A 72,089-nucleotide genomic window follows, 5' to 3' on the forward strand; every position below is an offset into this window, starting at 1 on the left:
CATGCTATGAGTTAAACAGACTAGTTGAGGAGAAAGAAAAGTGAAGGACTGTCTTCAGGCTTAGAATTCAAAGTGGCACTATTTCTTATATTTGCATTTTAAATACTGTTATCCATGACAATCTCTGTTTCTTCCAGAGAGTATCATTTGCCATGTCTTACAGAGTGTACTTTCCAAATAGTTCTAACACTGCCCAGACTGTGCCATTTATAGACAGTGAGGTGCAGTTCTGTAATATCTTCATGAGGTTGCTCCAGGATCCTGAAGCCATTACATGATATTGAATGACATTTAAGAAAGGAAAACTGTCAGCCTTACCTGGTCAGGCCCCCATGTGACTCCAAACCCACTACAATTGGCTGAATCTTAACTGTCCTCTGAAATAAGGGAGTAAACCGCTACGTTCAAAAACATCACATGTACAATAATTTCTGACCTTACCAATTATGTCTATTTCCATGAAAGAATGGAATAAAAAAACAACTCCTTTTCTCTTTCTCATTCGCTGTGGGTTTTCTGTCTCCCTTTTCCCTGTCACCCAGGAGACGAAGGATGAATCAATATATCTATCACTGTGCAGTCACTGTTGCCCAGCCATCCTCACTGTGAACACTCCCTACAGCTGTCAGATGAGAATGTTATATTGTCCCATTTCAACATATATGACCTAGGAAAAAAAATAGGCCATTCAACCTCTTGGCCCTGATCAGCCACTGAACCAGAAGGTGAATGATCTGTCTCTCACTTTCACATTTCTATCTTTCTGTTGTTAACTTTCATAAAAAACATTGAAATTATGATTAGAAGTGGGCCATGTGTCACTTTGAGCTTGTTTAACCATTCATCGTGATCATGTTTGATCATCCAACTTAATACCCTGTTCTCCCTATACCCTTTGAGCCCTTTAGGCAGAGAACTGCATCTAACTCCTTCTTGAAAACATTCAATGTTTTGACATCAACTGCTTTTTGAAGCAGAGAATTCCGCAGGCTCATCACTCTCAGGGTGAAGAAATTGTTCCTCATTTCAGTCCTAAATGGTCTACCCTATATTCTTAAATTGTCACCCGCTGGTCATTTAGAACGTTCTTTCTGGATTTACTCTGTCTAGTCCTGTTAGAATTTTATAGGTTTCTTGAAATAACTGCACAGAGGCCAGTATCCGGTCACCAATTCACCCTGAATGTTTTTGAGCACAGTGCACTGGCAGTGGCTAGCGAGCTCAAATCAATCCCCTAAACTGAGGAGATTCTAAATCTACTGTTTTTATTGGTTATTCAGGGTTCCCTAATTGGCCCAGGTCAACAATGCCAATCAACGACTTCATAGTCAAGAAGGTCTGATTCCAATTATTACATTTCTTTAAGACCCCTTGTCGTTCTTCTAAAATCTATGAAGATAATCTTAAACAATTCAGTCTCTCTTCATTCATCAGTCCTGCTGTCCCAAAAATCATTCTGGTATCTAACTACAATCCATCCACCTCAGCCTGGAAAACTCCTACTGACCCAACATCCATACTATATTAAGGGAAATAGTTCCAAAAGTATCGCTCAATTTCAGATAATGTGTGTCCTAAAAGTGTGTGTAATGCTGAATAGTCTCATTCTGATTTTGACATTATGCCCCCTTGATGTATACCCCTTCCTATCTGAGAAACAATCTTTCTATATCCACACTTTTGATCCTCTGAGCATTTTCGGCACCTTGATTAGATTAGCCTTCATTGTAATCTGAGAATAAAAGCCAGGTTTATGCAACCTGTCATCATAACTTAGTCCCTTAAAGCCAGGTATTTTTCTTCATGAATTCATGTAATACGTTTTCCAAGTAATATATCATTCCCATGTGCTCAATATGACTCCAAAATGATCTCCACAAAATGAATCATTTGTCCAACCTGACTTACCTTAACAAAGCCTGATGAGCTCATATTTGTTCAAGCGTTCAATCGCTCTATCCTTATTGCTATGTATCTCTGCACAACTAATTTTAAAGAAATGAGAGGTAATGGTGCCTAGTAATAACAATACCAGTGGTATTATTGTTGGGCTATTTATCCAGTGACCCTGGTAATGTTTGGGGAGCCAACTTCAAATCCTACCATGGCAGATGGTGGAATTTGAATTCAATAAAAAATTTGGAATTAAGAGTCAAATGTTGAACCATTATTCGTTGTAAGGTAAAACTCATCTGGTTCACTAATGTCCTACAGGGAAGGAAACTGCCATCCTTACATGTGACTCCAGACACACAGTAATATGGTTGAATCTTAACTGCCCTCCATGAGTAATAAATGCTGGGTGCTAATATTCTATGAATGCATTCAAAAATGGACCTTTCATTACCTGAGTCCTCATCTCCTTAAATAATAGTTATCAAACTTCTAATCAACAACTCTTCAATGGAGGGAGTTTCGAAAGTTTATGATATATGCCTCTGCAATTGCCTCAGTTTTTCTTAATGTTCTGGTGTGAAAGACCCAAGTTACCAAGATTCATCTGCTTTAAATTCCACTATTTTCTCTGCTGCTAAAATATTGTTTATAAGTTCCTCCCACTGATTTATGATAGTTTTGTTTCTCTCTCATGTATTTTATCCTCAACGGTGAAAATGAACAGAAAGAACTTGATTAATAGATCTGTAATTATGTTCTTTTATTTACTGTATCTCTTATGCCAGACTAACAGGGGCTAACATCATCCTGAGCATTTTCCTCTTTCTCTTAATATATTTGTAATGACTTCCACTGTTTGCCATTATTATTGATTCATAATTTTTAAAAGGAAATTGGTATTTTTTGTGCTCCTGTCTTGTTTTCTTTTTTTTTTCCAGTTGTTGGATTGTTGCCTCCTCTGTGACTATTTAAAACGTCTTCAAGTTTAACCTGTACTTAACAAATACAAACCTGTGATCTGTATTTACCTGACTGAACATGTAGAAATGTCTCCCTGAGGGTTGTGTAGTACTACTAATTTAAACATTTCTTTAAATGTCCCACTGTTTTTCCCGGTTCACTTTATCATCTTGATGTAAACAGGGCCTATAAATCTTAAAATCTCAGTGATCAGCCTAAAGGCTTTAGACTTTAAAAAACTGCTTCTAGAAGACCAACAGCTACATAACACCTCTACATAATCCTCTGATGAAGGGTCTAGGCCGGAAATGTCAGCTTTTGTGCTCCTGAGATGCTGCTTGGCCTGCTGTGTTCATCCAGCTCCACACTTTGTTATCTTGGATTCTCCAGCATCTGCAGTTCCTATTATCACTATCACAGCTACATAACACCTGCTCTAAATTCAAGATTGACAACACAGCATATAATTCTCTCACACTTCATTTGCAATTCGAGCTTCTCTTGGCTTCTATCCTGTTTTCTTGCATAATGGTGCATGTATATCTAGTGTGTGATTCAGGACATGTTTTATATTTTCAGTCATGTTTATCATTTTTGAGTGAATTTACAATAAAACTAACTCCTTAATTTTGGTTCTGTCAAAGAGTCTGACTAACTTTTTTCTTCAGCGTTTTACATGTGGTTATTTAATTGAAAAGCATAACCTTTTAAACATTCAAACTATGTTATAACAACATCAGGCACGGAAAGAGAGTGAGCAATATACCTTGACTTGGTTGTAAATAAGTTAATAAGTAAATAAGGTTAATAAGTCAGCCCAGTTTAGCGTGTTCAACTTAAAGCTCATTCCTTTTAAAACAGTTACTGAAGCAGCCCATTTACAAATGCACCAAGACCTGGACATCATCCAGGCAAGTAACATTCATGCCACACAAGTGCCGAGAAATGACCATAACCTACAGGATAGAATCTAATCATCTTCCCTTCACATTTGATGGTAGACCATCACTGAGCCACCCACTATCAATGCTCTGTAAGCTTACCATTGACCTGAAGCTGAACCAGACTAGGCATATAAATTCTATAGTTCCAACAGCAAATCAGAGGCTAGGAATGCTGCAATAAGTAATTCATCTCCTGAGTTCCAAGCCTGTTTACCATTTATAAGTCATAAATCAGCAATGTGATGGAATACTCCCATTTAGAATAAATGGGTGCAGATCGAACAACAGTCAAGAAGCTTGACATCAACCAGTACCAAGGAAGTCACTTGACTGGCACCACATCCAACAACATTCACTTCCCCAACCACCAATGCTTAGAAGTAATACTATTTATCTAGTATCCAAACCTTCCTTTTTTCCTATTCACTTTTAAGTTTTATTTTTTGGTAATGGTACAATTCCCATTTCTAGCAATCTAGTATGATTCAAACTCATCTCTGTTGAAGATACCAGCAATGAGCAGGAAGAGTTACAAATTACTTTAAACCTACCTTATGTAGGATGTACAACTTGAGTGAAGAGCAGCTAGTTCACTCTGATGTCAGTGTCCTTCAACAAACCTGGGAACGTAATTTTTTTTAATCTGCTGATATTATGATTGATCATTGTCTCCACCCTGTTTGACGGCAATCGTTGAATTAAGTCTCCACTTTTTATTTAGAACTTGTTTGTCACACAAGGAAGTTGTTGGACATGGATAATGTTGCAAAAATGATACATATTTTTGGCAAAGTATACTGCATAGATACATGCCATCCAATCTTCCTTGTTCGCACTGGTGTTTATACTCCACACAATTCTCTCTATTCCTTTTCCAACCTGCTTGCAGCCTTTATTGATTTGTTCAACTTTCAAACTTTATTTTAGTAAGGCAAATAAAATTGGGGAAAAGGACATTTGAAAACCAAAATAGGAAATGTAACACATCAAAGTAAACTGGATAACAACAATGTAAGAATTAAATCCACTGACGTTGAAACAAATGCGGAATAATCATTTGGCAGGACTGAGCTTGAGTACTGCAAAAAAAATCTGTAAAAGAATTTCTTGCACTCATTAATACTGTATGAAGAAAATTTTGTTGATTGGATGATAAGTAGATTCTGATTGATAGAGAAGTTGCCATGGACAATACAGTAGCAAGATGATGGCTGATAGATAACTGCTAAGCTTAAATCAGGCAGACCGATTCTCACTGGTCAAAGCATTGCCCGGAGAAATGAACCGGAGAACAGTTGCCCCCTATTTTGTTGAGCTGAAACGGCTGAGGTTGGTTCTATCTATCTGAAAAGAACAAGTGGCAGTCATGGAATGCACTTCCATAAATTTTGTGAATAAAGCATATTTTTTGAGTAAAGGAAGATTGTTTTGAACACCAGGCCTGTGCAGTTTCTTTTAAAGTGGTAACCAGGAAATCTCAGTCCCTGATAAGCCCATTACCATGTAATATTTCTTTTTTAAATGCAGGTAATTACATTTTGAAAGTTACTATTGAATCCACTAGTAATAACTATTCTAGTAATGCTTCAATTTCTAATTTACATTTTATCTTAGTGTTTCACCCAGCAAATAAAACCAGGCTGAGGTGAAGTTTCCATTCTAAACATGTTGGAACAGATCTTGACATAGCCAAAGTTTGAAAAATGCAACATCAATCTTAAACTCTTATTACATTTCTGTTGTTTGACTTGTCTTGAATTTGATGGTTGCACTGTTCAACAATCACCCCATAATTTTCAAAGCAACAATTTTACTGGGCTATGTTATTGTGCAACAAGTCACTGATGTGTCAGTAACCATTGTTTAGAAATCTTAAATACCTTACAGAGGAGGATTAATTAAGAATGTGAATACCAGCATACCGATAATATTACTAAATTAACGAGTCAAATACATTCATGAATTTCATTCCCACTGCACCTGAGGAATTTAAATTAATTAATTTAGTACAACTGGATTAAAATTCTAAAATAACATGATTGTGACTTTATGACCCCTGAATGCTTGTAAGCATCCATTCGGTTCATTGTTGTTCATCAAATGTGGACATTTGCCACCATTACACTGATGCACCTTGTGCTCCACACACATACACACACACAATGGAACTGACACATAACTTCTCTAGGGAACTACCTAGCTATTAGAAAGCAGGCAACTTCCTGCTTCTCAAGAGCAATTGTCTATTGTCTATTGTCAGTCAGGTAAGGTTACAAATTCTGGTTGTTCCTAAAGCACTAATATCCTATGAATTAGTTAAAGAAAGAATGTAGCATCATTCAGCCACATACCTTGGTTGGCATGACAGCTGGTTTTTAGTGCAGAGAGACAAAAACCGTATAGGTTCAACTCCTCTCCAGACTGAAGCTACCACGAAGGCCCTTCTCTCTCAGCCTTTTCCCTTACCTGAGGCGTGGTGGCCCTTAGGTTCAACTTCCATCATTTCTCTCTCTCTTGTGAGAGAATGGGACTGTAAGAACTTTACTTCATATGAAATAATGTCAAACTACATATACTTTGAGATAAAAAGTAGCCATGGTTCAATTTATTTCGGATCTGCCAAGCTCAATTTTTTTTTAAGAAAGGACCATTATTTTTTAAATCACTAACCAGGTATCTTAGATTTTGAATGGACTGTGCACTCTCTTGTTATGAAAACAATTAGAATATCACAGCTCTGCAGCGCTTAGGCACAGGTTAATAGTCTTCAATGGAAATGCATGTTGGCTAGGATTTATAACTGGCAATGGATCTTACCCAACACTTTATCAGCTAAGAGGTGACTATGGTATTCAGCCCCAAAGTCAACACAGAGATGCGAGATGTGATGTACCAGCAATAACAAGGTATCAGAAGATTTTTTTTCACTCTCAGACAGACTGTAAGTTCTTCAATGTGGATTGAAGCAGGTTGTACATGATGGAGAGAAATGGATCACATTAAAATGGCAGCTCAATTCATACATCCAATTTTTCTAAATGTCACTGGCCAGTCATTGACAGCCAAGTGATTATTACCCATTTATGCTATTGTTGATGATAAATTTTACCAGAGTTTGGGAGGTGAATTGGATTAATACTGAATTAGTGAAAATAAAACTATCAAACTATTAAATTTCACTGGGATTTTGTGAAGTGCTGCAATAAAATCTATGATAAAGATGTAGCTCACAGAACAAATCCAGAAAGTTAAGCACAGAATTACATTCAACAGCTTCGAATGACTGTTTTTAGTAAGTTTGATCTTCACTATCCTGTTGAAAGTACTTTGCCTGCTTCTCTGATTATTCCTGACAGTCCTCCATTATTTCCTTTACAAGTGTGTATCAACCTGTCATTTGAAAGTTACATTCAATGCCCTTCCATCACCTTCTTAAGTAGTATTGTTGAATTGCATTTTTCATATTAATTTAACATTTCATTAAGAATTCTAAACAAATTTTCAGATGACAAATTTCAGTTTCCAATCTAAGAATGTGAGTCAATGACTTTACGCGAGAGCTGAAAACAGGTAATGAAGTCATAATGAGTCATTTAATTATTATTGCATTTGCTTGCAAAACTCGTTCAGGCAACACATTCCAGAATGCCGATGCTATCTGTTTTACTTTCTCCATACATTTTTTTCATTAAAGTTTTATCCAGATACATGTATTTAATATCCAGTGTTTACCTATGAGTTTAAAATAGTATCAGAGAATTTGGGAACTGCAGATGCTGGAGAATTCCAAGATAATAAAATGTGAGGCTGGATGAACACAGCAGGTCAAGCAGCATCTCAGGAGCACAAAAGCTGACGTTTCGGGCCTAGACCCTTCATCAGGGTCTCGGCCCGAAACGTCAGCTTTTGTGCTCCTGAGATGCTGCTTGACCTGCTGTGTTCATCCAGCCTCACATTTTATTATCTTTACCTATGAGTTCTTTAGATGTTAACAGAAGTTCAGGTCAAACCTTTAGTAACAGTTAAACTGATTTGATGGCTACACTGAACCAGATGGTAAGGATACCATTCTCCAAACTGTACAGTTTGACTTCTTAGCAGAACATTAATAAGTGACAACTGAGGTCACAGTTACATCTCAGTTTATTCCAGAGGCTCGTCAACACAATCCTCAAGATTTCAGAGCAATCATTTTCAAAGGCTGTGTTATTCTGCAACAGGTGACGAAAGGATGAACACTGTTAGTGATTCTGAAATGCCGTGTGAAGGAAGACTCATTGAAATAACATTATTTCATAATGTTTGTCATGATATATTTTAGCCTTTGGATGATCTTTCTAAACCAAATTGAATGGTCTAGGCCCGAAATGTCAGCTTTTGTGCTCCCGAGATGCTGCTGGGCCTGCTGTGTTCATCCAGCTTCACACTTTATTATCTTGGATTCTCCAGCATCTGCAGTTCCCATTATCACTGAATTTTACTGAAGCCGGTTTCTCCAAGACACAACAAACACACTAATTCATCCCCTTGTATTTTGAACATCTCTGTGTTGGCAAAAGGTTATTTAAGTCAGAATAGAAAGATTTGCATGACCACATTGCCTTTCATGTCCCAATATATGTACAGTTGGGTAGATACCTTTGAAGTGCAGACCCTGCCAGTTATCCCCAAAATAGAAATATAATCATGGCTATAGATGATGGGTTTTAGCCAAATTGTTTGACAGAGTGAGGAAAGGTAGGGTGCTTGCACATGGGCTGGGGAGAGGGGAAGGCCCTGCTTTAAGGGTTCATTCATAGGCTGACAAATCCAGCTGTGCTGTTCACCTCCATCACAACATAGGAGTGGTAGCATAGATACCTGAAACAAAAGAACTGAACCCACAAACTCTGACTCTATTGCCTAGAATTCTGCCCACTGCACTGAAACTGACAACAAACTGGTTCTGCCATTACTATGATTCATATTGCTGATTCCACTCTGTTCCCACCGGAGCTATGCAATACAAAAACAGCAACACTAAACCAAACAATTCAGTCACTCATTAACAATACTTCTGACATAATGCCATGGAACTACCATAAGTATTCTTCTCATTCATTATTCATTTTTATTCTTTACAAATTAAGCTCAGTCAGATAAATAACAGGGAATTAATCATTTTGTTTATCAAAGAATAACAAGAACATGGAGCTCACTGCAAAGTGTAGTTGAAGGTTTATTCACTGGGAGTTTTGCACGTACATGAGGGTGAAAGGAATAAAGGCGTTTATTGATGGGATTAGGCAGAGTAAGACAGGGTGTGACTTGTGTGGAGGAAAAGCATTGCAGAGGACAATTGGTCTGAAGTCTAACGCTACATGATCAGTAAGTTGTAGGCTATAGTGAGTATTGACCCAAAAGGGGGTTACATAACACTGTTCAGATGATGAAGGTTTGACAAGGAGGTACGCCAATCAAGCACATATTATTCATCACGACGACCCTGTTGGAGACATGTGAATTTAAGTGTGCGGACATCTACTGCACTTCAAGTTTTTTGAGGAGAAGAAAAATCTTCCACAGCTAAAAGTCTTCATGGTAGAACCAATGTTTACTCTGCCATCCAAATGGTATTGAGTGATGACAGTGTAATTCTACAACCCACAATTTCCTATCCTGGAGATGTTCAGCTTCTTAACCAGGTACATCAGCAGGTTGGGAACTACACTGATGCATAGGACATCTTCAATATTTGGACCAGCAAACAACAATTCAAAGTAAGACCACCCAAAAGTAGATGAAAAGAGGATAAATCTTCACCCTCTCTCCAACTTCACTGTTGATATGGGGAGTGGTTACCTGCCCTACAGTTTATTACTTTTGTTTTGATATGTTTTATTGCTCTTCTGGTAGATCTGTCCATGTGGCAGCCAGCTTGAAACTGCAAATAGACTCAGACCTGCAACTTGTATGGTAAGATGGACTACCTCTACAAGAATTGTCCAAAAACAGGCATCAGAAAATAAGGAAGGATGTGTGCCTGGATACAAATACCAACAAGCAGTCCTGTAACTGTCCACCAAGCTCTCCACAAGGAAAGATGAGTCAAAGAAGGGCTCAAAGAGTGAGCAGACGTAAGAAGGAGATGACAATCTGCTAAATGCTAGCACCATTCCAGAAGTATCCCACTCCTCAGCAGACTGGATGAATGGAGGAGGAACTGGCAGTTGAACAACCAGGGGAGCGACAGCTGAGAAAGAAGTCTAAAGACAGAAAAGAACACATCCCAGACCAATGGTAAGAGCCCATTCTCTTTGACATCGTCAATAAGGACTTATGCTCGTCAGACAAGGAAGGACATGTCCAACAACTTTAGAAGAGGCAGCAAAGTTCTAAAGAGCTGGGTGATGAGTTTCCTGAGCTCTAAAACAATGTGGATAATGAAGAGGCCAGTGTACTTTCTCCACAAAGCACGGAGGCCAGTGTACCTCAAATCCTGGAAACCAGAAGCAATGAAGTCATCAGTACATCCTAAATCTAGAAAACTGGGAGCACAATGGCCTCAAAGAGGAACTAAGTGGGCAGGTTTTCTCCCATCGGGAACAATCATAACTGTGCCCTTTACATGAACCCACTGATACCACCTCCGCTGGACAAGTCGAACAAGGAGACAAAGATGGCTTTCTTAACACATTACATGTGAGACAATGTGGTCAATACCGGGACACAGGAACAGACCCACGGATTGAAAGTGTAAATGACAAATGGCAATGGTAAATGACAAAACTTTCTAAAGATTGTGTTACATTCACTTCCATTAATGTACATAGTGTTAAGGCCACTTCACAACATGTTTCAATTTTGGATTAAAGTCAAACTGTAGTTTCTGCAGGCACAGATAACACTAGTCTTCAGCTCTTCCAGCAGCTGTCATGATGGTGGTCCGGTGTCCATTGGCTACAAGGGTTTAAATGGGTGATTGACACTGAGTGCATTACCAGCTTTTCCTTGTCAGGCAGTGGTTCTTATCAGATAGCAGTGTCTTGCCAAGCAACTGTCTTATTCAGATAGACCTGAAGGGAAGGAGGAAGACCCGGGGAAGGATTTACAAACACTGTGGCAAGAGGACAAGATGCTGTCATCTTTAACTTTAATGAGATGTCTCCCTTTGTGCCTGTTCATCTTCTGATGGTTTTAGCTATTGGGGGTGAGGCGGGGTTGACCTCCATTTTATCATAATTGGGTGGATGAGGTGGGTGAGAGCCCTTGAGAGGGCAGGTTGTATGCAATAGTGAAAGATCTACTTCATGAGCCTTGGGAAGATATACATGCAATGGCAGAGAGTGAATGGGAAGGACTTGCTGATGATGGTGGCTGTGTGTGTGTGTGAGATGGCACAAAGATAACAGCTCTTACCTTGCAGTGTGAAGTGGATTGCTAGGTGTCCCGCTTTGCCAGGGAGCCAGCACTGACCTGGGCTGGTACCTGGGTTTTGGCTAGTTTGATCTGGTGTGTGAGATTGTGGGGCAGTCTGCTAAGAAATTGACTGCCTTTCTCTCCAGGACCTCATTCACCTGCTCCTCCAGGTTCCTTTCTATGAACAGGGAGCAAGCTTTTCTTTACTCTGGTCCATGCCTTCAACAATAATAGTAAATAACCAGAATGTGAGGGACAATTCCTGGCTAGAAGCATCTGACGTGCTTAACAGGGCTTTTAACATAATGCCAGTAGTATGAATGCCTGAAGAAGTGGCATTTCTTAGACATGGAGAGAATGTCTACCCATCCTACTACATCGTCACCCAGGAAAGGTGCCAAAGATAAGTAAAATGGGCAGATGATGGAAACTTGAAACAAAAACAGAAATTGCTGGAGTAACGCAACAGGTCTGGCAGCTTCTGTGGAGAGAAAATAAGGTTAATGCTTCATGTCCAGTAATATTTATTCAGAATATTAACAGTTTTCTCTCCATTGATGCTGCCAAACCTGCCGAATTTCTTCAGAAATTTCTGTTATTGTATCAAAGGTACCAAAAATTCTGGTTGCGTAATTCATAAGATGAAGAGTGAAAGATTTATTGTTGCAAGGTACAACAAATTAAATTTTAATTTTGTATAGATCCATTATACAGTATGATAATACAGCAACATCAGAAAATCTTGGGCTTTGAAGAGGAATCTTGTTTATTTTATGTCATGTGTAAACAGGTTGATTGAAAATCAGCATTAATTTTCAAAGCACTCCTTTTTTTGCAGTTTTCTTCTTGGAACATATGGTCTTTTTAAAGATCGAAATGTAATAATTAGCGAATTTATGCATCTCAACTCAAAACATTTATTTTGCCATCCTTGAATGTTATGGTATTTTCAGGATTAAACAATATCAACACTGTTATTTTTATTGATTTCATGCATACAAAACTATTTTCCCTGTTTGACACAGTGTGCTATTTATTAACAAGCATAAACGATGGTTAATGTGTTCAGTTAACTTGTGTATTTCTTACTAACATGTTTGTATGATTGTATTGTTGTTCATGATGTCTTGATGTCTTCAGTTTAATATCTGTTGAAATGTGCATAATGTTTTTCAATGTAAGGATTTGTTCAGATGTTTATTTGCCATCCTTCTGTGAGAATTTTAGTTTTTAGGTGTTGTTGCATCTTGTACTTTATCGTGTGTTTGGGTGTCTGTGTGCTGGTTTGTGTACAATAGTTATGATATTTGAATAAAACTTGAATAAGATTCTTTCATTACCACAGGACCACATTTCCACTTCATGTTATTCATTTACTTTCTTAATAAAGTTTTGTTTCCTTGATAAAACAATATCTCCTGCTTTGCATACTTAAGTTTCAATGAGCATCCACATTGTTAAAACAACTCAAAATACAATCCACCAGGCCATAGAGTTTCTTTCTGGGTCTGACCTGTACAATAATAATATCAGCTGGGATTATAACATCTCTAATATTATAGGATGCATCCCATTAGGCCCAGGGAACATATTGGCTAATTGGCTTTTGGCTGCATTAGTTTCCCTGGTACTTTTTTCTCTGAAGTTAATGGGATTTATTTTCTCCCTCCTTTTGACCCTTGATTATTTAATGTTTTTGGAATGTTATTCATATCTTCTACATGATGACTGATGCAAAGTATTTTTTTCAACTCCTCTGCCATTTCCTCATTCCCCATTATTATTTCCCCACGTTCAAACTCAAAGTGGTCTATGTTCAGTTGTCTTCTCTCTTCCCTTTTAAGTACTTCAAGAGCTTTGGCTGTCCTTGCAATATTTCTTGCAAGCTTACCCTCAAAGTCTATGTTCTCCATCTATTTTTGGTCATTTGTTAGTTTTTAAAATGTTTTCAATCTTTTGGTTTACTACTGATCTTTGTCACATAGTAAACTTTCTCTTTCAAATTGATGGTAACCTTAACTTCTCTGGTTGCCCATGGTTATAGAATCTTACAGTCATATAGCACAGAAAGAGATACTTCGGTCCAACAACACTGATCATAGTTCCAACTAAATCAGTCCTACCTGCCTGCACTTAGCCCATACGCCTCCAAACATTTCCTATTATTGTACTTATCTAAAAGACTTTTAAACGTTGTAACTGTAGTCGCATCCACAATTCCCTCTTGAAGTTCATTCCATACATGAACCACTGTGTCTGAAATACTTTGCCCCTCGTATTGTTTTTAAATATTTCACCTCTCGCCTTAAAAATATGCCTAATTGTCTTGAAATCCCCTACTCTAGGGAAAATATATCTGCCATTCACCTCATGATTTTATAAACCTCCACAAGGTCACTCTTCAAACTCCTATGATCCTGTGAAATAGCCACAGCCTATCCAACTCATACCTCTCATTCCTGCCAACATCCTGGTAAATCTTTTCTGACCCTCTCTAGTTTAATAATATCCTTCTTATAACAGGGCGACCAGACCTGGACACAGGGCTCCAGAAGAGGCCTTAGCAATGTCTGGTACAATCGCAAGATAATGTCCCAATTCTACTATTCAAAACTCCAAGCAATGAAGGCACACATGTCTTCTTAAACACCCTGTCTACATGTGACACAAACTTCAAAGAATTATGTTCCTGAGCCACTAGGTCTCTCTATTCTACAAAACTACCCAAAGCCCAACTTCAAACTGTGTAAGTCCTGCTCGCTTGTTTTACCAAAATGCAAATCCTTGCATTTATCTAAATTAAACTCCAGCTGTCACTCCTCAGCCCATTGAGCCAATTGATCAACAGCTCTTTGTAATCTTAGATAGCCTCTTCATTGTCCACTATACCACCAATTTTGGTGTCATCTGCAAACTTATTAACCATGCGTCCTATATTCTCACCTAAATCATTTATATATAGTGACAAACAAAAGTGGACTGGACCGATCCCTGCAGAACACCACTGGTAACAGGCATTGAGTCCAAAAAGCATCCATCCACCATCTTTCCCTGATAATAAAATGTGAGGCTGGATGAACACAGCAATCCAAGCAGCATCTCAGGGGCACAAAAGCTGACGTTTCGGGCCTAGACCCTTCATCAGAGAGCGGACATTGTTTACTTAAACTGTAGTGAAGGCTTTGACAAGGTTCCACATAATAGACTAATTGGTAAAGTGGTATCACATGACATTCAAGGTGAGCTTGCCAGTTGGATACAAAATTGGCTTAACAGCAGGAACCAGGGAATGATGGTGTCAGAGATAATGGGGACTGCAGATGCTGGAGAATTCCAAGATAATAAAATGTGAGGCTGGATGAACACAGCAGGCCAAGCAGCATCCTAGGAGCACAAAAGCTGACGTTTCGGGCTTAGACCCTTCAAGGTCTACACCTTGTTATCTCGGATTCTCCAGCATCTGCAGCTCCTATTTTCTCTGATACAATTTTAACCAAAGTCAGACTCATAGATCTGTAGTCCCCAGGCTTCTCCTTACATCCCTTCTTAAACAAAGACACATTAACCACTCTCCAGTCATTTGGCACTATACTTGCAAATATAAATAATACAAATATTTCTGCAAAGGACCCTGCAATTTCCTCCCTAACTTCGGACAAAGTCCTGGGATACACTAGATCAGGATCCAGAGGCTCATCCACCTTTATATTCTCTAAGATCTCCAGCACTTCCTCTTCTGTAATCTGAGCTATTTTTGAACCATCAATATTTATTTCCCCAAGTTCTCTAGCCTCCATTTCTTTCTCTGTTGGTTGTTTGTACACTTCCTAGAATCATTGCTCATTGGGATATATTTTTGCTTTAAGTCATTAACTATTTTCATAGAAATCAGCCATTGTTCCTCAAACAACTTTGCTGCTAATCACCTTTCCCAGGCCACTTTAGCTAGTTACTTATTAAACCTATCCCTTTACATATTGCTCAATCTGTAATCTTGTTGGGTCCAGAACAGTAAAATGCCCTGACTAATGCTATGACCTCTTCCTCATGGCTAGCTCTGCCAATTTTAACTTTTTTAAATGAGCGAATCTATCAGCATAATCTAACTGTTGGTTAATGTGTCTTGATTGCGATTTTTGAATTAATTATTGTGATTAACATTATTCCATTGAACATCTTATTCCTATATTTACGCAACATTCCTCTCCAGGCTTTTGGAGACATTTGTTATTGGATACTGTTATATTTTACATTTTATGGTTGAGTAACAGTCTACTATTTGTTGATGTATTTGACTATCACCGTGCTATGGGTTCTGACTTTCAATGGACGTTTGTCTGCAAGTGAATAAACAGTGTGTGTTCCATTCTGAAGAGCTAGTCTATAAGAAATGGAAGGTTAATACAGTGTGGAGCTGGAGGAACACAGCAGGTCAGGTAGCATCAGAGAAGCAGAAAAGTCAACATTTTGGGTTTACACACTTCATCAGGGCTGGGGAGAGGGAAGGGGGCTTGGAAGTAAATAGAAGGCAATGGTTGAGGCTGGGGGAATGTAGGTGTGATGGTGATAGGTGGAGGCAGGTGGAGATAGGTCATTGGAAGGGTTGGGCAGATAGATGAGAAAGAAGATAGATAGGTTGTGTCAGGTCAATGAGGCAGGGATGAGAGGGAGGATGAACATGGTATGAGGCCAGGGGTGAGGAGATTTTGAAACTGCTGAATTTTATGTTGAGGCCATCAGGCTGTAAGCTCCAGAGGTGGAATATGAGGTGTTGTTTCTCCAGTTTACATGTGGCATCATTCGGGAACTGGAGGAGGCCCAGGATAGACATGTCACCAAGGGAGTCGAGAGGTAGTTAAAATGGTTGGCAACCTTAAAGTGCTGTTGATTATAGTGTACAGAGCACAGATGCCTCTGGAACTTACAACCTGACACAAACTATTCATCATCTCCACTGTATTGACTGCCTCCAGTATCTGCAGTTCTTGCTATCTCCGAGAAAAGGAAGGTTGCATGATTGTCAGCCAAAGAGAAAACCAAGTATTTATATATAAAATACATTGGCATGGTCCAGAAATCACAACAAGTTATACAACTGAATTGAATTTGTCTACCAAAAGTAAATTGCTATTAAATGTCAGGGTGGGTGGAACAATAGAATCTGTTTACCAATTTCTTACAATGTCGGAAGCCTGCTCACTTCTCTCACCTGTCCACCACACACATTGCATGGCCTATCCAAACTGTCATACACTGTAAGTAGTTTACTCTTCATGCTTTTGAAACCAAAAAAGAATATAAGCAAGACATGAGGCTTTCGTGAAATCAAGTATAGCCCAAGAACAAAATGAACATAATTGTGCATAATGCAGTGTATTTTAATAATGTTGCACCAAGCTCAGTTAAATGAAATAATTTGTGCTAACCAGAACTTCAAAAAGAAACATTTCCCTATTCAGCGTACATATTTTTCATTGCTGTCACATTTTAGGGAGGAGTGTTCGCATATAACGGCTGTGATGGTACCAGTTGTTCTGATGTGTTGTTGTACACCACAATAATTGGCTGAAAAAGATTAACAATGGCATGAATGTTATATAATTTCAAAGGTTCTTATACAAAATGACCTCGCGAGTTCATCACAGTTCAACCACATCTCCAAAATCCATACCTCTCTGCCACTTGCGCCATTTGGGCAATGCTATTATTGCAATCTGTTTCCTTGAGCTAAAAAAACATTTTCATCAACCAATATCACAAAAAACATCATCAGGTCATAATCCCATTTGGGTTGTTAGGAATCCATTTTCTGCAAAAAGGTTCTGCTTCTCCTACATGTGATGAAAGAGATACTCATATAATCAGTTTTGGAATTTGGGTTGTCCTGAAGGGATGAGTGGTATGATTATTTCATTGGTGTGAATCAGTTCTATAAAGCTTTTAGCTTGTTCAGCAAGTCATCCTGCGGTAGTGGTATAAATTCAACGCTGCAAAGAAACCACATGACTATGGGCATCTGTGGTGCCAATGGAAGGATGTCTATACTTCAAGTTTATGACTGGTAGTGGAAAAACACTAAGGGCCTTAGTTTAGTTTTCAGTTCAGAAACTGCCAGAGTTGAGTTTAGAAGCAAGTATCATATTTCCTCACAGTAGGAGATTTCAGTGCAATTCTTAGACAGCCAGTCAGTCCAGTCAAATCTCTAGTTTGTGTATGCTCCAGGCCAGAACAGTTTGGATAGAAATTTGCAAGTTACTGGAAGTGAGAAAGTTTAGACTCTCAGATTTGTGAACAGTTCATTTCAGCAGACCCAAAGGAATCATCAAATTGTCTTAACAGCCCCTCGGAAAGAATCTGGAAAGTGTCTGTTAAATTTAAACCCTGAAGAGTTGATAAAGGGATTCAGTATCTCCAGATTGTAATGTATGATTTTGGGAAACAGGTTAAAACTTTGTTGTGATATTTGTGCTAAAATCTTTCAGTATATACATAAACTTTGGCCGTTTGTTTTTAAATTATCTTCAATTGTTAATGAATATCTGCAATTTTGTGTGGATATGTTTCAGTGACAAACTACCACCTTAGCTAACAAATAAATTGTGTCGTCTATTAAGCCAGGTTTCATTCTAAGTTACGACTCAGCCAATTCAAAATCACAATTTGTAGCACCTATTGAAGAAAACAAAAGATTAATTTTCTTTAGGTTTAAAGAGTTTTACTGCAGGGAACTGAGGGACAGTTTTAGGCTGCTGCTGATGTGCTGGTTTCCCTCTGGTCTGAGCCAGCCTCTCACTGTCTTGATCACAGCATAAATTGTTCAGCTACCTGACTGCCAATCACATGGCAAAATTTGGCAGAGACATGTGTCATTAATAATTGATCCCTAGTTCACAAACCAATCGACTTCACATGTAAACATTCCCTCATCCCAGTTCATCTGAACATTGCTGGAACCCAACGCTACACAAACAGGATTCACAGAAGATATCAAATCCTGACTTTCAAAATAGTCCTCATGTATCACCCCACTAACCTCTGTATTCAACGCATCATTCTCTGCCACTTATACTACCTGCAAGCTGACCCCACTATGAAGGATATATTTCCCTCCCCACACTAATCTGCCTTCCAGAGGGACTACTCTCTCCGCGACTCCCTCATCCGCTCCACACTCCCCACTAGCCCTACCACCCCTGGTACCTTTCCCTGCAACCGCAGGAAGTGCTACACCTGCCCCTACACCTCCTCCCCTCACCTCTATCCCAGGCCTCAAAAAAACCTTCCACATCAGTCAGGTGTTCAGCTGCACATCTGCTAATGTGGTCTATTGTATCCGACGTTCCCGACGTGGCCTCTTCTATATTGGTGAGACCAAGCGGAGGCTCAGAGATCACTTTGTAGAGCTCCTGCACTTAGTTTGTGACAAACGACATCACCTTCCAGTCACGAGCCATTTCAACTCCCCCTCCCACTCCCTGAATGACACATCCATCCTGGGCTTCCTCCAGTATCACAACGATGCCACCCAGAAACTGGAGGAACAGCACCTCATATTCTGCCCTGGGAGCCTAAACCTAACGGTGTCAATGTGGGGGGGGAGAGATAATGGGAACTGCAGATGCTGGAGAATCCAAGACAACAAAATGTGAGGCTGGATGAACACAGCAGGCCAAGCAGCATCTCAGGAGCACAAAAGCTGACGTTTCGGGCCTAGACCCTTCATCAGAGAGGGTCTAGGCCCGAAACGTCAGCTTTTGTGTTCCTGAGATGCTGCTTGGCCTGCTGTGTTCATCCAGCCTCACATTTTGGTGTCAATGTGGGCTTGACTAGCTTCAAAATCTCCCCAACCCTGGCCTCATCCCAAGACTAACCCTCCCTCTCATCCCTGCCTCCCTGTTCTGGCCATCTTCTCTCCCAACTATCCAGTCCTCCCACCTCACTGACCAATCCCCACCAATACCTACCTGCACTCACCTATCATCATCCCACCTACTTTCCGCAGCCCGACCCCCCGACCATTTATTTCTGAGCCCCCTTCTCCTCTCCCATTTCTGAAGAAGGGCCTCGACCCGAAATGTCAGCTTTCCTATTTCCCTGATGCTGCCTGGCCTGCTGTGTTCCTCCAGTTCCACACTGTGTTGTCTCAGGCTACGGCACCGGCAGTTCTTACTATCTCTTTCAAAACAGGTAGCCATTTTTGTAAACCCCTGGATTTCAAAACAGTTCCTCCTCATTTCAGACCACAGTCTTAAAAAGCACAAAAATAATAAGACATGATCTTTACAATTTTTACTCAACAAGGTTTCAGGGGCAGCGCTGTCTTAATAGCCAGCTACTTTGTTTCATTGATATTGACTGAGAGAAATGTTCACCAAGGAAACGGGAATTCCACCCCTGCTCTTCAAAATCAATCCATAGGATCTTCTATGCTGACGTGAGCGTGACAGGTGGCCTCAATTTCATGTCTCATCTGAAAATACAGCTCCTCGACCATGTTGCACTCCCCTCCTAGAGACACTGGGCTTGCTAAACAAGATAATATCTTTGCACTAAATCATGATCCCATAACCTTCAGGTAAAAAGCATTAAAGTACCACCAACTGAGCTACAGCAAAAAAGACAACAATTTGAAATCTAGGAATATTAAATTGTATTAGGATAGGATATTAGGATACTCAACTGGTTTACATAAAACGGGGAAGAATGTAACTGGAGAAAAACAAATAACTGCTTAAATGAAGGCTGCATGAGGGCACACTAAGGGCAGCAGCAGGCATACCTAAAAGTGTGGTCTCAACCTGGTGAAGGTACAACACAGAATACTACATGCCAAACAGCATAAACAGTGTGAAATAAACAGGGCTAAATATTCCCATAACAAACAATTATATTAAATCTCTGCAGTCCTGCCACATCCAGTCATGAATAGTAGTGGACAATTAAAAATCTAACTACAAGAGGAGGGTGCACAAATATCTAAATTCTCAATGATGGGGAGCTCAGAAAATCAGTGCAAAAGACAAGGCTGAAGCATTTGTATCAATCTTTGCTCAGAAGTGTCCGATGGATGATCCATCTCAGTCTCCTAATAAAGTCTCAGCATCAGAGATGCCAGTTTTCAGCCAATTCGATTCACTCAACTTTGTATCTAGAGGGGGCTAAAGGTACTGGAAACTGGACCCTAACAAATCACCAGTAATCATGTGAAAGATTTTTGATTCAAAACTAGCCACACCCCTAACCAAGCATTTCCAGCACAGCTACAACACTGGCATTTACCTGGCAATGTGATGTTACCTAGATGAGTTCTGTCCACAAAAAGCAAGACAAATATAACTCAGTTGACTACCGCTTTATCAGTCAACTGCAGCATGAGGATAGTGATATAAGGTGTTGTCAACAATACCATGAATTAGTGCTTGCTCAGCAATAACTTGCTCATTGATGCTCAGTTTGTGTTCTACCAAGGCACTCAACTCCATCCTCATTACACCCTTGATCCAAACATGGGTAAAAGGGCTGAGGTCCAGAGGTGAGGTGAGAGCTGCTAGCCTTGACTTCAAGACAGCATTTATCTGAATATACTAGGGAAGCCCTAGTAAAATTGGTGTCAATGCAAGTCAGGGGGAAACAATTCTACTGATTATAGCTGCACTGAGCACAAACGAACATTGTTGTAGTTGTTGAATGTCAATCATGTCAGTCTTATGACATCACTACAGGAGATCTTCAGGGTTGCATCCTATGCGCAACCATCTTTGGCTGCTTTATCAGTGAGCTTCCTTTCATCATACGGTCAGATTTGGAGATGTTCGCTGATGATTGTACAATGTTCAGCACCAGGTATAAATCCTCAGATCTTGTATCCATATGTAGCAAGACCTGGACAATGATATTAGCAAACAAGAAAGAATCCAACTATCTTCCTTAACATTTAATGGCATTACCATTGCTGAATCTCCCACTATCAATATGCTGTCGACCAGAAAATAAATTGAACAAGCCATACAGGAGCAGGGCAGAGACTTGGAATTCTGTGGCAATAACTCACCTCTTGTCTTCAATGCCCATTCACCATTTACAAAACAGGATGTGCAGGCTAGTGGATTAGCCATGGTAAATGTGGGGATAAGGGTAGGGCCTGGGTCTGGGTGAGATGCTCTTCAGAGAGTCGGTGTGGACATGATAGGACAAATGGCCTCTTTCCGCACCATAGGGGTTCAATGATTCTATGAGTGTGAAGGAATAATCTTCACTTGCCTGGATGGATGCAGCTCCAACAACAGTCAAGAAGCTTGACAAAATTCAGGACAAAGCAAACCACTTGACTGGCACCCATTGGCAACATTCATTCCCTTCGCCACTGACCCACAGTTACAGCAGTGTTTTCTTATGATCCAGAATAAGTCAGAACCCAAAATGAAACCTGGCTTGATAGACCATATTTATAATTTTCAGTTGTTTAGTACTGTGGCAAACCACCAAAATTATTCACATAAGACTGCAGAAATCTTTTAACAACAGAACATAGGTTTATTATACCAAATAGGGCAAAACAAATAATGCTAATATACACAAACATACTACAGTTAGAACTATCTTAACACTGAAACAAAATTTCAACCTGTTTGAAACACTATCCAAGAGAGAAATCCAATTCCAGATAAATTTCACAGCTATTCAGCTCTATGATTTCATTTAATAGACTCATTCCACTAACTCGATTATCCTACTAGGAGAAATTGAAATTCTAATTTCTAAGACCATAAGATGTAGGCACAGAAGTTATCCATTCAGTCCACTGAGTCTGCTCCACCATTCAATAAGATCATGGCAAGATCTTACAATCCTCAACTCCACTTTCCTGCCTCATTCCCATAACCCTAGATTCCCTTACTGATTTAAAACCAGTCTATCTCTCCTTGAAAACACTTAATAACCCAGCATTGACAGACTTTTGTGGTAAAGAATTCTTGAGGTTCTCTATCCTCTGGGAGAAGAATTCCTCTTCGTGCTTCAAATGGCTGACCACTTATTCTATGATATTGCTACCTGGTCTTAGACAGAAGGAGACGTAATCTTTTTGTATCTACTCAGTCAAGTCCCCTAAAAAAGTTAAGTTTCAATAAGGTCACCTCTCATTCTTCTAAACACCAATAACTACAGACCCAAACTACTCAACCTCTCCTCAAAAGACACTCCTTCTATACTCAGGATCAACTGAGTGACCTTCTTTAGACTGACTCCAATGCCAGTATATCTATCGTTAGAAAAGGGGACCTAAACTGTTCACAGTCTTTCAAACTGTCGTCTGACTAGTGCCTCGTTATACTTTTAGCTATTTTCATATTCCATTCCATTTGAAATAAAGGCCAACATTTCATTTGTCTTCCCTTTTACCAGGCAAACTCATACGCTAGCTTTTTGTGATTTATAACAAAAAGTCCCTAATCCCTCTGTGCTGTAGATTGCTGCATTTTTTTCTAAATAAATAATATTCAACCTCTTTATTCCTCCCACAAAATTAAATAATCTCACATTTTCTCATGTTATTTTCCATCTGCCAAGTTTTTGTTGCGTACTTAACGTTCTGTATCCCTCTGCAGAGGGTGACATACTTACACCATCTTCCTACCTATGTTGTTTTGTCTGTAAACTTGTTTAAAATACATTCATTTCCCTCATGCAGATCATTAACATATGCTAAATAATTATGCGTAGCACTGATCCCTGTGGCATTCCAATGGTTACTGGTTGCCATCCTGAAAATGTCTTCCTTATCCCAACTCACTGTCTTCTATTAGTTTGACAATCCTCTGTATATCCTCCATCCATTCTACTGAACTAAAAGTTTGAATTTTCTGTTCTGAGGTTAAAACTAAACTGAATGGCTTTGACGTTTATTTACTCTGTTAGTGCTAAATTCAACACAGAAAGGATAAATATGAAAGGGATTCTCCCAGCACTTATCACATGTTTACTTAGAACTGAAGTATGAGATCACTGTCCAAATGGCTTTCTGCCCTGTTTAAAAAAATTACCTTTGCAGAACCAACCCATGTCCGTCATAACAACTCACCAAGACTCTTTGACATAATCATTAATGATTTCTACCACGTAGGCAGAAGAACAAAGGTAGGAGATGTATGGGAATGCCAAAACCTACAAGTTCACCTCCATTACCATCCTGACTTGGAACTATACAACCATTCTCATTGGGTCAAAATTCTCACATTCACTGTACCTACTACCAAGACTGCAGCCCATTCAAGAAAGTAGTTCAACACAAACTTCTAAGGGCATTTCAGGACAGATAATAAATGCTGGCCAGGCCAGTGACACTCAAATAGAATAAGTTGATACACCAGGTCGCTTGTTCTTGTGATTTATGATTCAAGCTTTGCTTTAGTTAACATCATCTTTTTGTCACAATTGCTATCTTGAGCCTACACTGGGGTGAGGATGCACAATAACAATGGTGCAAGTCTATTTTAATTGCTCCTGCTGAGTAAGAAGCGAACAGAAATATACCAGCTACTTAGTTTAAACCTGACCTGGCTTGTTATTCCATTGACTTTGCTCAAGAGAATTTTTAAGATTCATTCATGGGATGTGGGCATCACTGGCATTTACTGTTCATCGCTAGTTGCCCTTGAGAAGCTGGTGGTGAGCTGCCTTCGTGAACTGCTACAGTCCACTTCTTGTGGGTTGACCCACATTGCCATTAGGAAGGGAATTCCAAGACTTTAATCCAGTAACAGTGAAGGAACAGCTATATATTTCCAAGTCAGGATGGTGAGTGTCTCAGAGGGCAACCTGCAGGTGGACGTGGTCCCACGTATCTGCTGGCTTTGTCCTTTATGATTTACCTGCTAGTTCCCAGCAGTTATTATTGACACAATGATAACTTTTTACAACACGAAAGAGGCACAATATAAAATGTGGACATATACGGTGAGAGTGCAGTCTTAGATCAATTAATTATTTAGCTTACCACTGATGCTGTGCCACAACAGTTCAGAGCTTTGCAGTTGAAGCTTGAAACTGCAATAGATACTGCTGCATTAAGCAGTGTCAATAAAAGAAGTATGGCAAAACATGAAATTGAACCCTGTAATATGTTAAAGACAAAAAAAGTTAGATAGCAAACACTTGAAAATATTGCTAATAAATTATATTGATACTGAGACATTTAACATTCACCTCATAATTTGAACAGGAATCTGAATAGAAACAATATGGTTGAATTGCAAGGTTTATAGCATATATTATTGTAGCTGGTAAGCAGGAAATGGCACTGATGACGTGAGCTGATATACAACCTCTGATCTGGAATTTTAAAAAGACATTAAGAACATATGAGAAAACATAGGAGCATAGACAGACTCAAAGTTACATTTTAGGAAACAAATGAAAGTCTTGGAAGGGGTGAAAAGATGTATTACAATGTTACCAGTACTGAGTGGCTTTATTTACATTGATTGCCTGGAGAAGCTTGAACTAGTTTGTACAAAGTTTTCAAGGTGCTGAACTGCTTTGATGAAACAAGGATAAATTGGTTTTAATTTTACCAAAAATTTCCATATGTAATTTCAGGGAATTTCATGTGTTATTTCACATGATTCTCCACTGTTACCTCATTAAGTACGCACCACACTTCTACAGCACTGTGCTCGCACTATTATCCCTGATCCCATCTGAATTTAACGATGACTCTGGGATTTATTGGGTTCAACAGGGTTCTACTGTAGATTCCAAAGTATACCTGACAAACCCTATTGAATTTTCCTGCAGTCTCAAAAGCAGTATTGTCATAGTTGACAGGCCGACGAGGGGAGAGGCCATTCTAGACTTGGTGCTCGGAAACGAGCCGGGGCAGGTATCAGATCTTGTGGTGGGAGAGCATTTTGTTGATAGTGACCATAACTGCCTCACATTCTACATAGCTATGGAGAAGGAGAGGATTAGGCAAAATGGGAGGATATTTAATTGGGGAAGAGGAAACTATGATGTGATTAGACATGAGTTAGGAAGCATGGACTGGGAGCAGTTGTTCCATGGTAAGGGAACTATAGACATGTGGAGACTGTTTAAGGAACAGTTGTTGGGAGTGATGAGTAAATATGTCCCTCTGAGACAGGCAAGAAGGGGTAAGATAAAGGAACCTTGGATGATGAGAGCGGTGGAGCTTCTTGTGAAAAGGAAGAAGGTAGCTTACATAAGGTGGAGGAAGCTAGGGTCAAGTTCAGCTAGAGAGGATTACATGCAGGCAAGGAAGGAGCTCAAAAATGGTCTGAGGAGGGCCAGGAGGGGGCACGAGAAAGGCTTGGCAGAAGGAATCCGGGAAAACACAAAGGCATTTTACACTTACGTGAGGAATAAGAGAATGATCAAGGAAAGAGTAGGGCCGATCAGGGATAGCATAGGGAACTTGTGTGTGGAGCCTGAGGAGGTAGGGGAAGCCCTAAATGAGTTTTTTGCTTCTGTCTTTACGAAAGAAACGAACTTTGTAGTGAATGAAACCTTTGAAGAGCAGGTGTGCATGCTGGAATGGATAGAGATAGAGGAAGCTGATGTGCTGAAAATTTTGTCAAACATTAAGATTGACAAGTCGCCAGGCCCGGACCAGATTTGTCCTCGGCTGCTTTGGGAAGCGAGAAATGCAATTGCTTCGCCACTTGCGAAGATCTTTGCATCCTCGCTCTCCACTGGAGTCGTACCTGAGGACTGGAGAGAGGCAAATGTAATTCCTCTCTTCAAGAAAGGAAATAGGGAAATCCCCGGCAATTATAGACCAGTAAGTCTCACGTCTGTCGTCTGCAAGGTGTTAGAAAAGATTCTGAGGGATAAGATTTATGACCATCTGGAAGAGCATGGCTTGATCAAATACAGTCAACACGGCTTTGTGAGGGGTAGGTCATGCCTTACAAACCTTATCGAGTTTTTTGAGGATGTGACTAGAAAAGTTGATGAGGGTCAAGCTGTGGATGTGGTGTATATGGATTTCAGTCAGGCATTTGATAAGGTTCCCCATGGTAGGCTCATTCAGAAGGTCAGGAGGAATGGGATACAGGGGAACTTAGCTGCTTGGATACAGAATTGGCTGGCCAACAGAAGACAGCGAGTGGTAGTAGAAGGAAAATATTCTGCCTGGAAGTCAGTGGTGAGTGGGGTTCCACAGGGCTCTGTCCTTGGGCCTCTACTGTTTGTAATTTTTATTAATGACTTGGATGAGGGTATTGAAGGATGGGTCAGCAAGTTTGCAGACGACACAAAGGTCGGAGGTGTCGTTGACAGTGTAGAGGGCTGTTGTAGGCTGCAGCGGGACATTGACAGGATGCAGAGATGGGCTGAGAGGTGGCAGATGGAGTTCAACCTGGATAAATGCAAGGTGATGCATTTTGGAAGGTCGAATTTGAAAGCTGAGTACAGGATTAAGGATAGGATTCTTGGCAGCGTGGAGGAACAGAGGGATCTTGGTGTGCAGATACATAGATCCCTTAAAATGGCCACCCAAGTGGACAGGGTTGTTAAGAAAGCATATGGTGTTTTGGCTTTCATTAACAGGGGGATTGAGTTTAAGAGTCGTGAGATCTTGTTGCAGCTCTATAAAACTTTGGTTAGACCGCACTTGGAATACTGCGTCCAGTTCTGGGCGCCCTATTATAGGAAAGATGTGGATGCTTTGGAGAGGGTTCAGAGGAGGTTTACCAGGATGCTGCCTGGACTGGAGGGCTTATCTTATGAAGAGAGGTTGACTGAGCTCGGTCTCTTTTCATTGGAGAAAAGGAGGAGGAGAGGGGACCTAATTGAGGTATACAAGATAATGAGAGGCATAGATAGAGTTGATAGCCAGAGACTATTTCCCAGGGCAGAAATGGCTAGCACGAGGGGTCATAGTTTTAAGCTGGTTGGTGGAAAGTATAGAGGGGATGTCAGAGGCAGGTTCTTTACGCAGAGAGTTGTGAGAGCATGGAATGCGTTGCCAGCAGCAGTTGTGGAAGCAAGGTCATTGGGGTCATTTAAGAGACTGCTGGACATGTATATGGTCACAGAAATTTGAGGGTGCATACATGAGGATCAATGGTCGGCACAACATTGTGGGCTGAAGGGCCTGTTCTGTGCTGTACTGTTCTATGTTTTATGTTCTATGTTCTATAAATATGAAGGGCCCAACATAGCCAAAGGGCAGTAGATGAAAATCACTTCACTTGCCTCTGTTCTCCCTCTGTGACCTCAACATTCCCATTTAGCTGTCTCCACTGTTCCAGATGTAACCTTTTGCATAATTGGTGGAGCATTATTGAGAACAGCTATTGTTTCTCAATAGTACAACCAGAAGTAGAGTTGCTGGTCTCCAAGTAGTCAACAGTTTGGGTGAGGCGGCTTGAAATCTGCTTTCAGAATCCTTGATCACCTTGAAGTCCAAAGCTGCCAGTTAAGCGCCTGGATGCATTTGAAGCAAGTCAAACCTCCGCCTAGCAAATAACACATCCTATAACTTCTCTAATCAGTGGAGGCTCCACATTACTGGAGCCAAATTCTACCTACTACTACTCCCTCAACAGTACATGCATCAGTCAATCTATTTTTTTGAGGTTTATGCTAGTAAAAATAGGACATAAGAACACAAGAAATAGGAGCAAAGGTACACCATTTGGCCACTTGAGCTTGCTGGAAGATACTTTTCTGCACAACTTTAGCCCGTCATGCCTGCACTGGCTCATTCAAAGACCAAACCCAGATTTTTCACCCTGACTCATTTACCATCTTTCTCCAATTTTTTTTTTGCTTTAAGCATTTATCTAATTCTGTTTGGAAGTCTATGTCTGAACCTGTAACTATGATCATAGGGGGCTGGCGGCGAGAGAAGGGGCATGCAGCTCGAGACAGCGAGAATGGGAACAGGCAGCCCTGGGGCTGGCAGCAAGGCGGGGAGCAGGCAGTCTGAGGCACGAGAGTGGGGGCTGGCAGCCCAAGGCTGAGGTTGGGGCCGAGGTCAAGCCCTTGCAAGGAGTGTGAGCCCAGCCTGGCCAGGTCCTAACAAACTATCAACTGTGTTTCTTTGTTTTCCTACATTTTAGTAATGTTTAAGTTCTTAATTTGCTTTCTTTTTTTTTGCTTTGTACCAAGATTCTGTGCCTAGGTCCATTTATACCTAAGATGGCACCATAAGTGGCATCTTGAAAACTTTTCACTTTACTCATGCAAGTACAAATGTGTGACAATAAAGGTTAATTCTATCAGACAGTGTATTCCAAATCCTAACCGCTCTTTTTTTGTTTAGAACTAGAATCTCTACAGTGCAGATAGAGGCCATTCAGCACATCAAGTCTGCAACAGCCCTCCAAAGAGCATCCTAACCAGACCCACCCTATCCCTATAACTCTACATTCTCAATGACTAATCTGCCTAGCCTTAACATCCCTGAACACTATGGGGTAATTTAGCGTGGCATGTCCACCTAATCTGCACATTTTTGGAATGTGGGAGGCAACCGGAGCAGCCGGAGGAAACCCACATTGTCACTGGGAGAACAGGCAAAATCCACAACATCACCCAAGGCTGGAATTGAACGTGGGTCACTGAGCCACTGTGCTGCCCCAGAGAATTGTGGGCCCTCACTCTTTTCTCAGGCAAATAATATCTATATGCTCAGGTTAGAAATCAATCACCAAATGGAAATTTTCTTTATTTACTTTTAAAATTAACTTCTATTTAATAAATCTATAATTGTAATGTTATTTGCATCATAAAGTATACAAGTGCATCAACCAAAATGCTACCAGTGGCAATTTAATACACAAATACTTGGGCACATTTAGATTTAGAATCAATAGGGTGAGGAAAGACAACAGCGACCATCAAAAATTACTCATCCAGTGTATTATCTTTCCTAACATGATGTTTAGTTATATTTTAATTAATACCAGTCATGTGAAATTATACTTCTACGATATGAATATAGGACTAAGCCATCAGAGCTTGAGTATGCTGTCATTCAGTAAGATCATGGCAAATCTGATTGCTGCACATTCCCACCTAGCCTCAATTAAATTTTATCCCTTTGCTTATCAAGAATCTATCAATTTCAAAACAAAAGTTTTGTCCCACAAAGTAATTATTAGTGCCCATTTCGCACAACTAAACCAAAGTAGTGATTTAGCGTTGGAAAAATTTCTAACAAAATCTTGCTGGGTTGTGATCTTGAAAGATGATATTAATGGTAACTAATCATAATTGAACAATACTTACCATAGATAGAGTTGGTGCTCTTTCAACAGCCAAAGCAAGTGACCCTGCAATAACAAACTTCAAAACAAGTTTCACATCAGAAAGCAAACATAGAATTATTCCAGTACAATTTGAGTGTGGGAGTTTGTTTTTGCTAAGTCCTTGCCTCCCTGACATAGAGCCATGCTAAATATTGGCTTTATATTCTCTCTGTGTCACTGGTTACTTGCTAAGGCAGTCATTTCTCCTGTTTGAAACTAGATACAGATTAAATGAGGCTAAGACAAAGTGAATGAGTATCTAAATAATATTGAAATGTTTTAAGGTTTTCTGATTTAATCAATCTTTCAGGCAGTGAGTTCCAGACACTCACCACTCTCTTGAGTAAAAAGAATTTCTCAACTCCCCTCCAATGTTTTACATTAAATCTGTGACCCCTGGTTATTTTCCCCACTACTGACAGGAAAGGTACCTTCATACCACCTTATTTATGCCACTGATTATTATATACACATGTATCAGGTCTCTTCTCATTTCCTCCAAGAACAACAACACTCCCTATCCAATTTCTCCTCATAGCTCAGACCCTAGCACCCAGGTAGCACCGTGGTAAATCTTGTCTGCACTCTCCCTGGTGAAAATAATTCCTTCCAGCAATGTGATGACCAGAACTGCATGTAGTACTCCAATTGTGGCCTAAGCAACGTGTTATAAAATTCCAGAATAACTGCCCTGTTATTGTATTCTATTCATCAGCTAATAAAGGCAAGTGTCGCATTTGCCTTCTTCACTATCTTGTCGAGCTGTCCTGCTACCTCAAGAAAGATGTGGATATGTACATCAATATCCCACAGATACTTACTACCACCAGGGCCGTATCCATCACAGTGCAATCTCTTTCCTTGTCAGATCCCCTCTAAGTGCATTACCTCAACAGTGCTTCAGATTGAATTCCATTCAACTGGTCTGCCCAGCTGCCACATCTGCTGCTATCTTCCTCAATGTTTATCACTCTACAAAATTTCATGTTGCAGGCAAACATTTTGATCATACTGCAGCCCCCACCCTGCCCCAAAACTTAAATCCAAATCATTGATGCACACCACAAATGGCACAGGGCCCAGCACTGAATCCAGCAGAATCCCACTCGAGACGGGTTTCTATTCACAGAAACATGCCTCCACCGTCTCCCTTTATTTCCTACCTCTCAGCCAATTTTGCATTGAATGTCTTAGATTTGCCTCGGATCCCAGGACTCTTACTTTCTTGACCAGTCTACCATAAGGGACCTTATTGAAAGCCTTGCTAATGTGTATGTAATCCATACCAACTGCATTGCCCTCATCAGTACTTCTTATCACCTTCTCAAACTACTGATTAAAAATTACAAATTAAAGATTACTGGCATTCGAGACAGACCAGAGAGGATTTACTTGGTTGATTCTGGATGTGCAGGATTGTCTTATGAGGTGAGTTTGAGTGCTTTGGGTCAGTACTCGTTGGAGTTTAGATGAATGAGAGGTGACCTTATTGAAGGCTTCTTATGGGTCTCAAAAAGGTGAATGTGGTGAGGTTGCTTCTCCTTGTTGGAGAGTCTAGGAACAGAGAATATAATCTCAGAGTAAGGGGTCACCCACAGAAGACAGATGAAGAGGAATTTCTTCTCCCAGAAGATAATGAATCGGGAATGCTTTATTATAGAGGGCTGTAGAGGCTGGATTATTAAGTATATTCAAGCTGAGATAGATTTTTAATTAGTAAGGGAATTCAATGCTACAGCAATAAGGAAATTGGTGGAGGATTATTAGATAGCAGCATTTTATTGAATGGTGAAGCAGACTCGATGGGTGACATGACCTACATCTGCTCCTACATCTTATGATCGTAAAAACTTCTCATACCTAAGCTATGCTGACTATTCCTGACTATCCATGTCTCTCCAATTGCAATTGTATTCTTTCCTTCGGAATTCTCTCTCTTAACTTCCCCACAATCAGGCTTAGACTAACTGGCTTGTAATTTCCTGGTCTGTTTCTTCCTCCCTTTCTAAATAGTGGAACAATGTTACCCACTGGAACCTCACCCGTGTCCAGAGAGGATTCAGAAAATACTTCTAAGATCACTGATATCTCCTCTTTTACCCCCTCAACTGCTTGCAAAACATATCATGCGGCCCTGTGGATTTATCCACCTCAAAGCCTGCTAAGCCCGCTAGTCTCTCCTGTCACCTTCTGCTAATTTCCTTTAATATTTCACAATTCTCTGCCCTGATGTCTATACTGCAATGTCCTTGTCCATTGTGGCAACCAGTGCAAAGTATTCACGGAGACTTGTACCCACATCATCTAGGTCCCTAATAGATTTACTCTTTCCCTGGTTAATCTCCTGCTGATGTAAATCTCGACCCCCAGTGGGGTCTCTCGATTCCGTGCTCAGTCAATGAGCACTCGCAGTCGGTCTGGCTGTTTCAGACTTTACTCTTTATTTCTTCAATCGGCCGGGTAGCGATCATCCGGAAAACACTGAAATTGAGCAGTTCCGTATTCCTCGGAGGAGCTGCACACCATAGGTTAATACAAAGACATTTTTACACTTTTCTTAAAGCAAGGGTACATGGTGTGATCGCATAGTGTATTCAAACAATTACCAATCAATACATGATATAGCTTCGTTGACAGTTACATAATCCAATACTATTAACTGGTAAACAACTTATGTCACAATGCTTAGGTTACTGAATTGTCCCACCATATAGCACCATAACATTTGCTCCTGAAGGTCAGCCAGAATGGTTAGTACTGCATTATCTTATCATTACAACATTATTTATGCTGCAGCCCTAGCACAATGCGAAGTTCCCAGGCTAAAAGAGCAGATCTAGCAGAATTCACAGTTCCCAGGCTAGAAGCCATTTTGTTGCCAACTTGCACAGTAGCCATCTTGTGCCTGTATCCAAGTTTCACATTCGCTACTCTTTATCTTCATAAAAATCTCTTTTGAGTTTTCTGTCACTTGATTCACCAAGGCTTCCTCTTGCATTCTCTCTTCCTAATATCCTTTTTAAGTTCCCCATTAAACTTGTTACACTCCTTTGGGGATTGTGCTCTATTGTGCAATGAGTGATATCAGGGGTTCTCTGATCTCGGTCCCACCTTTTGTTTTTAAATCAGTCTTTATAGTGGAAGATACTTAAAAAATAGGGGGAGGAATTAAGTACCATCAACATCATCAAATAAGTAGTATGAGATAAACTCATGGGTTAAAGGTAGTAAAGTCCTCTGGCTATGATGTCTTACATCCTAGGATCCTAAAAGAGGTAGCTACAGAGATAATTGGGTGTAATTTTCCAAAGGTCAGTGGATTCTGGAGAAGTGCTAGGCGATTGGAAAATTGGCAATGTTGACCACCTCTTTAAAAACGGAATGAGGCAAAATGCAGTAATTGTAGGCCAATTAGCCCTACATCTACTGTTGGAAAAGCATTAGAATCAATTATTAAGGAAGTAATAGTGCCTATGACTGAATCTTCCCATGCAGTCTTGAGGTTTGTAGAATACACAGAATCTCTACAGTGCGGAAGCAAGCTATTCAGTCCATCATCTTTGTATGGTAGAAGGAAACCACAGCACCTGATGGAAACCCACAGAGACACGGGAAGCCCGTTTCTGAAGAAGGGCCCTGACCCAAAACACCAACTTACCTGTTCTTCTGATGCTCCTTGGCCTGCTGTGTTCCTTCAGCTCCACACTGTGTTATCTCTGATTCCAGCATCTGCTATTCTTGCTATCGCAGACAAGGGAAGAATGTGCAAACTCCACATAGAAAGTTGCCTGAGGTTAGAATCAAACCTATGTCCCTGGAGCTATAAGGCAGCGATGCTAACCACTGAGCCACTTTCCCACCCCATTTCAGGGTCACTTTACCTGGTGGCCCAGTGTACTTTAAGAGCTATTTCTCTGCATCACCTCTAATTCAAGAATATTCTTCCTTAAATATGGAAACAAAATAGAATACATTATTCCAGACCTAGTCTCACCTAAGCCTTTGTACAATTGGAGAAACACTTACCTATTCCTGTTTTTCAATCTCCTAGAAATAATGGCCAACGTGCCATTTTCTTAGTTCACTGCTTGCTGTTTCTGCATGCTAACTTTTGGCTTACTTGTACGAGTTCACCCAAGACTCTTTAGCCTTCAAATTACTTGTCTTTCTAAAAATACATTCTGTTTTCCATTTTCTGATCAAACTGATAACTTCCAGTTCTTTGCTTTATGTTCCATCTGCTATCTTGGTGCTCACTCACTTAATGGTCTCAATCTCTTTGCAGCCTCTTTATGCCTTCCTCCCAGTTTACTGTTCCACCTGGCTTTATATTAGATGCATTCAATACTATGTCTCTTCATCTAATTAGGATATGATACAGCTGAATTAAATTTATATCCCACTATCTTGGAAGTTATCATTGTCCAGGAATTGAACTGGACTAGGTACATTTATGCTACGTCTATAAGAACAAGTGAGAGGTTAGGAATTCTGTGCCAAGAAACTCAACATATCACTTCTAAAGCCTGTCCACTGCCTACAAGTCAGGAATATAACGTTGTGGTGTCCGCCTGCATGGATGAGTGCATATCTAAACTCAAGAGGCTTCACACCAACCAAAACAAAGCAGCTTGCTTGAAAGACACCTCATCTGCCGTCATAGTAAAAACAAACTCCCTCCACCACAGGCAGATAGTAGCAGCAGAATACATAATCCCTGTGATGTCCTATTGTTACTTCCAAAGCTGTTTCACCATGAACCATCTGTCCTCCATCACCCAAGAGGACAAGACCAGCAGAACTTGGAACAGCATCACTTGCAACTCCCCTCAAAAAGCTACACCATTTTGATTTGAAGCTACATCAGCATTATGTTAGGATTACTGGCACAAAATTCTAGAAATTCCTTCCTAACAACTTTTGTAGAAACAGAAAAATAGGCCATATGGCCCTTCGGGAGTGCTCTCACATTCAATATCATCGTAGGTGATCCCAACTCAATATGCTGTTTCAGCTTGTGCCCCATAACCTTTGTTGCCTTGAGCTTCACAAATTATGTTTATCAACTTCTTGGAAATATTTGATGTTTTGGTCTCAAATGCTTTTTCTGGCAGAGGATTTCACAGGTTCATCATTCTCTGGATGAAAAAGGTTCACTTCAATCTCAGTCCTAAATGGTTGATGTACTTGCACCATATAGTTCAAGTAGGCAGCTCACCACAACCTTCTCAAAGGTATTAGGGGATGGGTACAGCAGCGTTCATATTCCATTAAAGAATTAAAAGAAAAAGGAATACAGACAAATCATCTCTTAAGAAAAGCTGCTCATTTTCAGGCATGTAACTGAAGGGTCTTGATCCTCAGTTTAATGCATGGTTCCTGTCTTGCCACAAAGGAATTCAGTTCACAACATGCAGCAATGATGCTTAGGAGTGCTCCTGAAGACAACAGGAACCAATTTTGTTCATACGCAAGGCTGCAAACAAGTGTAACAAACTTCAGGGTGCCTCCCATGTTTGAGATCACACCTACAAAGACACCAACATGAGAGAATAAAGCTGCTCAAAAAAGCCAAATTTGGCAAAGGTGCCATAAAACAGGAACTGTGCCCTCTCAATTTCCATACACAAGAAGAAAAGAGTATATTGGAGATGGCTGCACACAGAATGTTTGTGTGGAAAGTAGTCACTGCACAATTGCTACCAAGTGTACTTATTGAACACCAGACAGATACAAAAATCTCTGCAATTTTACATTGATGTATTTGTCACTAGTTCTTACTAGAATTCCAGTCCACCAGGGTGTTCCAATTACGAGGGAAAATTCAAAGTAGTGATTTTGACTTGAATCAATGCATATTTTCACTATTCCAATGATTATGGAGATTATACCAGTCACGATCTCTGTTGCCTGTAAGAACCAGAATGTTGCGTTAAATTCATTTTTATAAAGGCACATATTTTCAATTAGCCAATGTGTTGAAAATTGGCACTACATGGAAAAAATATGATTTTCAGCACATTCATTACTACTCTGCAATTTTTGCAGTTAATCAAGAATTTGAACTATTGAATCTGAATTGGTAAGCTTTAGCACTTATTGCTAAAGTGATAAGTGAAGCTGAAAACTTCATGCAATCTTCTCTCCATTATAATTAACTTTATCAAAATAACATTACCGTAGTGGCAAAATCAAAAATATCTTCATGGAAAGTGGTTGGCCTCATCCTTTTACAGAAAAATGTACTTTTGACTTATGCCATGATATTGTGGCAAATCATTGTCTGTGTGGTATATATGAAATAACTTCTGGAGGGGCTGATAATTTGATTCTGATTCTGTATCCATTGATGTTTCTGCTAAGGTAATCCAATAAATTCAATAAGAGATGTATGATATTCTTCACTAGATTGTACCCATAGTACTTAATGCATAGGTTGTGAAGATGGAAACTTCCCTCACTCTAAAAACGACTATAAAATTTTGAAATTAATCTGCAACAGGAGGAATCTATTCAGCCTTCCATGCCATACCAGTTCTTTGAAAGAGAAGTCTGATTAGTTTTGCTCTATCATCAATCTTCCCGACAACTTTGCTGTTCTTTTTATCTTGTCAGTATATCTTCAAATGCCCCTTTTGAAACAATTGCTGAATCTGTCCCAACACCTCTTCAGCAACAGAACCACAGAAAATTGGAGCCGGAAAAGGCCAATCAATCCTTTATTCCCACTCCACCATTCAATAGGATCATGGGTAGGTCATTCAACTCAGTACCCTGTTCTCCCTTCCTCTACATCTTTTAATCCCTTTAACTCTAACAACTCTGCTTAACTCCTTGAAGCCATTCAATGTTTTTGCCTGCTTTATGTGATAGAGAACAGCATTCTGTGGCAGAGAATTCACAGGCTCACCACTCTCTGCATGAAGAAACTTTGCTTCCTCTCAATACAAAATGGCCTACTCCAGATCTTTAGACTATTACCTCTGGTTCCGGGTTCCCCAGTCACTGGGAATATCCTGCCTGCATTTACTCTGTCTCATCCTGTTAGCATTTTATTTCTACTTCTACGAGATCCCCCTCATTCTTTTGAACTCTGAGGATATAGTACTAACATATTCAGTTTCTCTTAATACATCAGTGCTGCTATCTCAAGAATCCATCTGGTAAATCTCCATTTTACTCTCTCTATAGGCAGAACAACCTTCCTCAGGTAAGGAAACTAAAACTGCACACAAAGAGCATGGAACATGGAAGATTACAGTGCCATTTGTGAAACCAATCAGAAGCCCATCTAACCTACACCATTCCGTTATCATACATATGTTTATCCAATGACCATTTAAATGCCGTTAAAGTTGTCGAGTCTACTACTGTTGCAGGCAGGGCATTCCATGCTCTTACTAGTCTCTGAGTAAAGAATCTACCTCTGACATCTGTCCTATATCTATCACCCCTCAATTTTAACCTTGTCCCCTTGTGCTAGCCATCTCCATCCGAGGAAAAAGGCTCTCACTGTTCACCCTATCTAATCCTTGATCATCTTTTATGTCTCTATTAGGTCACCTCTTAACCTTCTTCTCTCTAACGAAAACAGCCTCAAGTCCCTCAGCCTTTCCTCATAAGACCTTACCTCCATACCAAGAAACATCCTGGTAAATCTCCTCTGCATCCTTTCCAATGCTTCCACATCCTTCCTATAATGCAGGGACCAGAACTATATGCAATACTCCAAGTGCGGCCACACCAGAATTTTGTACAGCTGCAACATGGCCTCATGGTTCCGAAACTCAATCCCTCTACCAATAAAACCTAACACACCGTACACCTTCCTAACAACCCTCTCAGCCTGGGTGGCAACTTTCATGGATCTATGCTCATGGACATCGAGATCCCTCTGCTCATCCACCATTAGCCAATCAACTACTACCATTAGCCGAGTAATCTGTATCCCTGTTACTCCTTCCAAAATGAATCACCTCACACTTTTCCTCATTAAACTCAATTTGCCACCTCTCAGCCCAGCTCCTGCAGTTTATCTATGTCCCTCTGTAACCTGCAACATTCTTCCGCACTACAACTATCGACAACTCCACCGGCTTTAGTATCATCCGCAAATTTACCAACCCATCCTTCTAATCCCTCATCCAGGTCATTTATAAAAATGACAAACAGCAGTGGCCCCACAACAGATCCTCTCGGTACACCACTAGTAACTGAATTCCAGGATGAACATTTCCCACCAACCACCACCCTGTGTCTTCTTACAGCCAATTTCTGATCCAAACCGCTAAACCACCCTCAATCCCATGACTCTGAATTTTCTGCAATAGCCTACCGTGGGGAACCCTATCAAATGCTTTAGTGAAATCCATATACACCACATCAACCGCTTTACCCTCATCCACCTGTTTAGTCACCTTCTCAAAGAGCTCAATAAGGTTTGTGAGGCAGGACCTACCCTTCACAAAACTGTGTTGACTATCCCGAATCAAATTATTCCTTTCTAGATGATTATAAATCCTATCTCCTATAATCCTTTCCAACCCCTTACCCATAATCAAAATAAAGCTCACTGGTCTATAATTACCAGAGTTGTCTCTACTCCCCTTCTTAAACAAGGGGACAACATTTGCTAGCCTCCAGTCTTCTGGCACTATTCCTGTAGACAATGATGACATAAAGATCAAAGCCAAACGTTCTGCAATCTCCTCCCTAGCTTACCAGAGAGTCCTAGGATAGATCCCATCTGGCCCAGGGGACTTATCTATTTTCACATTTTCCAGAATTGCTAACATCTTCTCCTAATGAACCTCAATCCCGTTTAGTCTCATAACCTGTATCTCAGTATTGTCCTCGACAACATTGTCTTTTACCTCTGTGAACCCTGATGAGAAATATTCATTTAGTGCCCCTCCTACCTCTTTGGACTCCATGCACAACTTCCCACTACTGCCTTTAACTAGCCCTAATCTTACTTTAGTTATTCTTTTATTGCTGACATACCTATAGAATCTGCGTGTACTTCAATTCCAGTAAATCATCACCATGAAGTCTAACATACCATCTGCCTTCTTCACAGCCTGCTGCACCTACTTGCCCACTTTCAATGACTGGTGTACAAGGACATCCAAGTTTAGGTCCACCTCCCTGTTTCCCTATCTATCACCATTCAGAATAATAGTCTGTCTTCTTGGCTTTACTACCAAAGTGGATAACCTCACATGAATCCACACTATACTTCATCTGCAATGCATTTGCCCACGCACTCAACCTGTCTAAATTACACTGAAGCTTCTCTGTACACTCCCCTTTAGCCTTCCACTCAGGTTTGTGTTATCTGCCAGCTTGCAGTTATTACATTCAGTTCCCTTATCTAAATCATTAACATATGTTCTGAACAGCGGGATCCAAGCACTGATTCCTCTGGTAGCCCAACAGTCACTGGATGTCACTTAGAAAAAGACCCATTTATTTTTAATTTTTGTGCCGTGTCTGCCAACCAGTTGTCTATTCAAGTCAGTACACTACTACCAATTCCAAGAATTTTAATTTTACATGCTAATCTCTTATGTGCAATCTTATCCTTCTGAAAGTCAAACTAAACTATATCTACAGGCTAATAAAATGTGAGGCTGGATGAACACAGCAGGCCCAGCAGCATCTCAGGAGCACAAAAGCTGACGTTTCGGGCCCAGACCCTTCATCAGAGAGGGGGATGGGGAGAGGGTTCTGGAATAAATACGGAGAGAGGGGGAGGCGGACTGAAGATGGAGAAAAAAGGTGGAGAGGAGAGTATAGGTGGGGAGGTAGAGAGGGGATAGGTCAATCCAGGGAAGACGGACAGGTCAAGGAGGTGGGATGAGGTTAGTAGGTAGGAGATGGAGGTGCGGCTTGGGGTGAGAGTAAGGGATGGGTGAGAGGAAGAACAGGTTAGGGAGGCAGAGACAGGCTGGACTGGTTTTGGGATGCAGCGGGTGGAGGGGAAGAGCTGGGCTGGTTGTGTGGTGCAGTGGGGGGAGGGGACGAACTGGATTGGTTTTGGGATGCGGCGGGGGAAGGGGAGATTTTGAAGCTGGTGAAGTCCACATTGATAACATTGGGCTGCAGGGTTCCCAAGCGGAATATAAGTTGCAGTTCCCGCAACCTTCGGGTGGCATCGTTGTGGCACTGCAGGAGGCCCATGATGGACATGTCATCTAAACAATGAGAGGGGGAGTGGAAATGGTTTGCAACTGGGAGGTGCAGTTGTTTATTGTGAACCGAGCGGAGGTGTTCTGCAAAGCGGTCCCCAAGCCTCCGCTTGGTTTCCCCAATGTAGAGGAAGCCACACCGGGTACAGTGGATGCAGTATACCACATTGGCAGATGTGCAGGTGAACCTCTGCTTAATGTGGAAAGTCATCTTGGGGCCTGAGATGGGGTGAGGGAGGAGGTGTGGGGGCAAGTGTAGCATTTCCTGCAGTTGCAGGGGAAGGTGCCGGGTGTGGTGGGGTTGGAGGGCAATGTGGAGCGAACAAGGGAGTCATGGAGAGAGTGGTCTCTCCGGAAAGCAGACAGGGGTGGGGATGGAAAAATGTCTTGGGTGGTGGGGTCGGATTGTAGATGGCGGAAGTGTCGGAGGATGATGCGTTGTATCCGGAGGTTGGTGGGGTGGTGTGTGAGAACAAGGGGGATCCTCTTTGGGCGGTTGTGGCGGGGGCGGGGTGTGAGGGATGTGTTGCGGGAAATGCGGGAGACGCGGTCAAGGGCGTTCTCGACCTCTGTGGGGGGAAAGTTGCGGTCCTTGAAGAACTTGGACATCTGGGATGTGCGGGAGTGGAATGCCTCATCGTAGGAGCAGATGCGGCGGAGGCGGAGGAATTGGGAATAGGGGATGGAATTTTTGCAGGAGGGTGGGTGGGAGGAGGTGTATTCTAGGTAGCTGTGGGAGTTGGTGGGCTTGAAATGGACATCAGTTACAAGCTGGTTGCCTGAGATGGAGACTGAGAGATCCAGGAAGGTGAGGGATGCGCTGGAGATGGCCCAGGTGAACTGAAGGTTGGGGTGGAAGGTGTTGGTGAAGTGGATGAACTGTTCGAGCTCCTCTGGGGAGCAAGAGGCGGTGCCGATACAGTCATCACTGTAATGGAGGAAGAGGTGGGGCTTGGGGCCTGTGTAGGTGTGGAAGAGGGACTGTTCGACTGAGAGATCCAGGAAGGTGAGGGATGTGCTGGAGATGGCCCAGGTGAACTGAAGGTGACTGAAAGATCCAGGAAGGTGAGGGATGTGACTGAAAGATCCAGGAAGGTGAGGCTCTCCCTTATCAAGTCTGTAAGTTCCATTCTTGAAAAATTTCAGTAAATTTCTCAAGCATGATTTCCTTTCATCGATCCAGGCTGATTCAATCTGTTCATGTCCTCATTTTCCAAGTGCTCTACTATTAAATATTTTATAACAGACACTATCATTTTCCTCACTGTTGATGTTAGACACACCAGTCTATAATTTCCAGTTTCTCACAGTCTTCTTTTTAACAAGCAGGTACTTTCCAATCCATAGGAACTATTACAGAGTCTATAGAATCTTGAAGGATAACCACCAATGCATCCACTACTTCTCAGGCAATTTCCCTAAGTACACTGGGATGTAGACCATCGTGATCAGGGCCTTTATCAGCTTTTCATCCAATCACTTTCTCAAACATCATTTCCCTATTAATACTGATTTCATTCAGCTCCTCCATCTCACTAGGCCCTGTGTACTCCATCATTTTTGAGTTATTTTTTGTGTCCTCCTTTGTAAAGACAACCAAAGTGTGTATTTAATTGCTCTGTCATCCCTTTTCTTCCCATTATAATTTTCTGACTGTCAGGTGCCAACATTTGTCTTCATTAATCTACTTCTGTTCACATATCTGCAGAAATTTTGATAATCAGTTTGTATGCTCCCCCAAGCTTACTCTTGTACTCACTTTTCTCCCTCATAATCAATCCTATTTTCTTCCTGTGCTGAAAACAAAACTGTTTACAATCTTCAGGTCTGTTGATTTTTTTGGCCAATTTGTGTGCCCCTTCCTTGGATCTAATACTATCTCTAGTTTCCTTTGTTAGCCACGGTTAGCTCACCTATCCCATTTCATTTTTGTGCCACATGGTAATGATTAATTACTGTAGTACATTCATGAGCTCTTTAAATGTTTGATGTTTTTTATCCACATTAATCCTTTTAAGTCATATTTCCCCTATAAATCATAGCTAACTCACAACTCATACTGTCATAGTTTCCTTTATTTAGATCAGGACCCTAGTTTCGGAACCGACTATAATGGGTGCCAAGTAGAACACCTCAGTTGCTAACAAAACAAAATATAAATGCATTATAGTAAAAGTATTAAATTTGTAAACTGAAATTTTTAAAAAATGCTAGAAATACTCATATTTTTTGTGGCAACAAGTGGAAACAGTAACAGAGTTAACTGGGCTGAATTAGCTGCAAGATTCGCACCAGGACAGGAAGTAACCCAACTTCAGAAGGCAGTGGGAAATTTTGCAGAAGTTGGATGGCTAGACGTCTGTCCCAGTGACAGTATCTTTGCCATCGCAACGTAACCCTTGGTGGCAGTTCTTCCATGCACTGTTAAAGGCCCACCTTCTGGGAGAGAGCCAGAGTTTAATACAACTAAACAGCTTTCTCAGTAATTTGAAAACGCAGCTAAAATTAGACCACATTGCTGTGTGTGGAGATATATACCAGGCCTGACAATACAGGAATTTATTCGTATTAATCTTTATCTTTGGGCTAATTTCCTTCCCAAAAGAACATTTGTGAACTAGATGGATTTTTGAGACAATACAATTAACTTATTACAATTATGCCAAATATATTTCATTGAATGTTATTATCCCAATGATCATAGTTGGACTAAAATTCCTGCTTTTAGATCATTAATCCAGGTCTTCGGATTATTTGTCTTTTGTCACAATTAACATACTACCATTGGGTATTCTCCTTCAGTTATGCCAAAGTAAAACCAGGCAACTGATGTCCGCACTATATTATAATTCTGAATAACTGCTTTGGCCTCAAATATAAACATTTTTTCTCATTTTGTAAAGTGCACTTACACCCAGGAACTTGAACTTTCCTTTGAGCATTTCCTGTACTCCAGCACTATTCTGAGTAAGCATTTTCGCTATTGTTTGGTTCAAAGGACCATTTTCCACATACTGCACCAATTCAGGACCACTGGGTAGCACCTGTGACCGTGGGAGTTGGTTTGGTGTAAGTGTATGTCCAATATTCTTCAGCAAGTCAGCCATTTTCACAATTGTCTGAAAGAAAAATACAGAATACATGAATTTTCTCTGATTTGCAAACCAATTTTCTATCATCTATCTTAATTTGCATTCATTAACTGCAACCTTGTGCAAGAAATACATACCATTCTGAATAAAATATAAGTACGTGGAGAATAAATGTTTGTATTCATTTTGGAAACATGAGATCCAGAAAAATTCTGCTGGTCTCACGATTGCAGGAATAATGCATAGTTACGAGGTGAGATTGTTAAAATGACCTAATCTTAGACAGCATATTTTCTAGTACAATACATGAAACAGATGCCGATTTGGTCATGACATAGAAAAATCACATGAGGATCTGAAAAAAGTTCAGATGACCAATACTAGAAAGGGACATTCAGAGTCTTAAAATTACAGTGAAGCACAAATGTTGAAAGTTTATATGTTAATTTCCTTGTGAAGCATTCCTGCTGCTGCTGCTCCTCTCTCTCTGAATGAAGACTGAGCTTCACCCAGACTAAAACTTTCTACTCTGTTCATCAGTTATGAGTACATTTTTTCTCCCTTTCCACTTAATTTCTTGTTCTGCGGATGAACATTTTAAATTGTACTATCCCTTCTGCCTATACTAGGGCCCTAGTTCTTCACAGGTGAGTTTGACTGGGGAAGGGCTGGAACAGCAACAGACACTATGGTGCTTCAAGTGACCATCCAAATATTTCTGAAATGTGATGGTTCCTACCTTGTGATGGTAAAACCGAGATGGTGGTGGTGGAGTCAGGAGCATCAAGACTGTTGAGCCCTCATCTCACCCATTCTGCCCACTTTCCTTTTTTGCTTTCCTTTTTATCTTCTTTTTCAGTTTTTTTTGAAGGTTTTTTAGTGTTACTTACTTACTTTTGGAGGCAATGGAGGGAGCAGCAGTGACAGAACGGGGCTGTAGCTGGGGCCCTGCGCGGACCTGGACGATGGCAACAGTGAGGCAGTGATCAGCGGCAGACAGCAGTGGATGACAGCGGGGTTGGTCAGTTGCGAGGGATGGCGGTAGCAATGGTCAGCAGCGATGCACGAGTCTGGGCCGAAGCCTTGCAAGGGGCAGCAAAGCCTGGTGTGCATGGGTCGGTTTTAGCCCAGTGCACGTGAAAGTGTGCCAGCGTGGGGGAGAGTGAGTTCTCTTGAGAAAGCCCAGCTTAGAACATCCACAGGTCCATGGCTTAAGAAAGGACTGTAATGTTTGGCATTTTAAATTTATTTCCTTACTTTTCTACTTTTAGGCTAAGAAGACTGTAGTGCTGAGCTTTTTTTAAACTTATTTCTTTATTTTTCTGTTTCTATAACTAAGATTTTGTACCTCGGTACTTTGTACCTAAGATAGTTCCGTGTATACTCTTTGTACTCTTTTCACTGTACTTTTGTACCCTTGAGCATGTGACAATAAAACCTAAATCTAAAAGCTAACATGTAAGTAAATACAGTATAAGCCTTAAACTTAGAACAACTCATTTTCAAGTTATGGTATCAAGGATGTGAAAATATTCAGTGTCTTCACTTTTTCTTGCTGGCTTGGATTTAGCAAGGTTACAGGTAGCTGGCATCCATTTATTTACCTGAACACAGACTATATGCAGATCATTGGAACTCAGCCCTTGGCGTCTCCTCAAGGTGGATGTGGACCGATTTCCCTAGTCTACCAGTGGTCAGGCAATAATGTTCAGCCATCAAAAGAGCAATGTCTCTTCACAATGTCTCTTTGTGGCAAGGAGTTCCAAAGGCGCACAATCCTCTGACAGAATAAATTCTTTCATATCTCAGTCTTAATTTGGTGCCCCTTTACACTGAGACTATGCTCTTTGATCCTAGATTTTCCCAAAGGGGGAAACATTCTCTCAGCGTTTACCCCATCAAGCCCCTTAAGAATTTTATGTGTTTCAAAGAGATCACCTCTCATTCTTCTAAACTTCCCAATCTGTTCAGCCTTTGCACATATAATAATCTCTCTATATCAGGGATCATCCTAATGAATCTTTTCTGAACTGCCTCCAACAAAATGATATGTTTTCTTAAGTAAGAGGACAAAAACTGCTCACAGTACTCCAGATGTGATCTCACTAGCGCTTTTTACAGTTGCAATAAGATTTCCCTACTGTTATCTGCCTGAAAACATGGGCAGCCTGTGGCTCAATGGTTAGCATTTCTACCTCACAGTGGCAGGATCACAGGCTCAATTCCACCCTCAAACAACTGTCTGAGTCGACTTTACATATCCTCCCTGTGACTGTATGGGTTTCCTCCAGGTACTCCAGTTTCTTCCCAGAGTCCAAAAATGTGCAGATTAGGTGGACTGGCCATGTTAAATTGCCCACTGAAGATCCATTCGATATTCCCATATGACAAAATATTAAATCTGGTTCTCTATTTGATACCAAATCAGAGAATGGCTCCAGCATTGGAGACCATTTGGCATTCCTAGGTCTGTACTGTTATTTATACTTACCATGAGCTTTTTTAATTCATTCTGGGATGTGGGTGTCACTGGCTGGCCAGCATTTCTTGCCCATCCCTAGTTGCCCTTTGAAGGTGGTGGTGAGCTGCCTTCTTGAACTGCTGCAGTCCACGCGCTATTGGTTGATCTACGATGCTGTTCGGGATGGAATTTGAGGATTTTGACTCAGGGACAGGGAAGGAATCGTGATATATTCCCATGTCAGGGTGAAGCCTGGTTTGGAGGGGAACTTGCATGGTGGTGTTCTCTTGTGTCAGCTGCTCTTACCTTTCTAGGTGAAAGTGGTGGGAGTTTGGAAGGTGCTGTCTGAGGATTTTTGGTGATTTTCTGCACTGCTGCTCCTGAGAATCGGTGATCCTGAGCGTCTGTGATGGAGGAAGTGGATGATCGTAGATGTGGTGCCAATCATGCGGTCTGCTTAGTCCTGGATGGTGTCGAGCGTCTCGAGTGTTATTGGAGCTGCACACATCTAAACAAGTGGAGAGTATTCTACTGATGGTAGTACTCTACTCCTGACTTGTGCCTTGTAGATGATTTCATTGTTTCTCAACCCTGTGCTGCTGCCTCGCATGATTTTTTCGACCGCCAAAAGCTCTTCGAATGGTACAAATAAAAATGGGGACGGGGACGTTTCAAAACCGGAAAACGCGGCACAAAGCTTTCGAGGTAACTGCGCATCAACCAGGCACCGTTAACGGGACTGAGTCAAAACTTCCCGTGCGATGGAAATCGATGCAGGAAATCTGGTGACGAGTGTTGGTAGTGAAACTTTGAACGCAGAAGTTACACAGACAGGAGCAAAAGACAAGTATTAAGAACTGTAAGACACACATTTATAATTGATCACTTTAGTACTTTCAATTGGTTGAATCTCACAATATGAATGTGACCTAAATTTGATATGTCGTCGGGGGAGTTGAAAACCGTAATGTAACGAAAGGCACATTTTAGCCGGCCGAGTGGTCACGTTTGTACTTTGTGTTTCATAACATTATTTCCAATAACAATTCGGGTTATGACACTCGATAAAACGTAACATACCTCACTTCTTGCGTCGATCGTGATAGTGGGAAAACAGACTTGAGCGAGTCGATCGTCTGCTTTCAATGACTTTGCTGTGTTTTACTTCGCTCGGTTGCACGGTATCGACATCCAGTCCGACTGTTTTCGAACAGAAAAATCCCTGGGGCCGTGTTTTTCCGCAACAGCTCGCTGACGACAGAAACTACAGGGTGTGCAGTAGGAGGAGTGTACTGGAGGGAAGGACGTTTCCAAGATTAGCTTCCAGTGAATGTCCTGGACAGGAAGCCTAACTTCAAAACTGCTTTCGAATGACCACGGCCTTTCTGTACCTTTAAAGATCAATAACAACCAAAGACACGGAGGCGGGGATGGTGGGGGGCGCGACAGTCTAAATGATGGTCTTCTGGGAAGAAACCCACAATAAATGATCAAAAAGTCAAAATTCAGTGGGCATTTCGGAGTTGGGCAGGACTATAGAGGGAGAAATCACAGGCATCCTCAACTGAGGATTCCCCCACATGCTAGTTGACAGTGTCTTCGGCTGTGTCTGACCCATATCCCACACTTCTGCCCGCACCTTTTCCCCTTTATTCCCAGAACAATGATAGAGTTTCTCTTATCCTTACTTTCCACCCCACTAATGTCACATTCAAAGGAACATGCTCACAAACACCAGCCACACCTCCACTGTCAGCATTCCTTAGGGACTATACCCTTCATGAGACCTTGATCCAGATCTCCACCACTCCTAACTCTTCCTCACTTCCCCACCCAACTTCCCATGCAATCACACAAGGTATAACACTTGCCCATTAACCTCCTCCTTCCTGGTTGTCCAAGGCTCCAAACATACTGCTCAGGCGAAGCAGCATTTCACTTGTACTTCTTTCAATCTAGTCTACTGCATTCATTGTTTACAATGTTTACAGTCACGTTTACACTGGGGACACCAAATGCAGAGCAGGTGCTGGTTTTGCAGAATATCTCTGCTCCGTCTATACGAATGATCCTGACCTCCTAGTTTCTTGCCGTTTTAAATAATCATCTGGCTGTCATGCTAATGTTTCCTTCCTGAGTCTCCTGCAGCTTGACGTATAACACTTCATTTTATGCTTTGGCATTTTAGACCCTCGAGGTTTCAATATTGAACTCAATCATTTCAAAAACTGACTGCATTATGTCTGTTCTCTGCTTTTCTTACTTTCTCCCCTGACCCCACTGCCATGTTTCTAACAAAAACAGAAATTGCTGCAGAAACTTAGCAGGCCTGGAAGCATTTGTGGAGAGAAAATCGAGTTAATGTTTCAAGTCTGGTGACTGTTCATCAGAACCCAGTTCTTGCCCTGCTGAGTTCATCAACAAGTTATGTTTTTGTTTCAGATCTCCAGCATTTGGTCTTTGTTTTCTCTTGTCTTGTTTGTGTCTTGTTTATTTTGCTCTTCATTGAGAGGATCCATTCTTTTCATTTCACACCAAAATTTAGACCCATTTTATGTCTCCTTTTCACATTCCACCACTAACAATGTCTCTGACTGTGGAATACAGGCCATGTCTGTTTATCGCTTGGGTGTGACAGTTTCAGCAGGCTCATGGTTGAGACAGGATGCGGAAGCCATTCCAAGGCAACTTAACAAGAAGGAAATATAATGTAAAGATGAACTTTCTTATATTATTTTCTGTCTTTCTATTCCATGTTCTTGTTTTTTCCTTCTGTCTTTTAAAATGATGCCAGAGAGTGGCGACTCAATTCACATACTTCTTCACTGCATTTGTGTTAAAATATGCCTGAAAATAAGTAAATCAAATCAAATCATTTATTAACCATACCTAGTTGCATTGAGAAGGTGGTGGTGAACTGCTTTCTTGAACCACAGCAGTCTATTTGCAGTACTTATACCCACAGTGCCATTCAGGAGAGAGTTCCAGGATTTTTCACCAGTGATACCGAAGAAATGATAATATATATCCAAGTCCTAATGGTGAATGGCCTGGAGGGCAACTTTCAGGTGGTGATGCTCTCTTGTATCTGTTGTCCTTGTTCTTATAGATGGTAATGGTCATGGACTTGGAAGGTGCTGTCTGAGGGGTTTTGGTGAATTTCTGCAGTGCATTTTACAGATTATGTGCATTAATGCTTTTGATTGTTAGTGGAAGAGGGATAGAATGTTTGTAGTTGTGGTGCCCATCAAGTGGCTGTTTTGTGTTGAAAGACGTCAAACTTCTTGAATGTTGTTGGAGCTGCACTCATTCAGGCAAGTTGAAGTGTTACATCATACTCCTGACATGCCTGGTAGAAGGTAGGCAGGCCTGGGGAGTCAGAGGCTGAGTTACTTCTTGCAAGATATTGTCTCTGACCTGCTATTGTAGCCATAGTATTTCTATGAATTGATCAATTATGGAATGTGGGCATTAGTGGCAAGATAAGCATTTGCCATCTATCCGTAGAAGACTATTTTCTAGATGGAAAAAGGCCTCAGAAATATGGTGCACAAAGGGACTTAGGAGTCCTAATTCAGGATTCTCTGAGGGTTAGCATTCAGGTTCAGTTGACAATTAGGAAGGCACATGCATTAGTTTCAAGAGAGCTAAAATACATGAGAAAGGATGCACTGCTGAGACTCTGTAAGCCTCTGGCCAAATCATGCTTGGAATATTGTGAGTAATTTTGGGCTCCATATTTAAGGAACTATGTGCTAACAGTGGACGAGCTTGAGAGGAGATTTACAAGAAGTATCCCGGGAATAAAGGGCTCGTTATATGAAGAGTGGTTGAGGATACTAGATCTGCACTGCATCTGAACAAGGGTACCGGCCCGAAACACCAACTTTCCTACTCTTTTGATGCTACCTAGCTTGCTGTGTTCCCCCAGATCCACACTGTGTTATCTCTGACTCCAAAAATGGCAGTTCTTACTCTCTCTGCATGATAACACCATTGATGACGCCTTCCATCACTTTACTAATTTCCATCACTTTGAGGATTGAAAGTAGACTGATGGGGCAGTAATTGAGTTAAATTTGTTCTTTTTGTGAAGAGGACATACCTAAGTAACTTTACAGACTGGTTGACCCCAGAATTGTAGCTGTTCGGGAACAACTTAGCTAGGAGATGCGGCAAATTCTGGACCACGAGTTCAATGATATTGTTGGACTGTTGTCAAGGCCAATAGACTTTGCAGTGTTCAGTGCCTGTAACCATTCCTTGATGTCATGCAGTGTGAACTGAATGCTGGGGCCTCCGCAGGAAGCAGAAATAGATTATCCACTCAGCACTTCTGGTTGAAGATTATTGTGAATGCTTCAGCCTTACATTTTGCACGGATGTGCTGTGTTCCCCTTTTATTGAGGACAGGAATGTTTGCAGGTTTAGTGCAACATTAAACATAATTTTCTTCGGATAAAATGTAAGGCTATAAGAAAACATTAAAACCTTGCCGAGGCAAAATAAAACCAGTGCCAAAGCAATAATTAGATCAGTCTACAAAATTAATCAACACTATTTAAAAGTACAAAGCTAACAAAGCAGAGCTAACTAAATGAAATCTTTTCAGCCTATGAAGCAGAGCTGGAGTGAGTCAGTTTGGGCATCACATCCAAAACACTAGGGAACACAGAGATGACTGGGCCAGAGCCAGAAGTCAGTATGAAATAGCACAATACCTGCCGTCACACACTTGCTGGAATTCATGTGAAAGTGGCCTGGGAAATCTTATCAGCCTGGCCTTTTCTTCTCTCACAGCCAATGCCTGGTAAGGCTTTGAGACAGGGGTTATTTTGTGTTTGTGTGCTCTTTTCCTGAGCAGCCTGTGGTGTGTGTTTTTCTTCAGTTAGAGTTTCAGATCTGTCTTTTTCTGGTCTTTTGCGTGCGCGCGCGCGCGCGCACACACACACACACACACACACACACACACACACACACACACACACACACACACACACACACACACACACACACACACCTCATTTATTCCCAGACATCCTCCCAGCCTGTGGCAATGCGCAAAATTAGCATTGCCAAGGAGGAGATGGCAAAGTGCCAAGAAACGATTCCCCTCCATGAAATCTTGACAGTACAGTTCCCCCAAACACATCATCTTTGCCACAATGACTGGCCTGCCTTCTTTGTACATGGTAAACTCTAATCTATGCTCTTAATGCAACAAACGATAACACCATCCGGTCACAAACCATTTTAACTCTCCTTCACACTCCCTGCGTGATATGTCCATACTGGGCCTCATCCAGTGTCACAATGATGCCACCCGCAAACCGGAGAAGCAACACCTCTTATTCTGCCTAGGTACCCTGCGGCCCCATGGTCTAAACATGGATTTCACCAGTTTTAAAATCTCCCCACCCCTGGCCTCATCCCATGTCCAACTCTCCCTCATTCCTGCCTCCTTGACCCTACACAAACTGTCCATCTTCTCTCCCACCTGTCCGCCCCTCCCACCTCACTGACCAATCCCCACCACTCCCTACCTGCACTCATCTATCACCATCCCACCTACCTTCACCAGCCCCACCCCTCCTCTCCCTATTTATTTCTGAGCTCCCTTCCCCCTCCCCCATTTCTGAAGAAGTGTCCTGACCTGAAACATCAGCTTTCTTGCTCCTCTGATGCTGCCTGGCCTGCTGAGTTCCTCCAGCTCCACACTGTGTTGTCTCTGACTCCAGCATCTGCAGTTTTTGCTATCTCTCCTGCATAGTTCTTGAGTGGGCCAGCATCTCCGCAGCAGGATGGTGGTGCAGCCGGGGACGGACTACACCCAGGATGTAGCGTGACAGCCGGTTGAAAATACACACACAGCTGATCACACCTGCTCACCTCTCTCCCCACACAGCTTCGAGTGCGGCACCCTGGGGCACGAGTCAGACACTGCAGTGAGGGACAGTACAGTAACGGAAAAGGCCAGACTTTGATCGGAGACTGTGCCTGGGGGTCTCATTTGCTATTCACCCCATCCCTTCCCTCTCTAGGTACCCTGTCCCTCATATATCCCATTCCGTTCCCACTTACATACCATCCTTCCCTTCCCACGAAATACCCATTATTTAAACAGGTTTCCCCCACATCAATCTTTGAACCACAAATCAATATCTTTAATCTCGTTGACCTTGTGCAAATTAGCTTGTGGCTCAGGTAATAATCTTAGTAGCTCATATTCCCTCAGCGGAACATTTTTCCTCATTCTATCTATATCATTGCTATCTCCATGGACCTGGACTACTGGATCCAGCCCCTCCCACTCCAATTTTCTTTGCAGCCCAGATGAGATATCCTGAACTCTACCTCCAGGTAGGCAACACTGCCTTCGAGATTCTCAATTTGGGTCACTGAGAACAGTGACTTCCTGTGATTATATGATCCCTTATTACAATTTTATTTCTCCTCTTTGCCTTTCTTGATGGCACTATGGTTAGTTTGTTCATCCTCTTTATAGGCCCAGCTCCCATACATACCGGGAGTAAGAAACTCAACCTGTTAAACAAATCGAATGGGTTGAGGTTGTTGCAACACTATCTCCTTGATCCCTCTTTGTGGGTTGCTCGTAATCAGCTCCTCTATCCATAATTATTGCCTGAATTTGAGGTAATTAATCTAGAGGAGATGACTGCCTCCTGAAACATTGCACTGTGTTCCTCCTCACAGTGTTCCAAGCTCAGGCTCCCAACTCATCAGCCCCGGGGCCGGAGATTCTCAAGAAACAAACATTTGCTACAGATGTGATCACAATGACCAAAATGGGCAGTACATTGACTGCTCTAGCAACTATTATTTACTTAGTTGTAAAATCTTTTTCCAAATTTCCTACTGGCCTTTTCATCAGTATCCTTAAGATGGTGGCGGCACAGCTTGGGATTTCCAGGTGGCATCATTGTGGCACTGGAGGAGGCCCAGAATGGACATGTCGTCCAAGGAGTGGGAGAGGGATTTGAAGTGGTTCGCGACTGGGAGGTGTTGTCATTTGTCACGAACTGAGCGTAGATGCTACACAAAGCGTATTAATAATGTCCACATTAAACAGATGTTCATCTACACATCCGCTAACGTGGTATTTGGTATCTGCTGTTCCTGATGTGGCCTCCTCTCGGTTCATGACAAACGACAACACCTCCCAGTCATGAGCCACTTCAACTCCCCCGCCCACTCCCTAGATGACATGTCCATCCTGGGCCTCCTTCAGTGCCACCACAATGCCACCCGAAAACTGAAGGAACAGCACCTCATATTCTGCCTGGGAACCCTACAACCCAATAGTCTCAATGTGGACTTGACAAGGTTCAAAATCTCCCCACCCCCTACCTCACCCCAATACCAGTGCTCCCCTTCTCGCCCCTGCCTCCTTGACCTGTCCACCTTTTCTCCCACCTATCCACTCCTCCCACCTCACTGATGAACCCCCACCCCCACTTCCTACCTACACTCACCTCACCTCTACTAGTTTCATCCCTGCTTCCTTGACCTGTCCATCTTCTCTCCCACCTACCCGCCCTTCCTTCCTCGTTGATCAACCCCCATCCCTCCACACATCTTTACTGGCTTCATCGCCGTCTTCTTGACCTGTCCTTCTTCTCTCCACCTATCTGCTCCACTATCCACCTTCCAACATCGCCTCCCCCTCTTTCTATTTATTTCAGAGCCCCCTTCCCCTCCCCCATTTCTGAAGAAAGATCCAGACCGAAACGTCAGCTCTCCTGCTCCTCTGGTGCTGCTGGCCTGCTGTGTTCATCCAGCTCCACAATTTGTTATTCCTGAACTGTGTGTGTCTGTCTATCAGTCTGTGAGAGAGTGGGGATAAACTCAAAGAAGACTGCGTTTGAATCATACATATTAATTAGATTATCTTCCAGTTTAGCTTTGCTTTACTAAAGTTACAGTCTTAAAAATAAATTTTTAGTTTTTGTTTATGTTGTAAGCTTGGTGCCCAAAATTGATTTTTGTAAAGTAGTTAGGAACAATTGGGCAATTGAGAGTCATTGAATATTATAATTTCACTATCTTTTGAATGCATTGATCTGAAAGCTTATTTAACTTGGCTTGCTACCCTGGTTGTGACAACCCTCATGGTTCCTGGAATGAACCAGCAGACATAGATTTTGTTATGTCAGTAATAATAGCAATTACTATGTCCAGTTTAGCTTTTAAACCTTTTTTCTCAGAATAAGAAATACTCCAAGGAACAGCTTACGTCATGGTTGGGAATACATATTTAGATTTAAGGACTAGCTGGAAAATGCTGGAATGTTTTTGGATGAATGAATGTTTGACTTATTTAGACATTCTCTGGATTGAGAAACATTGTGCCATGTGATTTCTGGAAACTGAAATCAACAGTTTAATATGTACTGTAAGCTACTTGTTGATTTACTAAATATCAGGGGACTTTGTAGAAGCAGCCAAACAAAATTCAAAGAGGTAAGAAATATTGCTGAGAGAACTATTTCCCTATGCTAATGATTGCCTGGCAATCTTCTCTGGTTCTAGAATTGTCTTGCAGATCCAATTTTCAGAGGATGGATGTAAAGAAGACACTCCAGAAGCTGTGTCGTGCTCCTGAGATGCTGCTTTGGCCTGCTGTGTTCGTCCAGCTTCACACTTTATTATCTTGGATTCTCCAGCATCTGAAGTTCCCATTATCACTCCACAAGCTGTAGTCTCTCTTCTGAAATCTGTTTCTTCGAAGAATTTGCAATTAATTTGATAGAATTTCCAAATATCAGTTTTTCTGTCAGCCTGGTAAAGCCTGACTACGACCAATTCTCAACACAGTTCTGAGGAAGTGTCACTGGACCCAAAACGTTAACTGTGTTTTTCCTTTCACAAATGCTACCAGATATGCTGATCTTTTCCAGCAACTTTGTTTTTGGTTTTGTTCCTGGGCTCAAGTTACACTTGCTCTAGAGGTGGGTCATAACCTCTAAATGGATTGATTAAAACATCTGCAGAATGGCCCAGGGTGTCTGCGGTACTGTGTTAGTGTCCCTATCTCTAAGCCTAGAAGGCTTGGGTTCAAATCCTACCTACCCCAGAGGTGTTTAAGAGCCTACTTGAATAGATTGATTAGAAAATATCTAGCAAATTTTAGACTCATGGAGCAATAATAATGTCCTACTTTTGGTCCAGAAGGCTTGGGTTCAAGTCCTACCTACCCCAGAGTGTTTAAGAGCCTACTTGAATAGATTGATTAGAAAGTTTCTCGCAAATTTTAGACTCAGGGAGCAGTAATAATGTCCCTACTTTTCATCCAGGAGATCTGGGTCCAAGTCCATTTGCACTGGAAGTATGACATGACATGTTCACTGAAATACCTAAAGAATTTCTGTTTCCTCTGTCAGGTGGTCACATCACATATTGTTGAGTAAATTACAACAAGGACTAAATATAGACTGAAGTTTTCTTTGCACAAGCCTAAACACTCTCAAGACAGCATCAACTATGTACAAAGCGAAGCTCCCTCTGCATAGAGTTAAATACATAATGAAGCTTCAGTCTCCTCCAACACTCACAGGATAAGTATAGCACAGATCACGGATTAAAATTTGACACTCTGCCAACAAACACAACTTGGGCTAGCTGCAGTGTCCTATTTAGCTACCCATATTAAGCAAATCACAGTTTAGATGAATTGTCCACTTTGCCCACAAATAATTGTGCTCACTTTCAATCTGGCTGCATTTGTACCCTGATTTCAGAAGTAGACATATGTCATCTCACTTCTTCCAGCACTTCACAGACAACCAAAACTGTCTGGATTTCAATCCAAGACTCAGATGTGAAGGTTCTGCTTTTTACCCATACCACTGTATATCCTCTTATTCTATTCCACAACATTTATTTTGGGCAAGCTCTAATGTCAGAGATTTAACATGACAAAAATACAGAACAAGATCTGGCCAGTCTGTCATCTTGACTGATGCAAATCAACCATATCAAAACCAATGCTTGAGCAAGTATTTACCATAGAACAAGTTGGTGTCCACTCAACAGCTACAGCAAATGACCCTGCAATAACAAACGTTGGAAACAAATTTCACATCAGAAAGCAAACTTAGAAGAATTGAATAACAATTAAAATACGGGATTTTTCCAAATGATTTGATGTTGACCTAGAGATATATGTTTGACAATGGCTGTGCATATGCTCTGCTTTCTTCTGATTCATTACTAAGGTATTCTAAGGTATTTAGTTCTTTGAGAAGGTGACCAAACAGGTAGATGAGAGTAAACCGGTTGATGTGGTGTATATGGATTTCAGCAAGGCGTTCGATAAGGTTCCCCACAAATAGGCTATTGTACAAAATGCGGAGGAATGGAATTGTGGGAGATATAGCAGTTTGGATCGGAAATTGGCTTGCTGAAAGAAGACAGAGGGTGGTAGTTGATGGGAAATGTTCATCCTGGAGAGCAGTTACTAGTGGTGTACCGCAAGGGTCGGTGTTGGGTCCACTGCTGTTTGTCATTTTTATAAATGACCTGGATGAGTGCGTAGAAGGATGGGTTAGTAAATTTGCAGACGACACTAAGGTTGGTGGAGTTGTGGATAGTGATGAAGGATGCTGTAGGTTGCAGAGAGACATAGATAAGCTGCAGAGCTGGGCTGAGATGTGGAAAATGGAGTTTAATGCAGACAAGTGTGAGGTGATGCACTTTGGTAGGAGTAACCAGAAGGCAAAGTACAGGGCTAATGGTAAGATTCTTAGCAGTGTAGATGAGCAGAGAGATCTCGGTGTCCATGTACACAGATCCTTGAAAGTTGCCACCCAGGTTGACAGGGCTGTTAAGAAGGCATACAGTGTTTTAGCTTTTATTAATAGAGGGATCAAGTTCCAGAACCAAGAGGTTATGGTGAAGGTGTACAAAACTCTGGTGCGGCCGCACTTGGAGTATTGTGTACAGTTCTGGTCACCGCATTATAAGAAGGATGTGGAAGCTTTGGAAAGGGTGCAGAGGAGATTTACTAGGATGTTGCCTGGTACGGAGGGAAGGTCTTATGAGGAAAGGCTGAGGGATTTGAGGCTGTTTTCATTAGAGAGAAGAAGGCTGAGAGGTGACTTAATTGAAACATATAAAATAATCAGAGGGTTAGATAGGGTGGATAGGGAGAGCCTTTTTCCTAGGATGGTGATGGCAAGCACGAGGGGGCATAGCTTTAAATTGAGGGGTGAAAGATATAGGACAGATGTCAGAGGTAGTTTCTTTACTCAGAGAGTAGTAAGGGAATGGAACGCTTTGCCTGCAACGGTAGTAGATTCGCCAACTTTAGGTACATTTAAGTCGTCATTGGACAAGCATATGGACGTACATGGAGTAGTATAGATTAGATGGGCTTGAGATCGGAATGACAGGTCAGCACAACATCGAGGGCCAAAGGGCCTGTACTGTGCTGTAATGTTCTATGTTCTATGTATTCTTTCTATTTAATGCTCGAGAGTGAATGAAGGGAGTTAAATGGGCATGTTGAGTGGAGTGCATTACAGCTGAAATTGATACTTGCTTGTTCTGAAATGTCAGCTTTCCTGCTCCTCTGATGCTGTGTGGCCTGCTGTGTTCATCTAGCTCTACACTTTGTTATTTCATACTAGTTTGTTCATTTTGTTTCTTCACAATTACATTGACCCTTAGTGGAATAGGATGGAAGTGCAAAAAGCAAAAAGAGCCTCCATTGACCAACTGTTCTCTTTAGCAGGACTGTTTATTTTTCAGTCTGTAACCAATGTGTCTCATTTTTACACACTTGATGAGCAGCTGGCACCTATCCTGTCTCAAAGGAGTTTGTTTTAGGCATCTTGCATTTCATTTAGAAACTTTTCAATGAGACTTGGGTGCTGAGGGCTGGGTGGTGGTAAGGTGTTTGAAGGACAATGTCTGTGGGACAAGTAACTTGCAGCAAGAGCAATCAGGAGTGTTTCGGGAGCAGTGAGAATATGCTGCTCCTGCTGACTATTATAGGCAAAGCCACATGTGATAACCTTTTTGGTGAGTCCGGGCTGCACTTACAACAGGAAAAACAAGAACAGATTGCTCAAAAAGGCCCAAATCAGTAAATGTGTTCTAGAACAGTCACTAGGTCCTCTCATTGAGAAATGAAACAAGTGCAGCATCTCTAATGAAGACTGACAGCACATTTGAAGGCAGATATAATAAACTCTGAACTGTTCTAAATATTCTTATTGTCTTCAATAGCACTTACTAGACCTCCAGTCCAAAACAGTGTCCCAGTTATTAGGAAAAAGTCAGGGCAATAATATGATTCAATACAAATTTTTACAATTCCAATGGTAAGGGTAATTCTACCAATCATTATCTCTATTATCTGCAAGAACTTTAAAATTAAATTATTTTTAAAATACAAATATTAGCAGTTTGAATTTGCCACAATGATGTGGTGATCATCTACCTTTCTCATTGAAAAGACACAATTTTCAACTCCCATGCTTTCTTTGCCAAGTCACCCTTTACTTACATGTGCACGGTACATAACACAGACCCAGCTGGCTCCAAGAAGGAGCAGAGTCCCTGTTTATAATTTTTTTCCTTTTTAGTAAAAAACACCAGGTGTGCAAATAATACTGTGAACATGCAGCCACCTAGGAGAAAAAGCATCCATGTGACCAAAGCATCAGTATCAAGCAGAGTCCCCAGGGGCAAAGCCTACATGAAAGAAAAAGTGAGGGATCAATTCTATTCATATCTGCCAGCCAGGGCACCCTGATTGGACTAGGTTAACAGCCCCCGTCAGAAACTCATGTTCTGTGAGATCCACCTGACTGACTTCGTTCCAGTCACTACAAGGTGAAAATTTGAAGAATGGTTGTATTCGGTATAAGATTTTAAGCTTTCCATAGATGGTGTCAGAGTGGTGAGATGCAGCAGAATTTTCTGTGTTTCTTTCTAACCAATCAATAGCTTGCTGTAGTGTGATAGATACTTATTACCATTTTTGGAATTTGGATTTTTAGAATAAATGGATTTTAGCTTCAGTCCTTTGAGATTTTTCTTTAGGAAAGGTCAGAATGTTATTTGGAACAGTGATGTAATTTCCAAGAAAGTATGTGATTCACTCAAGTGCAAATTAGGTCTGTTTCATCTAGAATTTGGAAGGTTAAGGGGTGATCTGATTGAAGTCCTCAAGACATTAATAAGAAAAGACCGGATCGATCAATATAAGCTATTTCCACTGGTTGGAGATTCTAGAATTCGTGAGCATACCCAGTCAAATTGGGCCAGATTGTTCAGGAGACACAAAAACAGAAGTTTCTAGAGAAGCACAGCAGGTCTGGGAGCATCTGTGAAGAAAAAAAAGAGTTAACATTTCAGGTCCAGTGACTGTTCCTCGGAACAGATGGTGGCTAGGAAAATATTGGTTTATATAAAGAAGTTAGTGAGGAGGAGGGGGCAGGGAGTGAAGAATAGGCAGGGATAGAGCCCAAAGAGAGAGAAGAGCAGTTGGATAGAAAAAGGATCTGAAAATTATCTGGCTCAGAGGGTGAATAGCTGTTTATGGGGACTGTTAGTGACTGTTAGGTAGTGCTTACTGGCAGGCTATGTGAAAACAAGGCCTGTGTGTGGGTGAGCGGGCTAAAATAAGGGAGAGTTTAGGCCCTAAAATTATTGAACTCGATATTGAATCCGGAGGGCCGCAGGGCCCCCAGCATGAAATGAAGTGTTGTTCTTCCAGCTTGTGCTGAGCTTCACTGGAACACTGCAGCAAGCCTGAGACAGACATGTTGACCAGGAAACAGAGTGGTGTGTTAAAGTGGAAGGCAGCTGGAAGATCACTGTTGTTTTTGCAAGCAGAATGCTGTGGTCCTGCGAAGCAGTCACCCAGTCTAGGCTTTGTTTCCTCAATGTAGAGGAAACCACATTGTGAGCAGCGATTGCAGTAGACTAGATTGTGGAAAGTACAGGTGTTTCTTTAACTGGAAGGTTCGTCTGGGCCCTTGGTTATTCGGACGGAGGCAGTAAATGGGCAGGTGTTACACCTTTGCTGGTTGCAGGGAAAGGTGCAGTGAAGCTGTGTGGGGTTTTTGGAATGAAGGAAGAGTGGACCATGGTATCCCAGAGGGAATGGCCCCTGCAGAAGGCAGCCAGGGTAGGGGAAGGGAATACGTGTCTCGTGGTGGCATTTTGCTGGACGTGATAGAAATGGTGTCTGATTATCTTCTGGATGTGGATGCTGGTGGGATAGTATGTAAGGACAAAGAGAACCCTATCGCTTTTGCAGGAGAGAAGAGGTGGGCTGAGGGCAGAAGTGTGGGAGGTAGGACAGACCCAGTTGAGTGCCCTGTCAACAATGGTGCTGAGGAATAGTCAGCTGGGGAAGAAGGTGGACATTTCAGAGGGTTTCTTGTTGAAGTTAGCCTCATCTGAACTGTGTGCCGGAGATGGAGGAACTGAGAGATTGGGATGGAGTCTTTACAGGAAGCAGGGTGAGAAGATGTATAGTCCAGGTAGCTGTTGGAATTGTTGAGTTTATAATGGATATGAATGGTTAATCTATCCCTAGAAATGTAAACAGAGATGTCGAGGAAGGGAAGGGTGGAATCAGAGATAGACAATGAAATTGAGGGCTGGGTAGAAATTGAAGTGAAATCAATGAAGTTTTCCAATTCCAGACAAGAGAGGGAAGCAGCACCAATGATATCATCGATATATTAGAGAAAGAGTTGTAGGAGGAGGTTGGAATAAGAATGGAACAAGGAATGTTCCACATATCCCATGAAGAGACAGGCATAACTGGGGGCCATGTGGGTAACCATGGCCACCCCTCTGAGCTGAAGAAAATGAGAGCAGTTAAAAGAGAAATTGTTGAGGGTGAGGACAAGTTCAGCCAAGCAGAGGAGGGTGTTGGCGTGTGGGGACAGTTCAGGCCTTTGCTCCAGGAAGAAGTGGAGAACCCTAAGACCATTCTGGTGCAGGATGGATGTATAAAGGGATTCCACATCTGTGGAAAAGAGGAGGTGGCTGGAGCCTGAAAACTGGAAATTTTGAAAATGGCATAAAGCGTCAGATGAATCATGGATGTACATGGAGAGTGACAGGACCATGAGAGAGAAGACTGAGTCAAGGTAGAAAGCAACAAGTTCTGTGGGGCAGGAGGATTCTGAAGCAATTCATCTGCCCGGACAGTCCTGTTTGTGAATTTTTGGAAGGAGTTGGAATCGAGCTATGTGGAACTGGGGGCTATCAGGTTGGAGGCAGTGGAGGTGGATGTGTCATGGTGTGATCATGGTCCTGGAGAAGATAGGAGAAGGTGATAATGGGCTTCAGATCGGTATGACAGGTCGGCACAACATCGAGGGCCGAGGGGCCTGTACTGCACTGTAATGTTCTATATTCTATGTTCTAAGGTATCTGAGAGCTGGTGCTCAGCCTCTGCAATGTGTAGGCCAGTATGCCAGACTACAACAACACCATCCTTATCAGCAGACTTAATAACAAAGTTGCAGTCAGATCTATGTGCACAGAGTGCAGTCAGTTTGGAGGGAGATGGGTTGGATTTGGTGAGGGGTGCAGAGAAATTGATGTGACCAATATCACATCGACAGTTCTCAATAAACAGATCGAGTGCAGCTAAATGTCAGAGAGAAGGGTCCAGGTGGAGGGAGAGTAAAGGAACTGGGGTCTGTCAGATGGGGAGAGGACTCTTGCCCAAAGAAATGGGCATGGAGGTGAAGATGGTGGAAGAAGAGTTTGATGTCATGCCCGAAATTTGTTCAGGTGGGGTCGCAGAGGAATAAAGCTGAGACATTTGCTGAGTACAGAATATTCAGCATCAGAGAGTGGAAGGCTAAGTTGGATGATGAATACCCAAGAGGAGGTAAGGTTGGGGAAAGGGAATGAAGTCAGAGGGAAGGCAAGGGGAGGAAGTTTCCAGAGGGCCATGGGTATCTCTGAGTTTCGTTACTTCTTGTGGGCCTTGATGCCTGAAAGGAAAAGAAAAAGTTTACTGTTAGCGCAGCAATAAGCCAGAAGATGAAGTGGAACTGTGGAGTGGCACAACCCTGAGCCAATGTGTTGTGATGCTATTGGAGGGAAAATGCAAGAGTGTGCATGTGACGCCGCATTGCACTGAGTGTGGATCTCAGAATGCAGCGAGAGCAGCTGTCAGTAGAAAGTTGAACATTGAACGTCATGGAGATATCTATGATCCTGGGAGGATTCAAAACATGGATGAAACTTTAATCAGAATCCACATTGGGCAAGTCTGAGCCAGAGGCAGGCATTTAGGAATGTGATATACCTGTGGAAATGAGTTTTAGCAAATTCGTGGTCAAGCACCAGGAGTGACAGTGAAATTAAGATCAGTGGACAAGAAGAAATTTCGGAACTGAAATCTGGTCAGGGAGAGGAGCAGAACTTCTTCAAGGTGGGCATGCTGAGAAGAGATGTGGCAGTGAGTTAAATACTAAATAAAAACTGAAAGAACCATGGATGCTGTAAGTCAGGAACAAAAACAGAAATTGCTGGAAAAGCTGAGCAGGTCTGGCAGCATCTGCTAAGAAAAAATCAACGAGTCAACATTTCAGGTCCGGTGACCTTTCCTCAGAACTAGGAAAATGGTCGCTAGGAAAATGCGAGTTTATATGCAGAAGATAGGGAGGGGGAGGGTATGCGGAATAAATGATAGGTGTGTATAGAGCCCAAAAAGAGAGAAGAGGAGTTGGTTGAACAAAAGATTTGATAACGATCTGGCAGGGAGGATGAACAGCTGTTAATGGAGACTGTTAGTGATTGGTTGTGTGTAATGGCAGACTATGTGATAATAAGGCCTGGTGTGTGGGGTAGGTTGCTAGGATAGGGGAGAGTTTGGCCTAAAATTATTGAACTCGATATTGGGTCCAGAGAGCTGCAGGGTCCCCAAGTGGAAAATGAGGTGTTTTTCTTCCCGCTTGCGCTGAGCTTCACTGGAACACTGCAGCAAGCCTGAGACAGAGATAACAGGGTGATGTATTAAAGTGGCAGGCAACTGGAAGCTCTGCATCTTTTTTGTGAGCAGATCGCAGATGTTCTGCAAAGTGGTCACCCAATCTATACTTCATTCAAACTTCGTTTCTCCAGTGGAGAGGAGACCACATTGTGAGCAGCTGTTGCCCTCGACTAAATTGTGGGAAGTATAGGTGCAGTGGTGCTTCACCTGGAAGGTGTGTTTGGGCTGTTAGATACCAGGGAGGGAGGAGGTCAATGGACAGGTGTTATACCTTTGTCAGTTGCCAGGGAAGGTGTTGTGGGGCTGTTAGGAGGCAAAGGGGTTTTTGTTCCAGATTGACATGATCTGCAGTTCTTTTGGGTTTTGTTCAGGGGAGATGTTAGTAAGCACTTTCACACACAGCAGGTGGTAGAGGTTTGAAACTCTTCCACAAATGGCAGTTGATGTTAGCTCAGTTATTAGTTTTAAATATGAGCTAGATAAAATTTTGTTAAGCAAAGGTACTTGGGTTATGGGCCAAAGTTAGCCATATGAAGTTTGGCCACAGATCAGTCCTGATCTCATTAAATGGCAGAACAACTCCAGGGGCTATATTAAGATCTATCTAAACTGTTTCGTGTTATGTGCATCTTGTATTTATAATATATAATACAGAATATATAAATGTAAGAGCACCACATGGACATGTTGCCATTTCTGTATTACAAATATAATTTATATTGATTGTTATGCCAACACTTTGATGCTTTCTATGCACAGACCATAGGGGCCTATGCAGCGGAAACAACAGTTAGGGGAATATTGCCAGTCACCAATGCACAGTGACAGCAGTGTGCAGTAACTCAGCAAGTCTCCCTCAAAAACATCTTTCAAATCCACAATCTCCACCACGGAGAAGGAAGAGGACAACAGCTGCAGCACAAAACCATCACTTGGAAATTCCCCAGCAAGCCACACATCATCATGACTTGAAACTATATCACTGTTTCTTAACGGTCACTATGTCAAAATCATGGAACTGTCTTCCTGAACCGAAGTGTGCATGATGTCACATCCTGTGAACAGCAGCAGTGCAAGAAGGCAGCTCATCGCCACCTTCCTTAAGGCAAGTAGGGGTGAATAATAAATGCTGAGTTCACCAATGATGCCCACACCACATGAACAAACTAAAAATAATCTTCTATCTATGCTAATAGGTCACCCCTTATACCGGGCTTCCCAACATGGAAAATGGGACCCCAAGTGACATCAAGAGCTGAAACTGCGGGGCCTTGAGCTCTGAGGGAGCATTGGCCACTGTGAAGATCCCACCAAGCCATTGTAATTCTGCTCCTGCTGTAACATGTTCCCAATCACACAGCCCTTGCTACCCCATTCTTGCATTTCTCACTGAGGAGTTGCAAGTAGTTAGCCGTTTAAGTGATCACCACAGTGGGAAAACATATTCCAAATCACTGCCCTATACGACATCCTCTTATCTTGTGAAATGACTTCTGATCTGGCCTTTTACTAAGTGTATTTTGAAAATACAAGAGCACCACATCGACATGTTGCCATTTATCCATTATCTTAAATTACTGGGTTAGATTGGTAAAAATGAAGACACACTATTCCTGGTGTCATCACAAATATGAAAATTTGATTAAACCACCAAACTGCTCAATTATACCAAATAGTCTAATTCAGGTGAAAAGAATATTTACACCAGGTTTTCCAGTGACAAGAAATTAACTATGAATTGCTAACCTATAACTCTATACCTTAAAATCTATCTTTCTTAAAAGTCTCATGCACATACAAGTAGACAACCAAAGAGACAAGATACATGTATTAAATGTGGGAAAAGAACAAAAATATTCAGGTGCATAGTTCTAGCACTGATCTGGATTGCATTCTCAATGAGTTATTTCCTTTCAGCTTTCTTTTAATTCTTTCCAATCCTTATTAGTGACATGATATGGATACACCAACTCTCAGTCATTCATTCACTGATTAAGGATTTGCCCTTTCAGTCCCTCTGAAGGTGTATTTTTTATACCACCTTGCAATTTACTTCCTTAAAAGTATTCTCACAAATTATTTACACATGGTGTACCTCCTATCAGTCCATGCTGACTCAGCCTGATTACCCTAAGCTTTTCTAAGTTGTCTGCCATAAAGTCCTTAACAATAGCTTCCAATATTTTCCTTATGACAAATGTTAGGCTAAATTGCGTATCATTTTCTGCTTTCTTTCCCCTTATGTTTTGAATAAAAGCACTGAATTTCCTACTTTCCAGTACACTGGAATCCTTCCAAGATACAAGGACATTTGGTAAATTGTGATCAATGTTTCTACTTTCTCTGTAACTTCTTTCAAGAACCTGTGACTGGTAGCTTTCCCAGCACATTTTCCCTCGTGCTGGTGATTGTTAAGTTCCTCCTTCCCTCTCATTCTTGATTTTCCAGTATCTTTGGAATTTTTTTTAAGTCTTCTATATTGAAAGCAGGTAGAAAGTACTTGTTGAAACTTCTCTAATTTATTTTTTCATTAACAATTCCCCAGACTGACTCTCATGAGGACTAAACTCTCTTAAGTTACTCTCTTCTTTTGTACTTGTGGAAATTCTCAACTGTTTGTACAGTTCTAGCCGGTTTCTTTTCCCAGACACTGTTTTCTCTATTGTGTCTTATGTAATTTTTTGCTGATTCTTAAAATCATGACAAATGTCTGACCTACCACTAATACATACAGATAATTTCAACAATTCTTTCAATATGATAATATCTTCAATATCCTTATTTAAGCAGTGATGATAAATTGTTCTCAAAGGTTCCTTTTTTCACTCACATAAATCTTGCTGAGTTATTAATATCTTTTTGAAAGTCTACTAATGCATTTTTGCTGCTCTGTTTTCTCAGTTTACATTCACTAGCTCATCCTTAATACCTTCATAGTTATGTTTATGTTGGTTTAATAAATTAGTCTTAGACCCACCTGTCTCCCCTTCAAACAACACATGAAATTCTGTCATGTTATGATTACTGTCACCCACAGGTGCCTTTATTATAGGGTTCACTTACACCTAAAATTTCAAGCTTTCCTTTGAGCATCAGTTGTATACTAACATTATTCTGAACGCGTCTTGTAGTAATTGTTTGGCTTAGAGGATTGTTTAGTGCAGGAGCACTGGCCAGTTGCTGTGCTGCAGGAAATTGGTTTTGTCTATGGACTTTACATGATTATTTGGAAAGTAAGCCATTTTCACCACAATTGCCTGAAAGACAACACAGAATTGCTGAGTCTTATTTGTAATCACATCATCTATCATATAAGTCAACTTGAATTATTTGCCTGTATCATGTGTATAAAATTCCAAATAAAAGCACTATGATTTGAAAACAAAATGGTTTCCATTAGTATGAGAAAAATTTGATCTCATAAAATTGATCTTTTTGTTGCAGGTTTGGTGGCATATGTTTCTCATATGAGCAAGATAAACAATGAAAGACATGACTGGTACACATATGGAACAGAAAGCTTTGACAAGAATTTCCAAAAAGTGTTGGAAAACAGCATTCAGATTTCTGAATTAGCTCAAGTGTTGAAAGGAAAGATTATATAAACTTAAAATTTGGAACAATTCACATGTAAATTCTAATACCGTAACATTGTGAATTTGAACAGTGTTACCATTCTAATATTTTCTTCCTCATTCCCTTCTTCTCTCTTTCATCTCCAAATCCTTGCTGCTGGGCAGGTTACAGGTGGGAAGCTGCTATGATTTTGCCTGTGCAGTGACTGTAGGCAGGTCATTGTAATTCTCAGAATGGAATTGGACACGCCAATAACAATCTGGTAGTCAGATGCCATTAGATTCCCTACAATGTGGAAACAGGCCCTTTGGCCCAACAAGTCTACACTGACTCTTGGAGCATCCCACCCAGACCCATCCCCCTATAACCCACAGACCCCTGAACACTATGGGCAATTTAGCATGGCCAATCCACCTAGCCTGCACATCTTTGGACTGTGGGAGGAAACCGGAGCACCCGGAGGAAACCAATGCAGACACGGGGAGAATGTGCAAACTCCACACAGTCAGTCAAGGCTGGAATCAAACCTGGGTCCCTGGTGTTGTGAGGCTGCAGTGCAAACCACTGAGCCACTGTGCCGCCCACAGTTTTCCATGGTTTTCAGTAGAACAGTTCCTCATTTAGAGGCAAACCAGATTTAGCAGCCCTAGTCCACAGTCTGAAATTATAATAATGCAAAAGTCGGGGATTGGATCTGGTATATGCTGTGTTGTGCCTCACTGGAGTAATATAGTTGAAATCAATGCTGTTCCCAGTATCGTCACAGAAGTTAAAGATTTTATAAAAATTTGCACAATTTACCTGTCTTTTATATTCCAAGTTAACAAAAGCACAAGCCAGATTTATGTATTTAACAAGACTGACTATTTATTACAAGTAAATGGATTCTAGTTACAGGTAAGCATTATGAACCAGTGACATATAATGCTCCCAGTCAAACTTCTAACCCACTTATAAAATTCCTCCCTGTAAACAGACAGACAGACAGACACAAAACCATGAGATAACAGGGTGTAGAGCTGGATGAACACAGCAGGCCAAGCAGCATCACAGGAGCAGGAAAGCTGACGTCTTGGGCCTAGATCCTTTGGCCCAGTCCCGAGACGTCAGCTTTCCTGCTCCTATGATGCTGCTTGGCCTGCTGTGTTCATCCAGCTCTACACCTTGTTATCTCAGATTCTCCAGCATCTGCAGTTCCTACAGTCTCAGATACAAAACCATGAATGTTATGGACAGAGGGGAAGACAGGGAAGTCAGCTCAGTGGTCCTTGTCCATTTTCATTGAACAGAACGCAGCGTCACAATCTTTTTTCTCCAGTTACTTTCACTTGTTTGCAGGGAGCAAGGTGTGATTGGTTGATGCTTCTAAAGATCGCTGACTTATTAATTAATAATGTACGAGGAACCCCTAGTCCCTCTGTGCTACAGCTTTCTGCAGTTTTTCCCTTTTAAAATAATTTTTGATTCTTCTGTTCTTGCTGCTAGAGTTCATAACCTCACATTTTCCGATATCATATTCCATCTGTTAAGCTTTCCCCCACTCACGCAATCTCTCTCTAAACTCTATGTCATCCTCACCAATTTCCATTTCTCCTATTTTTGTGCCATTTGCAAATGTCACAATGATATGTTCACTTCCCTTATCCAAGGCATTAATATAAAACGTGAATAATTATAGCTCCAACACTGATTTCTGTGGCATTCCGCTAGTTTACAGGTTGCCATTCTAAAAAGGCCGCTGCATCCCAAGTCTCTGACTTCTATTATTTAGCCAACCCTCCTTCTATGCTCATACAATATCTCCAACACAATGAACTCTTTACTTATTAAGTAGCCTTATGTGCAGTATCTGATCCAAAGTCTTTTGAAAATCCAAGTATGTTGCATCTATTGGTTCCTACTTGTTCTATAATGCTTGTTACCTTCTCAAAGAATTCTAATGCATTTAAGCAAAATACTGCAGATGCTAGAAATCTAAAACAAGCACTGAGATTTGAGAATGCTGGAGAAACTCAGCAAGTGTGGCATCATCTGTTCATAAAGAAACAGAGCTAATGTTTCAATTCTGGTATGACTCTGAAGAAGTTGATTCTGTTTCTGTCTCTGCAGATGCTGACAGATCTGCTGAAAACCTCTTTTCTCTGTGTTTGATTCTAAATAAACTGTCAGGCATGATTTCCTTTTTATGAAGACACAATGACACTGTTTGGTAATATAATGTGTTTCTACATGCTCTGCTAATGACATTCTTTATGATAGACTCTAACATTTTTGCAATGATGGATATTAACTGGCCAACAGATACCTGTGACAGTAAGAACTGCAGATGCTGGAGTCAGAAATAACAAAATGTGGAGCTGGAGGAACAAAGCAGTCCAGGCAGTATCAGAGGAGCCAGAACGTTGATGTTTTGGGTTGGGATCCTTCTTCAGAAATGGGGAGGGGGAAGGGAGCTCATAAATAAATAGAAGATGGGTGGGGCTGGGGAAGATAACTGGGATGATGATCAGTGAGTGCAGGTAGGGAGTGGTGGGGATTGGTCGGTGAGGTGGGAGGAGCAGGTAGGTGGGGGAGAAAATGGACAGGTTGTGAAAGGTCAAGGAGGTAGGAATGACAGAGAGGGTTGGACATTGGATGAGACCAAGGGTGGGGAGACTTTAAAGCTTGTGAATTTCATGTTTAAGCCATCAGGCTGTAGGCTGCCAAGCAGAATATGAGGACCATAACTTCTCCCCTCCAGTGATTACAAATGCCCTCAAACACATCTCTTGCGTTTCCCGCACCTCTGCCCTCACATCACCTCCCTGCACCAAAAATAAAGATAGAATCCCCCTTGTCCTCACGCATCACCCCACCAACCTCCACATCCACTGAGTAGGGAGGTGCTGGACTATTAACCCAGAGACCTAGGTAATGTTCTGGGTTTGAATCCTGCCACGGCAGATGGTGGAATTTGGATTCAATAAATATCTGAACTTAACAGTCTAATGATGACCATGAATCTATTGTCAATTGTTGGAAAAACCCATCTGATTCATGAATGTCCTTTAGGGGTGGAAATCTGCTATCCTTACTCGACCTGGTCTACATATGACTCCAGACCCACAGCAAAGTGGTTGACTCTTAACCATACTCTTGGCAGTTAGGGAGGGCAATAAATGCTGCCTGGCCAGCAATGTACTCATCCTGTGAATGCATAAAGGATCCAACTTATCATTCTCTGCCACTTCTGCCACCTACAATCCACCCCACAACAAAAGATATATTTCCCTCCCCACCTCAGTCTGCTCTTCGTAGGGACCACTCTCTCTACAACTCCCTCATCTTTCCCCTCTAACCCTACCACCCCTGGCACCTTTCTCTGCAACCGCCAGAAGTGCTACAACTACCCCTACGTCTCCCGCCTCACCTCCATTCAAGGCACAAAACAAATGTTCCACATCAGACAGGGGTTCACCTGCACATCCATCAACTTGGCCTACTCCGTCCGTTGCACCTGATGTGGTCTCCTCTACAGCAGTGAGACCACATGGAGACTCAGAGACTGTTTTGTAGAGCATCTGTGCTCTCTATGTGACAAAAGAGAGCACCTTCCCATCGCAAACCATTTTAACTCCTCCTCCCACTCCCTGGATGACATGTTCATCCTGGGTCTGCTCCAGTGTGGCAGTGATGCCACCCTTAAACTAGAGGAGCAACACCTCATATTCCGCCTTGGCAGCCTACAGCTTGATGGCTGAGACATGGAATTCTCCTGTTTTAAAATCTCCCCACCCCCTGGCTTCATCTCATGTCCACCTCTCCCTGTCATTCCTGCCTCTTTTACCTGACCCAGCCTGTCCATCTCCTCTCCCACCTATCTGCTCCCCCAATCTCACTGACCAATCCCCACCACTCCCTACCTGCCCTGGCCTATCACCATCCCACCTACCTTCCCCAGCCCCACCTTCCTCTCTCTATTTATTTCCGAGCTCCTTTTCCCCTCCCTATTTCTGAAGAAGGGTCCCAAACCGAAACGTTAACTTTCCCACTCCTCTGATGTTGCCTGGCTGGCTGTGCTCCTCCAATTCCATACTTTGTTATAATAGATACCTGTGTTTTTGCTTTATCCTGTCTTTGATTCACTCATCATCCTTCTTAAATAGAGGAGTGATATTAACACATTTCCTACTGACTGACAAGATTTTTGAAAGATTGCAATGAATTGCATCAAGTGCTATTTTTTCAATATCCTGCTGTGTAAATCATGGATTCCCAGAGATTTCTCTCTTAAATCTGACTTCTTTCTTCTCTGCCATCATATTAATTACGTTCCTCCTATTGTTATATTTTAGGTTTCCTTCTCTATCACATATTTCTGCCTATTCCTTCATGTTAAAAAATTATTATAAGAAAATTGGTTAATGAATCAATTATTAATTCTATTCTCACTGTGTCACCTGTGAGGGAAGGCTGACATTTTCTTAAGCATCTTCCTCTTATTCATATATTTATAAAAAGTTTCATGTTTTTCCTTTATTATTAAAATCTTATTATTTTAAAAATGCTCTTTTAGGTTAATTCATAACATTTTCTTTATGACTCTTTTTAAAATTTTTAATTCTCTGTGGCCAGGATACAGTTTATTTTACATTTATATGAACCTCTTCTTTATTTGTAACCTGAACTTTATGATTTATTTTATCAGCAGTTACGTAACGGAACAAATGGATATATTTCAGTGGAACTCTGTGTGTGTGTGTGTGTGTGTGTGTGTGTGTGTGTGTTTGTGTGTGTGTGTGTGTGTGTGTGTGTGTGTGTGTGTGTGTGTGTGTGCAAATGTTTTTAATAGATTACAGCCTTTTTCTCAGTTCACCACGAAACATTTCAATTCAGTTTAGTATGTTCAGTTTATGACCCATTCTTTTAAAACTAGCATTGTGCAATTTTAAATATGTTTGTGAGTGGTTTTCCTCCCTCTCAATTTTAATGGTAAATTTCTAATGTGCTACAGTCAGGGTTGTCCAATGTTCCCATATTGTCAAATTATTAATTTGGCTTTCATATTTAAGGCCAAATTTTTACCGGAGTTACAGAATGCATGGAGGTCATTTAGGTCATTATGTCTCCCACTGAGTTTCTGCAAGAGCAATTCGTTCAATGATTTTCTTCCATGTATTTACATAGCCTTGTTTTTCCCTTTCTCAGACAATGATCTAATTTCCTTTCCTGGTAATCTGGCTCAAATTCACCATTGATCAGCTTCAAGATATAAGGATTCCAGCAGCAAACAGGAACAGTTGGAAACTGCTTTAAACTTACCAGACTGTGGGGTACAATATGAGCAATACAAAATTTAAAAGACAGTTGGGCAGGTACGTGAATAGGAAAGGTTTACAGCACTACAGACCAAAGTGCAGGCAAATTAGATTGGTTTAGTTTGAGAAATTAGCTCAGCTTAGATGAGTTGGACTGAAGGCACTGTTTCCATGTTCTCTGATTCTATGACTCAAAAACTGCTTTCCTCGCCTATGATTTTGCATTTAACAATTTATTCGACACCAAGGCTTCTTGTAGTAAGGCCAAATAAAAATATGGAAAAGAACATTGGAAAACTGGGAGAATTTGCATAAAACTTTGAAGTAAACTGCACATCAGCAACATAATAATAAGGGTTAGGGTTAGAGTTAGGTTTAAGAAGAAAATCTCAACAAAATAAGATCGAAACAGATGCAGGCAGAATTAAATCAGTCTAGTAATCAGAAGCATTAATTGTTAAAATTTTTCACACACGGATTCCAGCAACGCTGAGCTGGGCATGAGAAAGGGCCCAGTGGCATTGATCAAGAGAAAGCTAAAGACAGTGATGTATAAATTTATAAATCACTAGTTCAGCACGTATTGAATAGTTAATTCTCAATTTTGTTGGAATATAACATAAATTTGATAAATTGTTACAGAGCTGGAAGATGCTAAACTGAGTAACAATGTAGGGAATACAAAGACAAGTTTTCAATTTTGTGTATAGAACCAATTAGTGAGTGCAGAATGTTGCACTTTGTATTTGATAAAATAAACTTTAATTATTTACAAACTGTATCATTTTCTAAAGGGAAAATTGTGCATACCTTGCTCACTGAGTTGATTGCAACTTTATGCAAATAATTTAAAACAACCCACAGTTCTGTGTTTCATTGGAGTGTACAACAATCAAGATCCACTCCGCTAATTTTCAGAGCAATAGTTTTATTTAAGAGAAATACCCAGGAGGTCTGGCAGCCTTTATTGAGCAAAAAAACAGAGATAATGATTCCAATCTAAT

The 72,089-nt window shown here is 41.3% G+C and overlaps 1 protein-coding gene across 2 annotated transcripts; it reads right to left on the reverse strand.

The window, feature by feature from the left end:
- Positions 1–16,546: 16,546 nt before the first annotated feature.
- Positions 16,547–46,597, reverse strand: LOC125457601 (membrane-spanning 4-domains subfamily A member 4A-like). 2 transcript variants are annotated; one of them, XM_048542043.1, is made up of 7 exons: positions 46,297–46,596; positions 42,576–42,782; positions 35,255–35,383; positions 29,454–29,510; positions 24,402–24,527; positions 24,193–24,309; positions 16,547–16,763 (listed from the first exon to the last, which is right to left on the reverse strand). In XM_048542043.1, exons 2-7 carry the CDS (start codon positions 42,768–42,770, stop codon positions 16,686–16,688), a joined length of 702 nt encoding a protein of 233 aa, XP_048398000.1. In that variant the 5' UTR covers positions 42,771–42,782; positions 46,297–46,596; the 3' UTR covers positions 16,547–16,685. The 2 variants fall into 2 exon arrangements, with proteins under 2 accessions (XP_048398000.1, XP_048398001.1); XM_048542044.2 differs by lacking the exon at positions 24,402–24,527 and having other exon boundaries at positions 46,297–46,597.
- Positions 46,598–72,089: the final 25,492 nt, after the last annotated feature.

Source organism: Stegostoma tigrinum, chromosome 14 (assembly GCF_030684315.1).
Source record: "Stegostoma tigrinum isolate sSteTig4 chromosome 14, sSteTig4.hap1, whole genome shotgun sequence".
Taxonomy (NCBI): Eukaryota; Metazoa; Chordata; class Chondrichthyes; order Orectolobiformes; family Stegostomatidae; genus Stegostoma; species Stegostoma tigrinum.

Coding starts and splice junctions, on each gene's coding strand:
- LOC125457601 (XM_048542043.1), bottom strand. CDS start 42,770: ATGGCTGACTTGCTGAAGAATATTGGACATACACTTACACCAAACCAA. Junction 29,511..35,254: donor CCTGGTGGACTGGAATTCTA/GTAAGAACTAGT, acceptor CTTGTTTTGAAG/TTTGTTATTGCAGGGTCACT. Junction 24,310..24,401: donor ATTCCTGTTCAAATTATGAG/GTGAATGTTAAA, acceptor AACATATTACAG/GGTTCAATTTCATGTTTTGC.